This window comes from Vipera berus (assembly GCF_964194415.1).
Source record: "Vipera berus genome assembly, chromosome: 1".
NCBI lineage: Eukaryota > Metazoa > Chordata > Lepidosauria > Squamata > Viperidae > Vipera > Vipera berus.
Window position 1 is genome coordinate 255143665 of NC_138202.1, and position 71664 is coordinate 255215328.

Genomic DNA, 71664 nt, shown 5'->3' on the forward strand with positions numbered 1-71664 from the left:
AGCAACAATAGTAAATTTGGGAATTCTGTAACTCAAAAGTAAATTTCAACCAGCGCCATAGTGTCTTTCAGAACCAGATATCTTGATCACTATGTCACAGAGGCATTCGTTGTTCTTTTTGTGTCGGCTTTTAAAAAAGAATAACTCCCTGCCGATATTTTCTTCCTTGCTTGTTTCAACCCCTCGCATGTGCCACCCGGAGCCATCTACAGCGCACCTCGGCGGAGACCGCACGAGCTGGAACAGCCAACAAACTGGGACGAGCTCCTAGTGCCTGTCTGACAGTTAGAATGCCCTATCAGCGAAGGAAGTGGGCGGTCCTAACGAGCGGAGGTCCAATAGCAGCAGACCCCCTGTACCTGTGCAGTTATAAAAACTCTGCGTGGCTTCCCTCACTTCGCTTCCACAGTATGGCCGGCGACATTAGCTAGCGCTCGCTCAATGCTCTTCTCTGTAACGGGAACACACGGACTACAAGGAACCGAACCGCACCGCGTCGCCTGCTCGCTTGCCTGCCTGCCTAATCCGCACTTCTCGCCTTCCATTTCCCTCCTTCCCCTACCCCAAAGGACCCTAATAACCCACCACCCTTTCTGCAACCGCTCGCTGATATATATTTATATATGAGCGCGCACATACACACATGTATTTTCTCTTATAACTTAATATAAGATTACTGCCCCATCCAAGGTAAAACCTGCTTGGGACGGGCTGAGACACCAAGAAGGCGCCGCGGCCCTGCCCAAGAAGCAACAGTCATATCAGCTGTAGCTGGTGTAGGTGAGGAGGGCGGCGGCGGCAGCAGCAGTTTGGTCGTTGGGGGGGGTTGTCTGTCGTTTTAATTTCTGTGGTTGGTTTTGCGGAGTTGTCTCACCATGATGGAGGAGAACGGTGCACACTTCTTCGAAGGGACCGAGAAGCTACTGGAGGTGTGGTTCGCCTGGCAACAGCCCTCGCCGCAGGAGCCGCACCAAAGCAAGGGCTCCGGCGACCTCCGCACCATTCCCAGGTGAGTTGGCAACCGGCAGGAGAGCCGGTGGAAACGGGCGGGTGGAAGAAGATGGATGGAGGGGGGGGGGGAGCTAGCCTAGCCGAGCGAGTGCGGGAATATGCCCGGCCGGTGGCGCGCATGCCCTGGTGAGCTCCCGTCACGCCGCACCGCTGGGCGGGAAGCGAGCGAAGCTAATGGCCGGGGAAGAGGGGCGGGCATGGCGGCTGCTCCATTCAGGACGGCGTTGTGTTGCGCGAGGCGAGGCAGGGACGGGGCCCGCCTGCTCCGAAGGGAGGGAGGGACTTTCACCGGGACGGCCTGGCGGGGGCGGGGGGGGGGAAAGAGTGATCGAGCGAGCCGGCCCCTTCAGTAACGGCCGCTAACGTTCCCCCCTGGCGCATGCAGGCCTGGCCTCAGCGTGCCGTGGCTGACGGCAGGCCTTTTTAAGTTCCCAGTAGGCCGGCGCTCTGAGGAAAACTTAAAACACAAGACCAGTTCACGTCGGAAAAAGGCGGAGTTGTGACCTTGCTAGGGCGGGACGTGACCTTTCGTTCATGGTTTCTCCCCTCTTTTTCTCTCTCTCTCTCTTCTACCACCAATGCATGGCGGGCTTTCACGAGGGGGCCCCCCCTTATTTGGCTTTGCGCTCGTTCACAACGGAGTGTGAGCATAAGAAGTGTGTCTTATACGGGAGGGAGGTGTTTGATCCTGTGGGAAAGTCGAGGGCCACCGGGATTCTCTCGCAGTGTTGAACGGAACCGAATTGGTAGACGGCTAGTAAATTGTTGGTATAATAAGCACTCGACGAACCCTACCTCCCAAGCTGGCCATCAGAAGTGGCGGGCAGGGCATCCACGGAGATCTCTGCACCAGCATGATCTTTAAAGGGTGGACTGTGCTTGGTTCGTGGACTCTTGGAAAGGGAACTGGACTGTTCGTTCTTTTTCCTCTGAAACTGGCTGCAGCTTAGTTGCCTGAGTCTTGATGGCCAAACCTTTTGTCAAATTGTCGAGGAAGCAGAGGAGTTTCTTCTGGTTTTTTTTTTCCTGATTTCTTTCAAGGTCTAGTAAAAATAATGCAGGCTGTTGGGGAAGCTGGCAAGGATGTTTCTGTAGAACAGGGGTCTTCAAACGTGGCCCTTTTATGACTTGTGGACTTTAACTCCCAGAATTCCTCAGCCAGCTTTGCTGGCTGAGGAATTCTGGGAGTTGAAGTCCACAAGTCATAAAAGGGCCACGTTTGAAGACCCCTGCTGTAGAATTTACGATTTGTTTGTTTTGCTCCTTATAGGGTTAGCAAAAGCATGACTATATAGACAGTGGCTGGAGTAGGAGATTTTATGTATGCATTTGCCCTTCTGGAATTCAGGCAATACAATGGGATATAGACAGAAGCCCCTTCTGTGTTTTAAAAAAAAAGATTGAGTTAAATAGGCTTCAGGCTCAAACTCCAGATGAAGAAGCCTCTCCTCCATTAATGAGATCAAGCATTACTTTTTAGTGTTACTTTAAGGGTTGATTATGGGACTGTCATCTAGTGGGCATTTCAGGAATGTGGAGGAGGCGCCAGCTCCTCAACAGTTATGGGGGAAGGGTTGTATTCTCTACAGCCTTAAATACACACTATTAGTACTTGTATTTTACTTGCATTGCACGTACAAAATAATAGCTTGAATCCGCTTCAATAGAATTCAGACACTTGAAAATTACAATGCTTAGTCTATATGCATGTTTGAATGAGCTACATTTAGCAGAGAGAATAATTAAAGGTAAACTGGAACAATGTACCCTTTCTATGTATGCTTATTCTTATTCTCCTCTAATAATGTACTGCTAATGTGCTAGAAACACCAAAGAAATAATGGATAGTTTGGATAGAAAGAAAACTGCCTTATAGAAATTGATATCTGTCCTCAACTTTATGTAACTTTATGCATTTGTATTTTTTGTTAGCAAAGAGCAGAGAACTGCAGGAGCTACTCTACCAATAAACCACCTAAGTGGAATGCTCTTGCAATAATTAGTGCACTTGTAACTTCAGATTTTTTTCTGAAAGCAAAAAAAAGTCAATTTGGTTTTTTTATAAGTTTTTATTGATTTTTTAATACAATTCAAAAGTACTTATTCAAAAAATGTGTTGTCTGAGTTTATCATTCACTAATACAAATTAAATTCCTAATCCCTTGTTTGTTTCTCCAACCATTGATAAAATAAGTCCCAAGTTTGAAAATATTCTGTCTCTTCTTTTTCTTTCAGCTTCAGAGTAAGTCTGTCCATTTCAGTATAGTCTAATATTTTTTGAAATTATTTCTTCCTCTGGTGGTGTTACTTCATTTTTCCAATATTGTGTGAATATAATTCTTGCCGCTGTTAGCACATGTAAAATTATATACTTTGTCAAGCTTTTCTGGTATTATACTTAATTTTAAAAGTTCAGGTTTAAAATCTACATGTTTTCCCAACATCCTTTCTAGCCAAGTATGTATTTTTGTCCATCTCTGCTTTAACATAGTCCACCATATATGATAATAAGAACCTGATTTGTGATCACATTTCCAATATTTGACATATTTTTAAACATTTTTGCTAATCTTGCTGGCAAGTGCCATTTATAAAACATATAAGTTTTCTTTATAAGAAGTTGACATTGTCAATTTATAATTTCTTTCCCACAAGCTTTGCCATTTCTCTAAATCTATATTGTATCCAAAATTCTTTGCCCCTTATCATTGTTTCTTTTACTTGTTCATATTCCATTTTCAAATTCAATAAAAAGTCATACATTTTCTTAGTTTTCCATCAGAGGTTAATATCTGATCAAACAAGATCTGCTCTGTATAAAATCCATATTTTTACCATATCTCACTTGCATTTGTAAATATGACCACCATGAAAAACCAAAAAAGTCAATTTGGAAGGCTATGTCAAATATCATTAGGTAAGAGTTGCATTATGAATCAATTTGCCTACTGTGCAAAAATACAAACAGTAATAATTGGGTTCGTATATTTTTGACTTCAAACTACTGCTAAGCTTGTAAGCCGCCCTGAGTCTTCGGAGAAGGGCGGGATATAAATGGAATAAAAATAATAATAATAATAATAATAATAATAATAATAATTATGCCTAGGTATACCAAGTATGTAGTAGAATAATTTAGTTTTATGACAGTTCTATATTGTTTGAATTAATCTAGTACAGATTTAATGATTTTTAATATATTTAGTGCAGATCAATTTTTAACTAAATCAGTTTTTCACCTGATATGACAAACTGACTTGTGATTTGCATTGTTCATTTTCTAATGCTAAAACTATAAATAGCAAAAATATAAGAAACTGCATAGTTCCAAGTACCTAGACTAGATATCTAATTATGTTTATATTCTCTTTCCTCCACAATGTTCACATCATGGTATAAGTGCTTTCCTTTTGTCCAAATTTGTCCTTGAATAATTTTTTTGTAGTAAGCTAGGCTGAAAAAGTTATTGGTGCATATCACCGATCTTGATCGTACAGCATGGAATGTTAAATATCAGTGCATATTCAATAGTTCTGGTAAATGTTTAATTATTAAAAGTTACTAGGAATTTGTCCATTTTTCTATGGATGACAACTACTATATGTGTTTCCCTATAAAAGATCATGAAGAATGTCAGCACCTACTCTGATGGTTTCAATAATACCCCAAATGCTACTACAGGAATTACTAAAATTTATGATGGGTCATAGACCAAAATTGCATTAAAAATTATGTAATGTAAAATACATTATAGCATATATAATAAATTCTGTTCTTGTGTTTAGACTGCTATCATCAATACATGAATTCTATAGGCTACTTTTTGACAGCAAAAGTTTCCCTGGAATTTATTATCTGCCAAAACACACTGTACATAGAATTTGTTTGTCCAACCTGGAAGTGGGCTAAGAAGATGCCTTAATAACTCATTACAAATGTCTTGGTAAAATTACAGTAAAGCAGAGCATGACCCTGTAATTTAATATGCCCATCTTTATAAGGACAAAGTTTTCCATCATATGGGATTTTGCAGTATTTACTCTCCAACACTGTTGACAGTAAGATATTAAACTCTGGTAGTGTGAAGGCCCTCTGAGACACATTTATAAGTTGATCCAAACATAATGCTAGCTTGAAATAAAATTTACTGTAACCCAGTTTTGCTCTGATCATGTTAACTACTTGGGTAATAAAATGTCTGCAAGCAAATAACCAAGCTCAGAGATCACCAAGGACTCCATATCAAATAACCTTTCTTTGAAAACTTCCACTGCCTGATCTTGTCCCTGGAAATCCACTCCTCTTGAACTAAGAAAACTTTTATTTTGTATAAATCACACAAAATATGGCTAAGCTTCATAAGCTGATTTACAACATTCTGTATTTGCTTCCAAACTTGTGTGTGCGTTTAAAACAAAGGAAAAGAAAACATAACATCTAATAAGATAAAAATAAGGTAAATATAAAACTGCCGGTTGAGCTCCGGACGGCACCGGATCTTCGCTCCTTCCGGCGCGGGTTAAAGACCCATTTATTCGAACAAGCTGGCCTGGCCTGATGGGGGAACCTTAGGGTTTTAATGGGTTTTATATTCTGATTGTTTTAATTGGGCAATTATTTAATCTTTTTTAACTTTTGTATTTCTATTTATATGCCCTGTTCACCGCCCTGAGTCCTTCGGGAGAAGGGCGGTATAAAAATTCAATAAATAATAATAATAATAATAAATAGAACATTTTTGCTTTCGCTATTCTGCATCCATGAAGGAGGGAGCCATTTTGATCTCTATTGGGAGATTGTTCCATAGGACTGGAACTACTAAACAGCAACACCTTTGGGTTTTAGTTCCCTTCTGTAGGGGGGAGGGGGAGGGAGTAAGAGCAGTTTTCCCTTTTTAATCTAATCCGATGGATCTGTTCAGGTTGGAGTAAACAGTGTTATAGATACCCAAATTCTAAGCCATAAAAGATTTGCAGGTCAAAATTAACATTTTAAATCATCCAGAAATCAATTGGTAGTTGGCACAAGGTTCATGGTGAATGACACATACAGATATAACGTGCTGAAATACTCTGAAGTGTTTTTGATGTTTGTATGACAAGAAATATGTTAAAACAAAAATGTTCTATGAACTCCAGTCCTGAATTATTCTTTTTTTTTTGAGACTGGCTTCAACCATAAAACTGTTTCCACTAAGCACAAAAAGTGTAACAAGCACCCCTCTCATTATAACATTATGAACAGATGTCTAACTTTCAGAGATGCATGGTAGCTATCCAATCTTGGTTAGACATAATGTATGCATTTTTCCATATATTCTAGAGTTAGAGAACTTACTGCCTTCCAGGATGGCAAGTGAGGAATATTGCTGAGATTTGTTAACTTGGCAGCAGTGAAATGGCTATGATTTCATATTTCTGGCCAATTTGATGTTAATCCAGTAGCTTTCCGCATAATTCATTGTCCCCTCATTTTTTAAAGAGCCTGGTATGGATTGTAAATTGCCTAGTCTGAGAAAGTAGGTGTTATTAGTATTGTTTCCTGAGGAAACTTAAGAAGGAGCGTGATCTTGTTTTGCAAGGCTCAACTGCTGAAGCAAGAATGTAAGGAAGAATGTGCTTCAGCAGTCAGTTTTGAAAACACACAGCTCTCCTGTAAGAGTGTAGTGACTGCAAACAAGCTATTGAGTCAGCCAGAATTATGTAGACCTTTAAACAGTACTGTACTTCCTGCCAAGAAAATATAGATAAGGTTGCCATTTCCTATGAGTTGGTCATTATTTAAAGGAGCATAAGGGTGTGCAAAACATTTCATGCACAGACCAAATCCAAATAAAGTATTCAGCGATTCAGTTCAGTCAGATCATGACCAATCTGGAAGAGTCAGAGGACCATTAAGCCACAATCTACTTGTTTGCTGTATTAAATAAACACATTTTCTAGTTTGTGCAAGCCTCTAGAAGAGTAGGGTGAGCTTACTACATGAAAGAAATATAGAGGCCTGTGCAACAATATCTTTGTTTTAAGAGAACTCTTGCTTTCCTGTATACAACCATTAGGAAGTATAGAGGTTTAATCCTATAAAATCAGTCAAAAGGATTAATATTCTGTCTGACAACTTAGTTTATCCTCAGTTCTGTCTTAAGATAATGACTTAGGTATTTGGCTTGCTGTGAAGTGTGACAGGCTTGGCATGTGTGCATGAAATGGTTGGTGGGAGTTTGAAAATATTCAAGAGATCTATATAGGGTTTTTTCCACCCAATTCTGAGGAAATAAGAATTATTCCAGATAATCTGGGATGCATATTTATTTTATTTTTACCCCTTTATTAATTTTATAAATAAGTCAGCAAGTTATTTTATAAATAACAAAACCCTTTCCTCTTCCTATTTTCCCTAGAACAACAATCCTATTAGGTGGGCTGGTGGAGAAAGAATGACTGGCTCAGATAGTTTGAACAATGTGATGTAACTAGTAGAATGTTAACAACGTACTTGATCAAATATTCAAAATTAAGAGTAATTGTGATTATCTGAGTACTGTAATGTCTTTATAGTCTGTAACATCCATATACCGTATTTTCCGGCGTATAAGACTACTTTTTAACCCATGAAAATCTTCTCAAAAGTCAGGGGTCGCCCGGTGCTGAAAATTTAGGGACAGGGCTGGCTGGAAAACCTGGAGTGGATCTCCCATTTAGTCTGCGCAGGGAAAGCGGGACCAATTGGAGAAGAAGCTGCAGTCTGTGATTTTTTACAGGCTGGGGTCTGGGCGTCTTTCCTTCTAAAGTTGAAGACCAGCTGTAGTATATCCCAACTTGAAAGGCAGGTGGGGAAGGCAGCAGCCAGAGCAGCTGCTTAGCTCTAAGGACACATTTGACTCAGGAACTGGGCGGGCTGGCTGGAAAACCTGGAGCAGATCTCCCATTTGGTCTTTTTTAAAAAAAAATCCCATTTATATCCTGCCCTTCTCCGAAGACTCAGGGTGGCTTACAATTTAAAGCACAAATCAATGTGCTTAGCAATAGCCTTCATTCTGTGTATATGCCTGTTTATTAGGGCTTTCACACACACACCCCCAAGCAGCATTATTACAAAGTCAGCTTATTGCCCCCAACAATCTGGGTCCTCATTTTACCTACCTTGGAAGGATGGAAAGCTGAGTCAACCTTGAGCCTGGTGGGATGCGAACCTGCACTAATTGCAGGCAGCTGGTGTTACTTAAGGCTCTGCGCAGAGAAAGCTTTAGAGTGAATTAGGAAAAGTGAAAAAGTGAATTAGGAAAATAGGGAACGGTTGCTGGAATTGGGTATGTGTAGCTTAACGAAGAGAAGGGTGAGGGGTGACATGATAGCAGTGATCCAATATCTCAGGGGCTGCCACAAAGCAGAGGGAGCCAAGCGATTCTCCAAAGCACCTGAAAGCAGGACAAGAAGCAATGGACGGAAACTAGTCAAGGAGAGAAGCAACCTAGACGTAAGGAGAAACTTCCTGACAGAACAATTAACCAGTGGAACAACCTGCCTCCAGAAGTGGTGAATGCTCCAACACTGGAAGTTTTTAAGAAGAGACTGGACAGCCATTTGTCTGAAATGGTATAGGGATTCCTGCCTTAGCAGGGGGTTGGACTAGATGACCTCCAAGGTCCCCTCCAACTTATTATTATTATTATTGTTGTTGTTGTTGTTGTTGTTGTTGTAGTTTAATCCACTTGCACTGTTTTATGTTTACATGTTTGATGACAAACAGCCTTATGTTTATAAGTGACAGTTTTCCTACTAAGCACCTGCATGTCATAAGCATTTGAATTAAAATTACCATATTAAAATCAAATCTGATGTTTTTTAATTTTTATTTGGTGTGCGTTGGAAGAGGGGTAGTCTTATACGGCGAGTATAGCCCAAACCCTATAATTGTAACAGGAAATGTAGGAGGTCGTCTTATACGCCCAGTCGTCTTATACGCCGGAAAATACAGTAAGTTTTAAATTTAAATAAACTGCACATTTTTCTCCTCATGAACTATGGTGGTGACATCAAACTCTATAACATAGTTTAAATTTACTACCAGTGCCTAAAGCTTTAACACTTGTATACTAGTATCAAAGGGCATTGGACAAAAAGTCAAAAATAGGCATTCAATTTGGTTTATAGGAAATCTGCAGTATTTTAATATGCCAAGTTCAGGAGAATAAAATGGTTTCCAAGATATTAGTAATAGAAGTTACCAAGAATCCATAAAATTCAAGTAAGTTTACAAATTCAAATAGTAATTTCTGACTTTCCACATGTTGTCTTGGTATAATTTTATGTCATTCTTAAAATAAAAGTTTTTTAATAAGTAATAATGAGGTTGATAATTACTATTTCATTAAGCTAAATCTATATTGTACAATAGTTTGCACATTCTGTTAAGTTTCCTTTTAGATATTGAAATGCAGATTGGTCATTTGTGATTCAGTACATAATCCCCTCTTATTTAAAAAACTACAAAATTCATGTAGTATTTCCTTTATTGTTTTCCTTTTGGCAGGTTTGAGTGGGACAAACTTCTGGAGAATGTGCATTGTTTGATCATAAGTGTGACAAAAACTGACAAGCAGGAAGCTTATGTACTCAGGCAAGTAAATACCTGTACACAAAGAATGGTCTTGATTTTAATGTATTAAAGTTTTACATAAATATTTATTTCCTACAAAAATATAAAGTAATGTGCAGTGTACAAGTAGTCCTCAACTTACAACCATTCATTTAGTGGCTGCTTGAAATTACAGTGGCACTGAGGAATACCAATTGCTCCGTTAGCCTTCCTGACTAACTGGTTAGGATGTGATTGATCCCATTATATTAATCAATACTTCCCTGTGGATGGGGAGTGTTCCCCTGCCTCAAGGAGGTAGTTATAAAAAATTATTGAGATCATATCATGGTATGCTATACACTTTTAAGCAAACTAATTTTTTTGGTTTATGGAGAAAGTGGCAGAAAAGTAGTAACATTGCAGTTTCTGACACATCTGGGTAATACTGTTCATACCCATTTTTTAAACAGCTTTTGGTAAGGATATACAAAGGCTAAAATGATTGCCTTAAAGGATAAGCCATGGTGGAAATGGATATAGGTTATTCGACTGGCGTAATATGGCCTGAGTACTTCACCGCAGATAGGGACTGCAGCCAAGAAATTAAAAGACGGTTGCTCCTGGGGAGGAAAGCCATGGCAAACCTAGACAGCACACTAAAAAGCAGAGACATCACCCTGTCAACAAAAGTGCATATAGTCAAGGCTATGGTCTTCCCAGTTGCAATGTATGGCTGTGAAAGTTGGACCATAAGAAAGGCTGAGCGCCAAAGAATTGAAGCCTTTGAACTATGGTGCTGGAGAAGACTCCTGCGAGTCCTTTGGGCTGCAAGGCGATCAAACCAGTCAGTCCTAGAGGAGATCAACCCTGACTGCTCTTTAGAAGGCCAGATCCTGAAGTTGAAACTCAAATACTTTGGCCACTTAATGAGAAGGAAGGACTCACTGGAGAAGAGCCTAATGCTGGGAAAGATTGAGGGCAATAGAAGAAGGGGACGACAGAGAATGAGGTGGCTGGATGGAGTCACTGAAGCAGTATGCGTGAGCTTAAATGGAAGATGGTAGAGGACAGGAAGGCCTGGAGGAACGTTGTCCATGGGGTCGCGATGGGTCGGACACGACTTCGCAGCTAACAACAACTTTACCTAGATTTCTGTGCATCTTCTAGTAACATTTAACACTGACTTTATCTCAACTTTCTGATTGTAACATATCTTGGGGACCCACAGCCCTTATGCTCAGAAAATGTCAAAAAATGTGCTGGGGATCTACTAACCAATATACAGTACTGTATATGATTTTCATTTTGTCCCACAAAAACTGCATGGTAATTGGGGTTGGGGGGACTCAGAGATTTGAAGTTGAACTATTGACTTTATCATCCATTTCTAAGGAACAGTACTGTTAAATCCTGAATGAATTCAGTAGTGATCTAGATGAGGAACAATACAATGAGCTTAAATATAAACAGTGTTGAATTATTGGATTCAATCCTCCAATTTTGAGGACTGAGGGTTCAACCTGTTCTGGGGAAGTTTGGTGACAGTTAAAGATCTGTGCTGGTTAGCAGTCTATTTTAAAGAATTTGCACTGAGCTTTAAAATTCTATATGGCTTAGGACTGGAGTACTTCAGAAACTGCTTTTTTTGTTGTTAGAAACTTGTCTGACAAGTAAGAGCTACAGGATACGCCCTTTTGAAACTATTCCGCTTTTGGAGGCTTACCTTTTTGGCAGAAAGAAAGGTCATTCTCTGCATAACTCCGAGGCTATAGTAAAATCTCATTTTTATAGACTCCCAAACAGTATAAATGTATTCCTTGTTGTACAATCACAATTTTTAAATATTCTCAGTCTTCATCATTGTTCTTGTTTATGAAAATGAGATTGGGAATGAATTTTCAATATTAAATTGTAATAGAAAATGTCCCAAAAGTGCTTTTCAAAAGGCAACATGGACTTCCTTGGTTTTTTTCCCTTGAAAACATTTTGCTTCTTATCCAAGGAGCTTCTTCAGTTCTCTTCAAGGAACTGAAGAAGCTTCTTGGATAAAAAGTGAAACATTTTCAAGGAAAAAACCAAAAAAGTCGAATTGCTTTTTGAAAAGCACTTTTGGGACAACCATGACTTGGATGATTGAAAATCTCCATAAACACTTGTAATAGAAAATGTTCCTCTGCATGTTATATGAAGTAGTCTTATCACATAAATAGAAACATTTCATTAGACACCATTGTAATATAGGTTAGAGTTCAGAAAAAAGTACTTCCTTAACTGTTGATTATATTGCATGTGATGTGGTAGGTAGTTTTCACAAGGGAGTGGATTCTAAAAACACCCCATTAATAACTTGTGGACAAATACGTAATGTTCTTTTTTTTCAATCTGCATCTCCACAGACAAAAAAGATTTTCATTTCAACATTATTATAATAAGAGTTTTCTATGTCAAGGCTTTATTTAAAATATTAATATATCAAATTAATACTTATTTTTCAAATATTAAAAACAGTATTAAATGTTCATTTTAAAATTAAGGTTAAATATTAATATATCGTGTTACATATTAAATATTTTGAAAGAATACTAACATCACTGTAAGTGCAATATACCCACATCTCAGTTTGATTTCTTTGAACTTGTGTTGTATTGTCTGAGTGTTTTAAATATTCATGCAGTTTGAAGTTTGTCAGCCATACCTATTTTTGTATCTTGTAGCATGTGATGAAAACAATCATTATGCATTATAGTAATGAAGTAAATTGGAAGTTTCTATAAACAATTGTATGAAAAAGAAGTGAATGATATCAGAACAGGGTAAAATGCAGCAAGAGGAGTTTATTGTTAAATATTGTTATTTAATTATCCACAGCACCTTGATCGATAATTGCTACTAGAGTCATATGCTGATGGTTAAGCAAGTTAAGAATGTGATAGAATTACAGAACCTAAGGTGGAAATCAGTTTATTATTTGTTGTAATACTAGATACAATGTAATGAAAATCTTAGCAATGCAATATTTGTTATAGCACCTTCAGAAGATATTAGCTGTATATCATTATTATCACATCTTTACTGCAGAATAAGCCAAATTGTTAGCATAGTAAGTAACATTTTAGTATAATTGTGTGACTTTTTCTTTAAAAAAGAATTCTAGCTTATTAAAGGAGAGTTTTAAGACCTATGGGAAGTGCCATCTTAGAGAAATAATTTCAAATTGAAAAACAAGGGTAGTAGTTTTCTCATATGTCACAATCTTTTTTCCTCTTTGTCTCTTTAAATTTTATTTTGGTTAACATGATGTAGTGCTTTGTCCACAATACCTGTTATTGCAGAAGTATCTTTCAAAATCAGCAATATCTGTATCCTTATATTTATTTTGTAATAACTTGCTGTTCCTCCAAAGAGTTCAAGATAGATTACACGGGGTTCTTCTTAATGTTATTGTCTTAATGTTATCTCAATAACAGTATTATTAAATAGGTTCACTTGAATGAATTAATAGCCTAAGTTATCCAAAGAATTCCATGGTTAAATAAGGATTCAAACTTGGTTTAATACTCTTAAGTATTAATCACCATTCTGATTCTAATATTTACCTCAACTGTATTTTGAAATCTTTTAATGTATTATGACATATTTCTTTACCTCAGGATTACATACCTCTTACTTACCTTTCTAATCAGAGTTGCCCAATTGGGTATGGAAGGGTCAAAAGGGACAAATGATGAAAACAGTGTTGCTATAGCATAATGCAAGTTTGATCTTTTTTATGTGATGCATGCATATCTAAAAGGGGGCAGTTTGTATCAGAACAGCACTGTGCTACTTTTGGTACTTTGATGAAAGCATCAAAGCCTGCAGGAAAGTCTTACTGTAGAAAAAAAGGAATGTTTCATGTTGCATCATTTATACAGAGAGTAGTTGTGCAAGAAATCTACTTGATTTAAAGCCCAGTATATGAGATGAACCTTTTCATACCTACAGAATTCTCAAAGGAACAGAGATCTGTATTGACTAAGCCAATATTTTTGTTGTCTCTAATTCCTAAGTGACTAAAGCTATCAAATAGATTTGGAATTTCCAAAATCTATTCAGATACAAAATATATTAATTATATCATTGTGTTTTTCAGTGAGAGTAGCATGTTTGTCTCCAAGAGACGTTTCATTTTGAAGACATGTGGTACCACCCTCTTACTGCAGGCACTGGTTCCCCTATTAGAGCTTGCTAGAGAGTACTGTGGGTTTGACTCGATTCAGGTAAGAAAAGAAGAAAATGCTGAGACATCTTGAAAGTTGTTAACAGTTATATATTAAATAATTTATTTACAAAATATATCAGTACTAAATGCTGAGTATTTTATTATTGTACAATATGTAAGATGTTTTTCAGGTTAATTCCCCTCAGATGATATTTCTGGGATTTTCATATCTCATTCACACTCAGTCTTTCTTGCACTACATGTTATCTTGTCTCCGCTCTTGCGGTGCTCTGCCACTCATGAATGTCATCTTAAGGTTGCTGGAGATGCAGGTTTGTCAGTAGTCAAAAGTTTATGCAGAAATACACTTAAACACTTCAGTGAGGTTTCAGTGCTTCTGGGATCTTGGATCGGCAAGTGTCTCAACACAAAGCCCACAAAGATTGCCACTTTTAGGATGACATACAGTACAAAATCACTGATCAGTAATTGCTAATAATTTTATTGGTGACACATAACCAGTTTGCCCAATATTTTTTGAAAGCTTTTAAACTTATTTTACCCCACCTCTTACTTATAAATACATGTGCCTATTGACTTGAGTTGCGGGAGCAGGAAGAGAAAATAACATCTTTTTGAAAATGCTGAATAAAATGCCACACCTTTAAAACATAAGATACCAACTTCTAAGTGGGAGCACAGACTTAATCAGATAATCCATATTCATTGTAAAGATGAAATAAGATATTGCCTCAAATAGGTTGGCTTTAAATGATGCCAGCTTAAGGTGGGGGATATTCAACAGATGCCATTGGAGGTTTCAACATGAGGCTTGTAAAATGGTCAGGAGAAGGAAAGATCTAAGAGCACTCCCTTAATATAATTGGCATATATTTTACTAAAGTTCTTGATTCTCTTTTTCTATACTCTTGCTGAGACCACAAGTGCTTTAAGAAGACTATATCCAACTGTACTCTTTACATATTTCCTGGCCAAAAAAATCCACTTAAAAATGCTAATAATATATATTCATTGACTGTTCTTAAATATAAATTCTGTTCTTCATTATACAAATATGTCATGAACCAATCATTTTGAAACTTTATAACAGACATGTCAAACACAAGGCCCGGGGGCTGGATGCGGCCTGCGAAGTGGTTTCATGTGGCCTGCGAACCCATCCTGGAAACAGTGAGGGAATGGCCCCCGCTGCCTTGTCCCTGGCTCAGGCCGGCCAGGAGCCAATGTACAATTTCGTAGTGGCCATCTATGCTGAAACACATTCAGTCTTAGCTCCACAAGGCCGTCTGGAAACAGCGAGGGACCAGCCCCTGCCACATCGGCCCCACCCACTTGGCACACGCTGGGGAGGTATCACCTTTTGTGAGGAATGAAGAAATGCACCATTGCCTGGAAGTGGGCAGCACATGGCCATGCCTACTTTGGGCAGGCTAGGGGCTGGGCAGCGTTGCGCTTCTCTTCAGATTCATGCCACCCGGCTCAGCCTTGGCACTGTGAGGAGAGCGCCCCATTGCCTGCCAAAACTGGGCAGGCTCCAGGGTGGATAGCATTGCATGGGTAACATTGTCTCTCGTGCTGCTCATGGCATCCCCTCCCCCAGAGCCCACCAAGGCAGATATGTGAAGTAGGTGAGGGCCATGTGCTGGCCACTTCCAGGCAATGGTGCATTTCTTCATTCCACACAAAGGATGACACTTTCCCAGCTGCGTTTCTTGTCTGTTTTTCTCCCTCATCTCAAATATTTTCCCACCACTCTTAGGAAAGAAGGAAGGAGAGGGAGGGTCTGAGGGAAGTCCTGCCTTAGTCCTTCCCTGCTGCCCTTTCACCAACCCCTTGCCCCCTCCTCCTGGCCTATCCTGGGGGGGGTCTCCCATCCTATTGCTAAGGAAGCTGGATACAAAGCCAGGTTTCCTCACATGGAGAGGGAGTGGGCCTCTTGACTTTGCCCTCGTACCCATCATGAGCAACCTAGCTAAGGAAAGCAAGCGCAGCAGCAGCAGCCTTGAGGAGGGAAGTGCAGCTGGGCGCCCCCTTGGGGAATTGGGGCTGGGCTTAGTGCTTGAGGGCTGGGCTGGGCATTTGACCTCTGCGCCACCATCCAGCCCCCCCCCACATGGCCTGAGAGGAAAAATGAGGCTCCTCCAGTGGACCATGCCTTGGCACTTGCCCAGTCCCATCTCCTTCTGCCAGAGACCCTCAGATCTGTCCCACTCCTGCCCAAGCCCCCATAGGTACCCTTGACGCAAACGATGTAGAGCTGACCGTACCCACCCAGTAGGCCACATGCACTCCAGTCACACCCACCCAGTAGGCCACACCCACCCAGCCCCCTGAAGGCAACCGCAATGCTGATGCGGCCCTCAATGAAATTGAGTTTGTCACCCCCTGCTTTATAATAACAAAATAGATTATCCTTATTTGAAGAAAGAAAATATAAAAGCTATTGCTATTTCAGAGTTGTTTACCATACAAGTATGCATAACCATCCTAGTCATCTACCTTCCTTGGTTTTAGGTAAATATAAACCACACTGTTGTGCCTAAGCAGAGCTTTTGTTTTTTCTTTTTAGCTTCTTCATTTGCAATAACAAGAATATTGGGGATGGGGAGTATAAATGTGAGGTTTCAGGTAATCTGATAGCATAAGATCATTAAAAGATAAAAATAGTTTATAGTTGAAAAATCTTGTCCAGTTGAGAATAAATGTTATTCTAAAGATGCCACTTTTTAATATTTATACTCCATGTTGGTATCTTTTATGTAGCAAATTATATTGTTTATGAATTTCTAAGGGATTACTGCATTCATATATTGAAGCATAGATGCATGTCTATATGTATAAAGTTGTAAAACCTTGTACAGTAGATAATTTATTTTTATATAAGGGTGAAATTGAGGAAATCGTACTTATTTTATTTCAATTTTTGGTTCCCTTCAGAGCTTCTTTTATTCACGTAAAAATTTCATGAAGCCTTCCCACCAAGAGTACCCACATAGGAATTTCCAGGAAGAAGTAGAATTCCTTAATGAAATATTTCCAAGTAAGTAAATGTCTTAATATCTCTTCAATTTACAATATTGTAAATAAAATCTGGCTATTCAGAATGTTTATGCATAGGAGACTGTTCAAATAAGTCATGATTTCATAGCTAAACGGAAAGATATAACAAGTAAAAATAATTAAGCAGAAGATTGCTCAGTCAAGTACAGTATTTTATTTAACTTTTTCAAAACAATTATCCATGAAGATTTTTACACGTGCAACAGTGATGCAGTGTTGTTGCTATAACCAATCAGTTTATGATAGTAAGAATGAAAATGCCATTTGTAACTGAAGCCTAATTTAATACACAGTCAGACCTTGGTTTTGGCATGATATATGTAATTGATTTATTTGCTAATATTTGTGGAGCATGCATTTTGTTGAAATGCTGTAGATTCTTCTACTTAGTAGTATAGAAAATGATGGTACAGGTAAAAAAATAGAGGTGTGCATTATTTGGATCTGAAGTGGCAAAAGGTGCTTTGGATCCAACATGAGCATGCTGTGTATCTGTTGGTTTCTTAAAGAAGCTGGGTTTGCTTAACTATTAACTTGAGTGAAAAAGATAGTGACAGTGCATTGCCTTGTTAACTCAAAGACTGTTTGGTGTGGAAGAGTGAGCTCACCACCAAGATTGAGTAGGCATTTCTTTTCCCACCGGGGATTCCAGGTGCTATCTGAAAGGTGGGTTAAAACAGACCCATCCCTTCCTTAATTGGAGAATGTTTCCTAAAACGAACCAAAAATGAGCATGGGCATGGCTGTGTCAAAAGGAGTCAAGCCTGGGAGACAGCAAGAGACTGGGGAAAAGAAACCAATAACCCAAAGTTAAGCACCTAAGCAGCAGTGCCCAGACAGCAAAAGATAAAGCAATTATTGGAGCTGAAGAATCAGCTGAGAGTGGAGGGAGCTTGACCAGTGTGCAAATCCAAGCAAGTCTGCAAACCGAAGTAAGCCCACTGTGTGCGACAGCCCAAGTGCAAAGTTCCACAAACCAGCTCCAGAAACAGAGCTGGGGAGTGCTGGGAGGGAAAAAAAGTCTATTTGCCTCCTACAGAAGAGTGAGGAGTTCACATGCAAATGGACTGGGATTGGCTACAAGAGCTAAAGACTTGGGGAGAAAGGAAAGGTTTAAAGAGCTAAGAAAGAGTTAAGATGGGAAAAAGCAGTGCACTAAATCATAGAGATTGAGCCACAAACATGGAAATTTTTAGATTGAGTAAGAGAGATAGTTGTAAGTGTAACTAATAGGAAGGTAGTAGAATAAGGTAAAAAAATAGAAACAAGCAGGGCTTTTTTTCTCATAGAACGCTCAGAACTGCATTCCGGCACCTTTTTTTTTGAAGAAAAAAAAAATCTCCCTCTATTGGCTTTAGGAGTAGGCAACCTTGTCTCTTTTTTATGACTCGTGGACTTCAACTCCCAGAAATCCTGAGCCAGCCACACTGAGGGGAAACAGAGAGGTTTCCAAGCTGAGCCATACTGGCTCAGGAATTCTGGGAGTTGAAGTCCTTGAGTCATAAAAGAGCCAAGGTTGCCTACCCTGCACTAGAGGAGGACATTAAAAATATTTACAAGGTTACTTCTTTAGGAACTAAACTTTTAGAATCTAAAACAGCTAATTCAAAAAAGCCAACAGGAAAGAACCTCACATTTTTCATCTGCTTCTGTCTTTTGGAAGGTAAAATTAGATAACAAAATAATCTATTTCCTATGTTAACATCTCTGCAATGAAATCAATAAAGGTAACAGGAAACAAATGAGAAACATTTTTCTCAATGTAATATGTCTAATTTAGCTGATGCTAGAAAAAAATAGTATCTTTTGTACACTCTTGAAAACTATTTTGAATCTATAGCCATCTATTACAACTAAACCACTTCAAACAATTCTTAAGAATGAAATATTCTTAATTTGGACTTTATTTTTACTGTTTGGACTGTTGTGTGTTTTGAAAAAATAGATTATTTAGAATCTAGTTATGTTGCACTTCAGTTGTTAAATAATTAACCTAGTATATACATAACAATATATGATGTTTTCCATGGTGAGCTTAACATCAATAACAACATTAAAAAGGCTAAAATAATTTCTGGTGGTATTATCTGTACATTAAAATTTTGTTTAGTCACAATCTTTCACTTTTCACATTCTGGACAAGCAGTGGTCATGTATCCTAGCAAAAGCCGTTACATATGTGCATAAGTGTAGTCAGTAGCATATGCCTTTTTAAAAATATCAAACATGCAAAGAAACAAAAATAAGTCCAAAATATTTGTATTACATCCAGAAATGCCAACTTTGCAACCAATATTTCTCATCCGTAACTATGGCACCCTAAGGATACCTGCATACATGCAAATGCTTCTCTGGGATCAGTAACGCAGCAGGGATTGCTTTTTCCTTCCAGTAACAGATTGCTGGGAAATACCAAACATGGCCTTGAGAATTCCAATGTTTGTTACAAATTTTTCTGGATGTGGTTGGAAAGAGGCTGTTTGGCGCCGGAGACCACTGCCACGAGGAACACAGCTCTGGGTCGGTGTTCAGAGCAGCTCCGGGTGGGGGCTCAGCACGGGCTGCGGCGTGGCAACTGCAGGGAGGGGAATCCCCACGGCGGCTGTGGGGAGGGGAATCCCCACGGCATGTGGCTCCGAGTCGCAGGGGTGCAAAGGATGGGCGGCAACGCCGTAGTAAGACACCAGCATCGCTCCCAGTGACAGCACCTCTTGAGTTCCGGCACTTTATTTTTTTATTTTTATTTTTTTAGAAAAAAAAAGCACTGGAAAAAAGTATGGAATTAGCATTAACTTTAAAGAATAGGATTTTTGTTCAATAAAACAAAAAGTTTTAATGTTCAAAATATTGTCTGTGTTCTGTACCATATTAAGAAAAGCCCTAATGTGGCTTCTGTGTTTGGTCAAGGAAAGGTGTAAATTCTTTAAGGAGCCATTGAGAAGTTGAGTAAGTATACCTATACCAGCCCCAAAGCTCATTTTCTGCTTTGGAAGAAAATTCTGTACTCCTGTAACAAGAAACTGCGACTTACTATAGCAACTACAGTAAATTACTCTGATACCAATAAGTATGGTATGGCTATTGTTTTGCTTTACAGAATACTTTTCTTTCTGCCTAGTGTTTTCTCCTGAGTGCGGGGTCCACTCTCTTCTTTCTTTTGTTTAACCAATCAAGTTGCACTAGTTGCAAGAGGAAATAACTGACCAGTTTGTCACCCATCCTGGCAAGATGGCTAAGAGAAAGTGACTAGTCCGAAGTTACCCAGCCGGCTTTCATGCCTAAGGCAGGACTAGAACTCGCCTCCTTGTTTCTAGCCTGTGCCTTAACCACTATATACTGCAGTAGTAAATAATTAGGAAAAATTATTGATAAAAAAGATGTAATAGTAAATATCTAAAGCCAAAAAACAATTGATTAAAAGCATTTATTGATACAGTGTCCCATGACTTCTTTATGAGTTACTGGTTGTTATATAGATCTATATGTTCATATAGTCAGGTTTAATCCAAGAAATACAACATAAGGAAAAGAAGGTAGTTCTTTGTATAAGACCACTTTTCACTTTATTTATCTGCCACAGATGGAGCAGCATACTGCATGGGCCGTATGAATTCTGACTGCTGGTAAGGTTGCTTCTATCAGTGTAACATTTGGAGCAGTATAAATCTGTTATACCAGTTTAGAATATTTTTTTCTGAAATGCATTTTTTTAAAACAGGTACTTGTACACTCTGGATTTCCCAGAGAGTCGAGTAATCAATCAGCCAGATCAAACATTGGAAATTCTGATGAGCGAGCTTGATCCAGCAGTTATGGACCAGTTCTACATGAAAGATGGTGTTACTGCAAATGATGTCACTCGTGTAAGTCTTAAATTATGGTAATTAAAATAGATTAGATTAATTCAGTGAATAATAGAACTTTTTGTCCTGAACAGCCATTCATTTTCAGGCGTTTCTAACAAGTCAGTTCTGAGTACAGGTTCAAGAAGAACTTGAGATGGATCCCTTTCTAATCTAATCTTTGTGTACCATATCTTTGTATACCATATACCACAAGTCATGAAAGGGCCAAGTTTGAAGACCCCTGGTTTACGCAATTCAAAATTAACAAAATACCTAAAGGGAAAACAGTGTAACAGAATATTAGCTGGAACAATGTTTTAATGTTTCATTAAATATTTAATAATGAAATACCTCTATCAGAAAACAAAAAGTAACAATAAAACCAAGTAATGTTTTTAAAAAGGAGCAAAAAATGGTAAAACTGGGCAATAAGAAAAAAAATATATGGGCACACTATTCAGAAGGGGCTTCAACCACCTTAATAAAGAACCAGGTCTTCAGGACTCTGTAAAACAAGATGGGTCTCAGATGGGACCTCATCTCTTTGAAACAAGAAAAGTAATGATTTGGATGAACAATAACTGTGGTAGACATAACATGAATTTTCTGAAATAATATTCCTCAGTATGAATCTTCTTTATTTTATAGGTGAGTGGAATTCGTGACCTGATACCAGGTTCTGTCATTGATGCTACGATGTTCAATCCTTGTGGGTATTCAATGAATGGGATGAAAACAGATGTGAGTATGATATTTTTTTCTATATTCCATTGAGTATTTGCAGAAATAATGTACGGTAACTACATTAAAAATATTAATATAGGTTATCTATTTTGCTCCTCTCCAGGGAACTTACTGGACTATTCACATCACTCCAGAACCAGATTTCTCATATGTTAGTTTTGAAACAAACATAAGTCAGACATCCTACGATGACCTAATTAGGAAAGTCATAGACATTTTTAAGCCAGGAAAATTTGTGACAACTCTCTTCGTTAATCAGGTAAAACATCTCTTATTTTGGGAAGATGGGACGGATCTTTTAGATATATTTTTTAAAAACTCCTAAGTCACATAAGTGAATAATTGTGTTTAGTTTGGGACTAGAAATCGTAACCAGTTCCCATCCATACAGAAGTAAACAACTGAATCTGTAATAGTTAAGAAAGGAATTCCCAAGTCTTCCAATTGACTAGCATCTTTATCAATTTACGGAAAGTAGTTGAATTTCATCATAACAGACTTACTTGGCATATGTTCCTATGGCCATAGCTACCTCATTTAATGCATTCCCATCCACGGGAATGGCTGGTAGGGAAGCGGCATTCCGGCATTCCCCCCCTTCCTGTGTGTCGGGCCCACGGGGCTTGACACACAGAGAAACGCAAATGCCGGACTGCCGCCACCTTTACTAGCCATTCCTGCGGGTCTGACACACACACACACACACACACGCACGAGGGGGAGAAACAACGCTGGACTGCCGCCACCTCTGCCAGCCCTGCAAGCCTCTGCCGCCCCTTCTCTCCGCTGCCTGTTCGGAGAGAAGGGGCGGCAGAGGCTTGCAGGGCTGGCAGAGGTGGCGGCAGTCCAGCGTTGTTTCTCCCCCTCGTGCGTGTGTGTGTGTGTGTCAGACCCGCAGGAATGGCTAGTAAAGGTGGCGGCAGTCCGGCATTTGCGTTTCTCTGTGTGTCAAGCCCCGTGGGCCCGACACACAGGAAGGGGGGGAATGCCAGACGCCTTCGTTCGGAACAGGCAGCGGAGAGAAGGGGCGGCAGAGGCTTGCAGGGCTGGCAGAGGTGGCGGCAGTCCAGCGTTGTTTCTCCCCCTCGTGCGTGTGTGTGTGTGTGTGTGTGTGTGAGACCCGCAGGAATGGCTAGTAAAGGTGGCGGCAGTCCGGCATTTGCGTTTCTCTGTGTGTCAAGCCCCGTGGGCCCGACACACAGGAAGGGGGGGAATGCCGGACGCCTTCATTCGGAACAGGCAGCGGAGAGAAGGGGCGGCAGAGGCTTGCAGGGCTGGCAGAGGTGGTGGCAGTCCAGCGTTGTTTCTCCCCCTCGTGTGTGTGTGTGTGTGTGTGTGTGTGTGTGTGAGACCCGCAGGAATGGCTAGTAAAGGTGGCGGCAGTCCGGCATTTGCGTTTCTCTGTGTGTCAAGCCCCGTGGGCCCGACACACAGGAGGGGGGGGACACCGCTTCCTTACCAGCCATTCCCGCGGGTCTGACACACGCACGCATGCATGAGGGGGGGAAACGCCGGACTGCCGCCACCTCTACCAGCCGTTCCCGCAGGTCTCTCTCTCTCTCTCACACACACACACACACGCACGAGGAGGGAAACAACGCTTGACTGCCGCCTCCCTAGCAGACCTTCCCTGCGGGATGTGCTGCCAGGAAGCCTGGCAGCCTGATGAGCGGACCCTGCAAACCGCGGCCGAGCCAGCTCCGGGATGCTGCCAGAGTCAACGAGCGGCTCGTCGTGGCACAGAATATAGATATGTTGCTAAGAAGGGGCCAAGCTTATACTTATACTCGGCTTATACTCGAGTCAATAACTTTTTCCAGTTTTTTGGGGTAAAATTAGGGGTCTCGGCTTATACTCGAGTCGGCTTATACTCAAGTATATACGGTATGCCTACCAACTGTGGTTCTTGTCACCCAGCTCAGACAATTCTTATATAGGACAGGGCATCGTAATATTCCAAAGCTGATTTTATGTTTGATTAGTTTTCTCCAAGATTTTAGTATCTTTCTTTTCTTTTAGAGCTCAAAATGTCGCACCGTGTTTTCTTCAGCCCAGAAGATTGAAGGTTTTAAGCGTCTTGATCGCCAGATTGCCCAGTTTAATGACTACAACTTCGTTTTTACCAGTTTTGCCAAGAATAAGCAGCAAAGTTGATTAAGAGGAATGAAGAAGAAAAAGCGCAAAAAAATACCCATTAGAGGTGGTGGTGGTGGTTGCTTTCTAGTAAATGATACAAGGGGCCATATTTTTCATATCCACCTCGTAGTTGCAGAAAGCCCTAGATGTAATCATAGTATAATTTTCAATTGTATGCATTATTATAACAGAGTTTTAGATATATTGCATGAACACTCTCTTCTGTGTTTAGATATTCTATTTCACTTTTGCTGTGAAACTGAAGCGCATGTAGAAACATTTTACTGTATGAGACTCTACAGCATTTATAAAAACATCTCAAATAGATTTACATGCAACATAGTTTTTCTCCAAGTATCCCCAAAAATTCCCCACAGACAAGGATTTCGTCCTCATTAGAATTTCCCCTAGACTAAATTAACTAAAAGTGTTAGTTGCCTATTTTTTTTCACTTGTATGCTGTAACAAATTTTAAAACAATTATTGAATGTGTGGTTTCTAATTGGCACATTTTTGCAACAACTGAATGACAGATTAAAACTCACAGTTTAAGATATTGAAACTGATAGAACAAAACTGGATACACTTAGTGGGATATTTTCATTTTAAAAATATTGAATAATTTTTATCACATTGGATCTGCATACAATTCTACAATGAATTGAAGTGGCAATTTGCTGTGGTTAACACTTTACCTTTCACCTATGGGTAAAAATGTATTTGTTTATTTGTCAAGTTACTTTGATAATTGTTTAATTTTTGGCAAACCCATTCTTGCTTCATGTCCTTTGTTTAAAGGCAACCTATAGCAATTGGTGGCAGTCATTGGACATCTGTTTTAAGTATATAAACAACATTTTGATAGTTAAGGACACAATTGACCCCAGGCTTTTCACAGAGTTCAGATGCAGTTTTGTCATCTAGGAACCTAACTGGTTAGGAACTTGGTGCGCTTTATGGTAATTTAGCAGAGCGATTGGATAGAAAACGGTAACATGTGATTTACTGCACAAAATAGCTGCCGTTTCTTACTGTGAAATATGCTGGCTCAAATGTTAACTTTATATTCAAACATGGACCCTTCCAGTCTGTAATGTCCTGTGACAACAATGCATGTGATGTTTAAGCTAAATTTAGCAATATTGTGACTTCATCTGTGTTTCTTCCTAATTAATATGCAGTTCTTTTTTACATGGTGTAGAAGGCATTGGATGATTTCGCTGCAGTAAGAAAATATGGGAGCCTAAATACAGTCATGTAAAACACTTATATGTAATACATTAGTAACAAAATAGACATGGATATTGCTTCATGGATATTAAATGCAAGTTCCTGAGAGAGCATGTTCAGTCACCTCAAATGCTGTGGGATTTCAGCTGTTGAGACCAGCAAGTCTTATAGATGTGTCATTCTAATCCTTGGCTATGTTTTTGATTACGAGTGTTTTGTTCTGTTTGTATTTATAAAGGAAACATTTTTAGTGTTTCTATGTTATTAAACCTGCTTGCTTGGAAATCAAGCAATTGGAACATTTTTTCCTACCAAAATCAATAAATGTTGTTTCTCTGTAGCACCTAGCAGTTTATGGTGCTTTTGCTTTTTAAGGGCCAATTTTTCAAATGTTTTTTATAATAAAGTACTCTGAGTCATTAACACTCTTTGACTTGAGATCTGTTTAGCTGCAGATTCTTTGAAGTAATGCTGGAAATGCAGAACTTATAAAGCCTTGGATAGAAATAAAGCAGTTCAATGGATCTTCATGAATAGTAGGCTGAACAAAATGGGAGGGGGATATGTTTGGTGTTTAAAATTATCTCTGGTGTTAGACATGGAACATTAAAATGTACGAAAATATATCTGTACCAGAAATCATAATGCTTCAATAAAAGTTTGCTTTCTAAGCTGTTGCAAATAGTAAAAATGCTACTACCCTGACTTAGAAAATTCTGCTTTGTGTTTTTAACAGTGAAGCCTTGATATGAATTAACTGATGTTACCTGTATTTCCTCAATAGTCCCTATGTGCTACTGAATGATTCAAGAAGATTAAATCTACTGGAAATGCTATTCTTGTTAATCAAACTAGAACTCTGTTTCTATTCAATGAAAAAGCATGATAATTAAGAATGAAAACATATTAAAAATCTTTAAAAGTTTCTCAAATTGTAATACTGTATAATCAATGTTAGAACGTTGTAAAGCTTCATAAGATTTTTACTACCCACTTTAATTTTAAAGACTGGTTTGTTGTTCAGAGATAAAAATTTCTGAAATCTTCAAAACTAAATTTACAGATACTGTATGTTGGAGGGGGTAAGGAGCAAAGCTTTATGTGTTCTGCTTATTTTTTGCTTACTATAACATGTTAACTTGGATTGGTCTATAGTCAACTATGTAACTCTTGACTGCCCTCATGTATGAATTTTTATTTTACAAACCTTACAGGCTATTCCAATACATTTGCTAATATGTTACCCTCATCATGGCTTCTACTGTATATTAATGCTCAGGTTTGCAATTGGCCCCTAGAATATAAGTACAAACTTCAGAATCCATAAATTTTAATGTAATTGGACTCCATCAGAAGTCAGTAATTAAACAAGGATTTCAAGGTAGGGGTGGGGTTTGGTGTTTTTTTAAAGGAAAGAGCAGAGCAAAACGGAACATCAAGTAGAAAATAAAACTCAATGAGACCGACCAAGGTTGGTGAAGGTGTACCCCAAATAAATTCATCGTTGACCCACCACCACCCATTTCAAGGCACATGTTCCTACCCATTCATCAGCTGTGAGGCATACCAGATGGGGAGACAGTTATGAAATTTATATGGGTGGCAAAAGAATGACTGTGATTTAAAAATACTGTACAGTAGTATTGCAAAAAGCATTGCTTTATTAAAGATAGTATACATTGGTAGGTCATTTTTAAATCTTGCCACAGGTTTATAATGGAACCATATATAATTGACAGAGTTCTGATTATTTACCCTGTGAAGTAAATTGCTTGGATAACAAAAATGTGTAAATATTACCTATGACTTCCTCTGACAGCGCTCTGCTATATTGATTTAAAATGTAAAAATACTTTGATTATTCAATATTGCTTCTCCATCTGAGGAAATTTCAGGGGTTGAATTTTTGCTTTTTAACTTTAATCATTGATAAGTGAATTTCTGCCTTTAAACTCTAATCATCAAGCTTGCACAATCTGAAGCAGCTAACATTCTCACAAGTTTGTCCATGGCTTCATTAGCTCCATTTTCTAGTCCAGACATGTTTGACAGATAAAATGTGATCGGGTAACCTTTAGTTCAATATTTCATATGAGCTTAATTCAAAATAATCACCAGATTGGAACAAACTAGATCAAAATGTTCATTACAGTAATCCTTGGCATAGGACTGTAATGGAACCTGCCCATTATAGTCATATAGCATGATGGTTTTTAAAGTGGCCATGTGATTTTTAATTTTTGTGCAAAGCAAATATGGTACTTGTAAAACAGTTAAGTGAATCCATTGTAGTGATTTTGCTGAGAACAATCACATGATCACAGGATGTTATAAGTGGCCATAAATGTGGCCATGTTGCTAAGCGCCTCTTGAAGTGTGGTCGTGAGTGCACGAGTAGTGGTGAACTGACCATCAAAACTTCAGAACCAGAGTGTATGCCCCATTTTCCAGATAGGTTGTAACGTTGAATGGTCACTAAGTGACCAGCTATAAGTCAAGGACTATCTATATATTGTTCACTATGTTGTGGCAAGTCAGAACATACAATGACTGATGTACCGGTATCTACAAATTACCAAAGAGAATGTTTTTAAAAAGATGACAAATTGGAAATGCTTCTACAGTATCAAGATTAGCCCATGTATATAAACTTAGATAGGATAGGTAAAAAGGTAAAGGTTCCCCTGTACATGCGTGCTAATTGTTTTCAACTCTAGAGGCCGGTGCTCATCTCCGTTTCAAAGCCGAAGAGCCAGCGCTTGTCCGAAGACGTCTCCGTGTTCATGTGGCTGGCATGACTAGACACCAAAGGCACACGGAACGCTGTTACCTTCCCACTGTAGTGGTCCCTATTTTTCTACTTGCATTTTTTTACGTGCATTCGAACTGCTAGGTTGGCAGAAGCTGGGACAAGTAACAGGCGCTCACTCTGTTACGCGGCACTTGGGATTCAACCCGCCAAACTGCCGACCATCTGATCAACAAGCTCAGCATCCTAACCCGCTGAGCCACCACATCCCTCCTTTAGATAGGATAAGGCAGACCAAATAAAAGCATATATGATAAATTGGATGCAAAACTTCAAAGACCCAATAAAACGAAGTATTGTGGAACAAATCAAGTTTACAAACTGCTTTCAGAAAGAACTGATATAAAATATTTTACAGATGATATTCAACCCTGTCAATAATTGCTAAAATAGACAACTGATAGTAATAAATGCTGGAACTATTGTGCGACAGAAGGAACACCCAAAAGTATTGAAAGTTGAAAAAGTGTACACAGCATAGTACAGAGAATCTTAAGGAACAAATTGGAAATGAAATCATTTTTTTCCTGAGTAGGTACTGTATAAGTTCAGAACATAAACTTTTATTTCTTTTTCAAGTCTGTTTCCACCAATTTTTCATTACTGGCACATAATTTTTACAGATGTTCCAATGTATCATTTTGGTGACATGCAGCCTTCTATCCAGAGTAAAATGAGGACCCAGATTGTTGAGGGAAATATGCTGATTGTAAACCACTTCTTAGTGCTATAAAGCACTATGAAGTAGCATGTTAAATCTAAGTACTATTGCTGTTCATAATCAGTTTGTGTGGTCTTCTTGCACAAGCTGAGTATATGACACGCAGTTTCTTCTGCAGTTTGAATTGTTTGGCAATTTTTTCTAATTCTGGCCTTGGCTGCATTGGTTGAAATAGTTAGGTTTTGCACAACCCAAATCAACCTTCCAGTTTTTCTTTTTAATGTTCCAATTGTAAGCTATTGCTAGCTTTTATCTTTATCCACATTCCCCTTGATCTTTTGAAAAAATTACCATGTAATGGCTTTCCTTCCCTGCATTCTGTTCTTGTTTCTATTACACTATTTTTATGTTTTGTTTCCTGCACATTCAGTAAATTTCAGTTTTTAATTTGCATCAGTGCTTGTTCTTGGCTTTTACATGGAATCAGCAATGCATGCATTTTTTTTCTTTTAACAGTTTGTTTGACCTAAAGTAAACCTCTGCCTCTATTTCTTCAGGGCAGGTATAATCCATATCACAGTGGAGATGTTGTTGTTAGTTGCGAAGTCGTGTCCGACCCATCGCGACCCTATGGACAATGTTCCTCCAGGCCTTCCTGTCCTCTACCATCTTCTGGAGTCCATTTAAGAGATGTAATACATGGTTAATAGTCATTAGCTGTTTCTGTCTGAATTGTCCAGCTAAGCTTGTTTCCAGTTAATAATTCCAGCAATGAATTGTATCACAAGTATGGTCCAGGCCTTGATGGTGTTTCTACCATTTTATTTTATTTTTTAAAATATTAAAATTTAAAAAATTATGAAGACAACCACTATGCTGTAGAAACGTCAGCTACACAACTGCAGTAGTATTTCTCATCCCTAGTGATGCTAATGAGCAGAGATGTTCCCCACCCTAATAGTTCACAGTAAATTTCTTACAACAAATAAAGTAGATGAAACCGATTTATAAAGAGGTTTTGCAGAAGTAAAATCATAGGATGTGGGAACAACAAAGTATAAATCACAGAACAAGGTTATCTTTTTTCAAACACTCAACCACCCTTCTCTAAAAATTCAAAACTGGGAGGCTGCTTCTGATTGATGAATTAAGTGCCACAAAATTATCGTCGACTCTTAATGACTGTCTAAATTGATGTTCTCCATCATCTGTCCTTAGCCTGTCCAATCTGTATTCATTACAACTGCAACTGAGTCCATCCACTTTGCTGCTTGGTCGGTTTTTTTTTCTTCTTCTTCCCTCCACCTTTCCCAACAAACATCCGTCTTCTGCAGAGAGTTGATTCTCACATGATACTAGGACAATTTAAGCCCAATTCATTTATATTTCGAGAGAAAATTCTGGGCTGAGAGACGCTACTATCGAATCGTAAAGGAGGAAAAAGCAACGTTTGCAAGGCGAACTAGAGGGCTTCGGGCTACTTATTCTGCGCACCAGGCGCTTGTCCCCGGTTGAACGGATCCACCGTTTCCTCAATCAGACGAAGTCGTGAGGAAGCCGCGGTAAAACGAGGGCGCTGAGCTCGAAGTTCGCGCCAACCCACAAACGCCAAATTCCCCCTCCGCCCGCCTGGCGGCGCTCCTGCCGCGGAAGACGCGAGATGTTTCGGCTGAGATGGCGGCGGGACCGTCACGTGAAGCTGGCGGAGGCCCTGGTAGCATGGAGGCGGCGGGTGGGGCACAGCAAGCCGAAGAGGTCGAGGTGGGTTTAGTGGGGGGAGAACCCAGCGGGATGCGATCGCGTGCATTGCAAGGCGCCTCTGAGCGGCGTCCAAATGACCGTCGGGGAAGGGGGACCCTTCTCTCCTTCGGGATTGCCGAGTCTTGGGAAGGTATCGCGGGGGATTTCGCTGCCTGCGGATTGCCTTGCAGCCGACGAACCAATCCAGGAGACTATTTGTAGCTCAGTGTTGAAATGAGGGGGTCCTTGGTGCCCACTGAGCTTGATTATTTTCCTGCAGACGTTTCGTTACCCAAACTAGGTAACATCATCAATGCTAGGATGTTACCTAGTTTGGGTAATATAAAGTCTGCAAAGAAGCACGAGAAGCACCAAGGACCCTTCGCTTTTCAATGTGTTATGCTGCATTAATGCCACACAACACCTGCAGCAAATAAGAGCGCTCGCAAGTCGACTTATAGGCTGGCTGGCTGGCTTTTACGAAAGGAAGAATTGAAAGAAAGAAAGAAAAGATCTTCAGCCTATTCCTAAGGTGAATCCCCACCTCAGTCTAAGTCCCACTTCATCCGTCAGGAGGCGCCGAGGTTCATAAGGAGCACTGCTGCGCATCGTCCTTATTTTTTGAGCCGTCTCGGGCAGTTGAAATACTTCAGCTTTTCCCAATTTGCAGTCCTCCAGATGTTTTAGAGGTTGGTTCCCATATAAGCCTTAACCAGCACTGCTGGCTGGGCCTTGGTCCGTGTTTAGAGAACAGCGGTTGATTTAACTCTCTAGAAGAGGAATCCTATTCTATAGCTTGGCAGGAATCTGGATCTCGTTGAGATCTAGCCCTTTTCCCTTTGAAAAAAAAGGGGGGGACACCTTACTTAGTATATAAATATTTAATTTGTATTTTATTTCATTTACTTGGTAACTTAATGTATTTACTACCCTTGTTAGAAAGAAATAACAATACCAAATGTGGAGGGTTGCCTTTCCAAATTGCACATATGTAATTTTTTTAATGGTGTGATGTAGAATGACAGAACAGAGTTCTGTTCTATATTCCAATTAATTTATGTAAGTTTGTCCTGTATGTGTTAACTGTTAAGAGTAGTGAAGCACTATAGAGGCAATATAAAAAAATCAACTTTTTTGAGGGGGAAGTTTGAAATACCATGGTTACTTATTCTTCTGCTAGATTTAATCCCCACTAAAGGCAGTTTATATGGTGGCATGCATAAAATTCTACCTTATGTTTTTTTCCTACAACAACCCTGTGGAATAGATCTGGCAGAGAGAGAGAGAGTGACTACTTACAGTGACCAAGAAGAAAACAGACCCTGGATCTCTTTGGTGCTAATTCCTATACCATATTAGCTCATTTGGTTCTTTAGTGACAAGGATAAACCAATATCAGAGGAAGATATAAATAACTTCCACAGTGTTTTACATTTGGATGAAATGATAGAGAAAGCATTGGATAGCTGCTTTTTCATAGTGTCACAGTCATACCTAAACATCCATATTGCAACATAAGAAATGATGATTGGGGTATATTGTGTGTTGTTCAACAAATGTCTATGACGGGTTCCCAACCAGGGGTGCTTGCTTGCACCCCTGGTGGTGTGAGAAGATATTCCAGGGGGTACGAAAACTTGGGTTTTCAAAATTATAGTATGTATGCATAATTTGTTGCCATTATTTCGAACTTTTGTAAGGGGTGCGAGAATATATCAGAAGCGTTCTAGAGGTGCAGGGTATAGAAAAAGTTGGGAGCTGCTGGTCTATGAAAACAATGTATATTTGCAAATGGGTATTTATTTTTTTATTTATTATTTAAATTTATATACCGCCCTATTCCCGTAGGACTCAGGGCGGTTTACAGGGAAAATTAAAATACATAGCATACAAAATTAAAATCAGTTAAAACTATTAATTAAATTACAGTCCCTGAAGTTAAACTAAAACCCAATTAAATTAAATTAAATTAAAACCCTTCAGTCTGGGCCAAACAACTCAAAGAACCAGGTTTTCAAGTCCCAGCGAAATGAGCGAAGGTCGGGGGCAGTCCTGAGTTCCGTGGGAAGTTGGTTCCATAGGGCCGGCGCACCCACAGAGAACGCCCTTTATTTATTTATTTATTTATTTATTGATGGGATTTATATCCCGCCCTATCTTCCGAAGGACTCAGGGCGGCTAACAACAAAACATATAATAAGTACATAAATCAAGATAAAATGAAATTGAGAACAACAGTGCAATAAAAAATTAGAGAATTTAAAAAATGAATTAAAAATACTAAATATAAATTAATTAAAATGCCTGTCAGTCTAGGTCAGCCTGGTGGAACAGGTGTATTTTGAGGCCGCGGCGAAAGGATTGGAGGTTTTGGGCCATCCGAAGCTCAGGGGGGAGCTGATTCCATAGGGTTGGCGCTCCCACAGAGAAGGCCCTCCCCCTGGGGGTCGCCAGCCGACATTGCCTAGCTGATGGTACCCTGAGGAGGCCTTCTCTGTGTGAGCGTACTGGACGATGGGAATTTGTTCCCGGCAGCAGATGGTCCTGCAAGTATCCCGGACCTAAGCCATGTAGGGCTTTAAAGGTAAGTACCAGCACCTTAAATCTCACCCGGAGGGCAACTGGTAGCCAATGCAGCTCACGCAGGAGGGGTGTAATATGAGAGTATCGGGGAGCTCCCATCACAACCCGTGCAGCTGCATTCTGCACCAGCTGAAGCCTCCGGGTGGTCTTCAAGGGCAGCCCCATGTAGAGAGCATTACAGTAATCAATACGGGAGGTAACGAGTGCGTGGGTGACTGTACGTAGGGCATCTCGGTCCAAAAAGGGCCGCAATTGGTATATAAGACGAATCTGTGCAAATGCCCCCCTAGCCACGGCTCCAATGTGATCTTCAAAACTGAGTCGTGAATCTAGGAGGACGCCCAGATTGCGTGCTCTATCAATGGGAGGTAACATCTCTCCTCCTATAGTCAGAGATGGAACCTCTTGGACTAAACGAGATGACGGTATGTACAGCCACTCAGTCTTGGCCGGGTTGAGTCGAAGCCTGTTTTCTCCCATCCAAATCTGTACCGCTTCCAGACAACGGGACATCACATCAAGGGCATCACTGGGTTGGTTCGGGGTGGAGATGAATAGCTGGGTATCATCAGCATATTGATGATATTTCACCCCGAAGCTACGGATGATCTCTCCCAGCGGCTTCATATAGATAGCCCTTCCCCTGGGAATAACCCGCCGGCATTCCTTAACTGGCGGTACCCTGAGAAGGCCCTCCCTGTGGGAGCGCACAGGACGATGGGAAGTTGATGTCGGCAGCAGGTGTTCACTTAGATAATCTGGACCCAAGCCATTTAGGGCTTTATAGGTCATTACCAGCACCTTGAATCTCACCCGGAGGGCAACCGGAAGCCAATGCAGCTCACGGAGAAGAGGTATTACACGGGAGTATCGGGAAACTCCCATAACAACTCACGCGGCTGCATTCTGCACCAGTTGAAGCCTCTGAGTGGTCCTCAAGGGCAGCCCCATGTAGAGAGCATTGCAGTAGTCTAGCCTGGAGGTCACGAGCGCATGGGTGACTGTGCGTAGGGCATCTCGGTCCAGATAGGGCCGCAACTGGCGCACCAGGCAAAGCTGGGCAAAAGTCCCCCTGGTCACGGCTCCTATATGGTCTTCAAAATTGAGCCGTGAATCCAGGAGGACGCCCAAGTTGTGAACCCTATCGACGGGGGGTAACACCTCACCCCCCATCATTAATGATGGAACGGCCTGGCTAACCCAAGATGCCGGTATGCACAGCCACTCAGTCTTGGCAGGATTGAGACGAAGCCTGTTTCTCCTGGGGAGAAACTTGAGACTTGAGCTGTTAAATACACTATTTAAAATGTTTTGTAATTTTCTCCCTAGGAACAATTAGTTGTGGTAGAATTGTCCGGAATAATTGATTCAGAATTTCTGGAAAAATGTGATAATAAATGCAAGATTTTGGTGAGTGTTTTTAACATAGTACAGATTAATGTAGCTTTTTATTAAAAAGTACAGTTGTGATTGTATTCAAAATCTTTTGAAATGGCAGTAGTTTAATTTGTTTCTGCTTAACAGAGGGCACAAACATCATCTTTTACTCAGCCTTTTTTGCTTCTTACAACAAATATTCATTACAATAGACCACATTCTTCCATTCATTACAACAGACTACACAAATTCACATTCTTATTCTAGATTTATCCACTGTTATAAACAACTTATAGTTATTCATGCCATTTTCCTTATCAAACAGAGCTATCTTAGATACATTGATTTCCAGATCCATATTCCCTACTACAAATTATCTAATATGTGCTGCAAAACATTTTGACTGTTAGCCAACGAATCAGAATCATTTGTATACAAAAGTATATATACAGTATGTTCATCAACCAACATACATCTTATACATTTGCACAATCAAGGGGACATCATGTATCTTGGCCCTGCTCTCTGTTTTATGATTTACTAAGTATTCTCATGGATGCTTTGCTTCCTTCATGTGCCATTGTTGTTGCATTTAGCAACCAGCCTGCTAAAGCATTCCATAATTGAAACCTGTTTATCATTGTTTTTCTATATTAAAACATACAGCAATTTTTCTGCTATTTGTAGATTTCTTGGTGTCTTAGGGAAGAACAAAATGCTTTGCTCTGTTTACTTCCTGTTTGCCAAACTCAAATTTAGCTTATTGTCATCTCTTGTACTCTTTCCATCTGAATTTGGCAGAATTCTCCCCAAGTTAAAACCAATTAGGTGTGGTAAATATTTATTAGTAATACCGGTACTAAAGACACAACCAACAGCCCATTTTATCCAAGCTTGCTCGTTCTAGAAAGCATATTCAGGGCACTGATGAATACTCATGATACCTGGGTATTCCTGCTCATTACAAATGGCAGTGATAAATGTCTGTCCATGCACAAAACATTTTGTAATGACATGTCAATTTTATCAAGTTTAGAAATATCACGCAGCTTAGACCATGCTTTGAATCCACTGACTTCCTTTCTCCTAAACGTGCTTCTGTCTTTATGTTTTTAGGGAATTGACACAGAGAGACCTATTTTGCAAATAGACAGATATGTCTTTGCTGGAGAATATGAAGGTAAGAAAAGTAACGAGTAGCCTATTTTATAAGCTGTGATGTAAAGTAACATGTACCATAAGAACCACCTTATTTTCTTGTTGTTATTATTTTCTATAGAAACAGAGGGAACCTTCCTCATCTAGTCAATAAATGGAACGAAAAATGTACTTATAATCTCAAATCAGTAATTGCTTTGATTATGTAAAAAATCCTGATTGGGTGACCAAATTTAAAGTTAAATCAAGGAAAAGCATGCAGTTCTATGGATATGTGCTCCACATAGGAGAATATTTGAGCCCAGATTGGGGCACTACTTATTAGGGCAACAATTAGAAGATATATAAGCCTATCTGAAAATCAAATGTTTCTGTTCAGACTTGGAAGTAGAATCTGTCTCATATGTGCTATTAAAATGTCCATAGTATACTGTTTCCTCTTGTTAATAGTCCACACTACCATTATGACCAAGGAGGCTGTTATCCTTCTCTTGAGTGACTATTCTTCAGAAACCTCTAAGAAGGTTGCAAGATTCTTATCAATAGTTATAGCTTTTAGAAATAGTCAAGATTGTTCCCCAGTGCTATTAACTGTTAGTGCTAAATGTTTTAGGATTCTGTTTATTTACTTACGTACTTATTCATTTATTTGTATCCTGCTTTTATTACTTTTACAAATAATTCAAGGCAGCAAACATATCCAGCACACTTCCCAGTCCTGTTTTCTCTACAATAACAACCTGGTGAGGTGAGGTGAGCTAAGACAGAGTGACTGTCCCAAAGTGATCCAACTGGCTTTCATGGCTAAGGCAGGACTTTTATGGTCTTCCCACTTGGACTTCAACTTCCAGAATTCCTGAGTCAGCTATGCTGACTGAGGAATTTTGGGAGTTGAAGTCCATGAGTCATAAAAGAGCCGAGGTTGCCTACCCCTGCACTAGACCAAGCTGGCTGTCGGAATTATTATTTTTTTGCAGTTTTTAATTTTTTTTACAAATGCTGTATGATATACTTCCCTTTTTACGACCCTATTGTTACTATTTGAAACTGGATGGAGCTGAGCATTTACTGGCTGGATGCCCTTCCTGGTGCCAAGTGGAGTTCGCAGCAGATATTTGAACTCAGCCTTCTGAATGGGAGATTAGCACCTTCACCATTATACAAGCACACCACTCGAATACTGTACTATATACAAATCTTTTATTGTGTTTGATCTTGGACTGTAAATAAATTTTGAATTTATGCATGCAATCTTCTAATTCTTTTATAGAATTGAGTAAATATTTCTCTTTAAAATAAGTTTATATTTTCTCTCAGCAATTTGTTTACTCTCATCCGCAGATACTCTTGGAACATGTGTAGTGTTTGAGGAAAACCATGAACATGGTAAGCAGTATTTTGTATATTAGTTTTTCAGAATCTCAAAAATTTTTAAAAAACAAATGACATTCTGCTTTTTTTCCTGATAGTAGATGTGGAAGGCAACCAAAAATTGCAACTAAAATATAAATGCCACACAATGAAGAAACTAAACATGACGAGGACACTTCTGATTGAGAAAAAGGAAGGGGAAGAGAACATAGGTGATTTTTAAGTTCTAGAAATTCATCCTCTTTTTCTAAAACTTTATTTTTTGTTTCCTCAGTCTAAAAAACACTAGGTATATCCACCAGATCCCTTAATATTATATATTTCTTTTTGCTCTTTTCTACTCTAATTGGGTTCACAGATAGTTTAAATGGGGTTTATTGAATAAATATCATATTGCAGAATACATTGTTATAAACTATAGCAACATAACAATATTGCTTGTGTAACATCGTAAGCCAAAGTTAAATTATTATGTGGTAAAACAGTCGCAGACTGCTTTATATTGCTGTTTTTCTGGCTTGTAAATACATGCTTTCTTTGCACCACTTCGACATCGGATTACTTTAATTGAGCTTTTATAAAATTGTAGCTCAGCAACTCTCTTTCTGTTATCCTAATGAGATCTTAACCAGTTGTTCATAATATTCTGAACTGTAAGTATTTATAAATTAGTTACTAAAATGTTCAGGATTGTTTATGTTCCCACCTCTTTAACTGATAGAATCAATTTGAGAAAATACAGAGTTAGTGTATGTTCTGTTTAATGTCAGAATAATAATCTTGCCAGTCTGGGAAGGGCAAGAGTCCCATCTACCTTCATTTATTCATTTTAACATTGCTTGTCGGATTTATTGCAGATTTACCCAAATCTGCTATTACTGGAGTTCAAATCACCATTGCCCATCATAAGAGGGACTTGGCATTGAAGATGAATGAGAGACAAATATTTCCATTTAATGTTTTTCAGTTGGATTTAGAATCCCTAAATTTGGAAGTGGTTTTTTCCCCTCAAGTTTTGTTGTAGTAGCTCATGCAGTATTTATTTTTGTAATGCAGTATTATCTCAACATGAATCTTTTTAATCACAAGCAGCAGCCAAGTAATCTTTGATTTTTGCTATGCGGCATTTTCAATATACCATGTGGTATCATTTCTGGGAAACCAGAAAAGAGGTGATAAGAGAGGAGAGCAAGATATGAATAAGGGATGAAACTGAATCTTCAATAAAATAGCATTTGTTTATTTATTTTCTTCTTACTCCTTCCTATCTCTTTTCCCTCTTTTTAATTTGGCAGGAGGCAGTATAGAATGGCTAGATCTTAGGGACAACGACTTCTCATACAGCAGACCAAACATGATTTGCAATTTCTTGCATGAAAAAGATGACGAAACAGCTGAATCCCAGGATAAGCTGGCAGAAGAGTCTGAGGAAGAAGCCAGTGACAAAGGAACCGTAGATTGGAATTTGGAACCTGGGATTCCACTTGACATTGCAAAGGATGATGCTGAACCCATTTTGGATACTCCAGATCCCATCATAGAGAATCCTTCCATAGAGAACAGTCAGAACATAGTTTCAGAAGAGCCTCTACATTGATATAAGCTGTTTGATTGAGCAGCAATCACTGTATAGGATAAATTGACTGATATCTGATTTGTACATATTATCATTATAAAGACTTTGAATTCATTTGCAAATTATTCTGTGAAAGTTGTGTTAGGATCACATTTCTTTTGTGATATTGATCTAATACATTTCCCAAGTTCTCTGTATCTCTATCAAAGGAAGTGGAAAGTGAAGAGGGTTCTGTTGAACTTGAAAGTCCTTATTTTGATTACAGATTCCTTTCTCTTGCCTTCTCCAAGTTACTACTTTTGCATACTATCTTGTCTAGTGAAGAATTTGGAGAACTCAAGTTTGTTTCCTATTTTGTGATTTTGATACAATAAAAGATGCAACTGTAATAAGGATTTGGCTTTTTCCTTTTGACCAATATAGCTGCCTTTGCTTTTTATAACGTAAAATCATTTAGCATAATTTACAAACTACGGTTAAAAAAAATCTTATGTATTTTCAAGCAGTAACCTTGCACGTGCAGAAACAGAAGCACAATGAACAGTTAACCCCTTCTTGAAACTCAAGTGGAACACCATGAATTAGGACATTGCCCATATCAAATGTGAACTAAAAGCAGGAGATAACGCAGTACAAAGCATGAATTCCTTGGCTCTAATCTGTTGCGTCTAATGTAAGATTCGAATTGTGTATGCGGTGTACTGAAGTACGGTAACACCTTCCAGAACCACCGCCTCTTAGGGTTCTTCATTTTCTATCTCTATGTTCAAACCACGGCGGATATGATGTCACAACGTGGTTTTATAACTTTCCGGTGTCTGTGTCTGGTCCACGTGGGTGCATTTAACTATCCTCTACCACCGCGAAGATGGAGGCTTTAGACCGTGTGGTGTAAGTACCGGGTTTTCAGCACTTTTTCCTTTTGGGGTTATTAAATGAAAGCATTTCTGGGCTCGTAGGGGGGGGGAAAGTATTTTTAAAGTGATATGCGCAGCCTTTTATCAAGTAGGTGCGAAAAAAGAAAGAACCGGTTTTAGGCTTGCGGTTATTATGGCAGGAGATTTCACGGGGCATCCCGAACTCACGCCGCTTATCTTCAGTTGGTAGAAATCTGCTTGCGGCATGGCTGAATATCCTGGACTGACTGTAGTTTTAAATTTGGTTTTACTGGGTCTATTGTTATGTATTTACTTCATTGTTTAATTCTTTTTTAAATTGTGTATTTTATGTTTTTAACTTTTTATTGTTGTGAGCCGCCCTGAGTCCTTAGGGAGAAGGGCGGCATATAAATTTAATAAATTCAAATTCAAATTCAATCTAAATTCAACGTCCAGTCTATCAGTTTTCCCTGCAACACTGTCGGCGTTCACTAATACGCTTTGCGGGAAAAATCACTAAGTATCTTGAAAGTGGTTAAAAAAAAATAAACTATTGCACTATTTAAGAGGAAACGGTGAAGTTCTTGGTGGGATGCAGCTAAACTGCAGTTTTTGTTAAGGAACGTTTCTGAATTTTAAGGCTTTCGTGTTAAGGTTTTATGTATTTTCTCTGAGACGTTGCAGTTACATTTCAAATGAGGTGAAATGAACGTTTATTTGGTAGGTGCTTCTGCCAGTAGTACACATATGTATGCCTCTCCATCTTTGGGGGTTTGTGACAATTGTACAGCAGACAGATGTGAAATACAGTCGTTATAATCTGACAGTTGTTTGTAAGTGCCTTTTGTTTCCTGCCTTGTTTCACACCCTCTGGCTCTCTGATGTTTTGGTTCCCTGCTGGTGTTTGGATGATTACAAGTTTGGCTTTTGTTTTATTCATTGGTGTATCAAATAAAGTTAATATTTTTGGAGAGAGTGCTAGTAGTTCTGATGGAGAATTATTTTTTCAACTTGCAAAAGAAAAATCCTGAAGTAGATGATGTATAGTTGTACTGGTTTACTGAGTGAAATGAGGTGAGGAATGAAGAGATGAGATGGGTACGTAGTACCTATGCCATGGCAAGAGGTCATGCTTCAACAAACCAAGTTAAGATATGCTGTTTGTGAATATGGAGTATCTTAGTTGGAGAGAAGAAAAACATTGGCCAATTAGGAAGGGGAGATTCCAGGAATAATATTTCAACTTAGTTTTAATTTTTCAAGCACTTCTTAGATTATCTCTTCCAGAAATATAAAAAAATGTATGTTGCTTTAAAATAGAAAACAAGAATTAAATTATTTGCATGCATGGAAAGAATGTGAACAAGCCTTCCAGTCTTTTCTTTCTTTCCCTATGCAGAAATAAAACTTTAGGTTTAGGGCATGAGAGGAGGAATACAAATATTCAACTTTATTTTGCCCAATTCTTGAGTTGGCATTTGTGTGCATTGGAGATTATAATTTCAGATAAATTCTGTCCAATTGGTAAACAAGATAGCCACACAGCCAATAACCCAAGGTTGGTAGTTGGCTTATTTACAGTTTTAAATGTAATTTTGAGTTTGCACGTAACAACCTTGCAAGCAAACAAAATAAACCTGAGTTCCTTTTGGAAGAGTTTCTACATATATGTGGCATGCTGGCTCCCAGATTGTTCACTTTTCTGCTCTATATCTTATAGCAAGTTTTCACATTACATATGAAAACATTTTCAGGCACTGATTCTACTGTAACCAATTTGAAACAGATAAACATTAGGTGACATACCAATTGCATATTCACATTCTGATCTCCCGTAAGTTATGTTTGGTGACTTCTGAAGTCATCAATCATTTAAGAACCAGTCATTTACTGGGGAAAAACCTCATATGAACTAGGATTGCTAGCAGAGTTTCCTAAAAAATTGGGGCTCAAATAATCCCAGATTGTATAAAGAAGAGATAACAAAAAAAAACTTAATACATCAGTTTTAAACTAAATTATTTTTACCTATTTTTAACTTTTAGAGTTCCACACTCTAAACCCAGATACTGTACATAAAACCTTAGATAACAAAAAACACAAAACAGTTTTCAACTATTTTTACCCATTTAATACATACTGATAAAAAATTAAATTTCAAAATAAAAACCTAGACATCCAGACTGGATCAAAAACCCAGCCTTGGCAACCTGGTGTGAATCAGGCTATTCTTTTAAACTTGATGCCTCTCTTCAGTGGTCATGCTGAGAGGCAGGTAGTCTTTCTAAAATGCATTGGACATCATTTCTCTTTTTCATCCATAAATTCAGTTTGCATCAATAATGTTCTGCTAGTGGTTATATCATTTTTGTATTTTTTATGAATTGTCATGTTGCCATTTTATGATGGGAAGCATTTAGAAGTGCTAAACAAAATAACACCATTATAGGTCTTGATTAAATATTTTGTGAAACTTAATTTGTTATTTGTTTGGGGTTTTTTTCATGGCAGAAAGCCTAAAACAAAGAGAGCCAAGAGATTTCTTGAAAAAAGAGAGCCTAAACTGACAGAAAACACCAAAAATGCAATGCTCATAAAAGGAGGAAATGCAAGTTTAACAGTGGCAGAAGTACTCAAAAATATTGTAAGTATGTTTAGAAATTTCTGTAAAAGTAATGGCACTTCTTTGGGATTGGATCCAGAAAATATACTGTAAATCAGTGGTTCTCAAACTTTTCTTCACCATGGACTCCCTTTGAATATCTTTTGTGACCACAGACCACAGCCTCAGACCCCCAAGACTTAAGATTTAAATCGTAACATTTCTTCAAGCCCTCGCAGACCCCCAGGGATCTGTGGATCACAGATTGAGAACCATTGCTGTAAATAATTCTTCTGGAGAACAATTATTCATGTAGCATTATTCTCAGCATTATTATCAACTGCCAGTTATTACCATTATTACTAGTTATTACCAGAATCTGGAGCACAATGAATTAGTAATCCAGTCATTAAAATCTCAGCATTTGATTTTTTAGTTCTTTGTGCTCCAGTTTTTTGTCTTATTTTCCTTGAAAGACAATAAGGTAAATATGTCCTCTAGCACAGAGGTCCCCAACCTTTTGAGCACCAGGGACCGGTTCCGTGGAGTGAGGTTTTTCTGTGGACCGGAGGGGGCGTGGTTTCCTGTACTGTCTGCATCCTGTGGGTGGGGCTTTGCTTGTTTGCACGGCCTGGTTTCTGGCATGCTGCGGCCCAGTGCTGGTCCACGGACTGGGGGTTGGGGACCCCTGCTGTAGCAGTCTATTAGTTTATGGAATTTGTGGGAATGGTAACTTTTGTTACTGATACTGGGATTTTGTTGACTAGAAGCCCAAATCTTGAGTGCATGGAGCTATTACATGTGTTACAGAGGAGACCTACATTTTCTCGGCATTGTCTCTTCATTCTCCCTACTCTGCCTTCCTAAACATATCTGTATTCACTTAACTTATTTCTATTTCTTGAGGGCTCAAGGGGACTTATCTTTAAAGGGCATCCATTATAAGGAGAAGGGACGCGGTGGCTCAGTGGGTTAGGATGCTGAGCTTGTCAATCAGAAGGTCGGCAGTTTGGCGGGTCGAATCCCGAGTGCCGCGTAACAGAGTGAGCGCCTGTTACTTGTCCCAGCTTCTGCCAACCTAGCAGTTCGAAAGCACGTAAAAATGCAAGTAGAAAAATAGGGACCACTACGGTGGGAAGGTAACAGCGTTCTGTGCGCCTTTGGCGTCTAGTCATGCCAACCACATGACCACGGAGATGTCCTTGGACAAGCGCTGGCTCTTCGGCTTTGAAACGGAGATGAGCCCCGGCCCCTAGAGTCGGAAACGACTAGCACGCATGTGCGGGGGAACCTTTACCTTTTACCTTATAAGGAGATCCTAGTGTTAGAGCTGGAGGAAGAAAAGTAGGTAAGGGAAAAGGAAAATACAGTTTTAAAACATTCCAGAGGAGGATGCCTTCCATGAAGCTGAGAGGTCATTTTTTTACTCCCCAACTTGGCAAGGGTGGGGTGGAAGTGACTTCCAACAGGAAAGTGTCACCTATTTAATAAACTCCTCAGGATATGAGAAGGGGACAATAGCGAAGGGTATCAGATGCTAACATAATGTTGCTGTTCCCTCACCTGTGGGAAAAGGTAATTGATCTGATACAGATGAAACCTTTGTAGTGCGATGACAGTATTTGTGCCTCAGTGCTGCTATAGGAGGCAGCAAGGGATTAACAGAGCTATTTGGTAGACCCATTGCTGGAAACCTGTTAGTGAGCTTAAAGCCTGGTGAAGTCCCTCAGGCATTCATTAATCTAGGCCAGGGGTAGGCAACCTCGGCTCTTTTATGACTCATGGACTTCAACTCCCAGAATTCCTGAGTCAGCTATTCTGACTCAGGAATTCTGGGAGTTGAAGTCCATGAGTCATAAAAGAGCCGAGGTTGCCTACCCCTGATCTAGGCTAACAAATATATTTCCATTTTATTTAAAACATTTATTTGAAGAATGTTTCATTGTTAAATGCTTCTAAACTAAAATGTTTTTTTCTTATAGTATGCCCTGAAAAAGCCCTTCGCTGTCCTATATAAAAAGTGAGTGATATATTGCTGGTATATTTTTCTCTGGTATTCAAATATAATACAGATCTATGTGGCATTTGGTGTGTGTGTGTGTGTGTGTGTGTGTATGTATATATATATATATATATATATATATATATATATATATATATATATATATATATATATATATATATATATATATATATATATATATATATATATATATATATATATATATATATATATATATATATATATATATATATAGTTGTTGTTGTTAGTTGCGAAGTCGTGTCCGACCCATCGCGACCCTATGGACAATGTTCCTCCAGGCCTTCCTGTCCTCTACCATCTTCTGGAGTCCATTTAAGCTCACGCCTACTGCTTCAGTGACTCCATCCAGCCACCTCATTCTCTGTCGTCCCCTTCTTCTATTGCCCTCGATCTTTACCAGCATTAGGCTCTTCTCCAGTGAGTCCTTCCTCCTCATTAGGTGGCCAAAGTATTTGAGTTTTAGCTTCAGGATCTGGCCTTCTATATATATATATGTACATATACATATACACACACACGTATGTATATGTGTGTATGTGTATGTATACACACATATATGACACACATGCATGTACATTCACACATTGTAATAGGATTATGCAAAGCAGCTGAAAAAGGTGTGGAGACAGTTTTTTTCTGTGGACTGGAGAATGCGTGGTTTTGGTGCTGCCTGCATCCCATGGATGGGGCTTTGCTTATTTGTGCGGACCGGTTGCTGGCATGCCGCGGCCCGGTACTGGTCCACAGACCTCTGATCTAATCCATCTGGAGGGTATGTGCATGAGCCTTCTGTCACAGCACAAATACATTTCCAAAGAATTGTATTAGTAATGAGTGGTAGCTTGGTATTGGAAACCGTGATAAAAAGAGAGCCCCTATGTTTGGAAGAGGTACATCAGAAGCAGGAGACAAAATCTTTGCTAATAAAGTGCCCAAGAACATTTAATTAGTTGCTGTATGAATTGGTGAGGTAGTCCTTATGACCAGCCTCAAAAACAAATGGCATCGCAGTTCTCGGGTAAGAAAAGCAACAGTATTTTACTTTAGATCAGTTTGCACATCATGCTAAACCATGCTTGTGTTCAGACAGCGCCCATTGGCTTCTGCTAGTGGGTGCTATGTGCTAATTAGAAAGCTATAGGAGGAGGCATCCATGATTTGCTTAGCATATAATATGAACCAAACGGGTTTTTTGGGGGGGAGGTTACTAGTTTTCAGGTAGGTTAAAGCAGGTACTTAACGAGTTTTAAAAAATCTATGTGTTTCAGAAAGAACATTACAAGGCCCTTTGAAGACCAGTCCTCTCTGGTGAGTATTAAGTTTAGGCTTACGTATGTGAGATAGCAAAATAGACCCGAACACTTTCTGGAATGATGTGAAATTTAATTTGGCTACAAAATATCCAGTCTGTATTGGCTATCCCACAGGTCTGCAACCCGCGGCTCCGGAGCCGCATGCGGCTCTTTCAGCCGTCTCCTGCAGCTCCCAGTCCTCTGACATGTGCAGGCCAAACAAAAAAGTGGGACTAAAAAGGTTCAACCAATCAATTCAAATATGCACGGTAGGTGCATATCTCGCCTTGGCTCCACTCTTCAGTCAAACCCTGTTCTGCATGTACGCGCATGTGCACACATTTTTTTGCGGCTCCCAGGTTTTCCTTTTGTGAGGGAACCGGTTCCAAGTGGCTCTTTCACTGTTTCAGGTTGCTGATCCCTGGGCTATCCCCAACATTGTGCTGAACTAGTTCTCTCGTGTCTGATGTCACTAAGAGAGTTGAATAGAATAGAATAGAATAGAATAGAATAGAATAGAATAGAATAGAATAGAATAGAATAGAATAGAATAGAATAGAATAGAATAATAGAATAGAATAGAATAGAATAGAATCTGGAAGGGACCTTGGAGGTCTTCTAGTCCAGCCCCCTGCTCAAGCAGGAGGACCTATAGTACCATCTCAGACAAGTGACTGTCTAGCCTCTTCTTAAAAATCTCCAGTGATGGAACGCCCACGATTTCAGGAGGCAAGCTGTTCCACTGGTTAATTGTCCTCACTGTCAGGAAATTTTGGACTACAACTCTTCCTCTGTAGGAGAAATGATTGAAATTGGATTCAAAGCATTCTGGGAGAGGAACTGAAGAAGGCTAGTTACAATACTGGAAACAAAACAGCTGTGCCACTGCCTATTGCATATTTTCTTCTGTCATGATGAAGAGTTTGAACATTTGTTTTTGTTTTAAGTTATGATCAACTTGTCATCTGAATCCAAAGCAGTTCTAAATACTAAATGTAACTTGGTTCAAACATGCCAGGATTAATCGCAACCTGACAAATATTGGGTGAATTAAATTACTGTTTGTGTACTACTAAAACCCTTGTTCCCATAACTTTTATTTGGGCAAAATGGTGCACCACAGGGCAACAGTTTTTGAACCAATGTATTTCAGATGGGCTAACTTAGACAGTTTGTTCAAAATCTGGGACCCGTGCCTCCCATTGAATTGAAATTGTAAAATTTTATAAAACCTGACATAAAAATTATCACCAAACAATTTATAACATAATAAAATGTCACAAAACGTTTCCTGTGGTCAACTCCTGATGTTTGTGCTACATAGTTCAACATGGACTATTTTCAAAGCAGAAGCTCTTCCATTGTTTTGCTTACCTCTCTGTCTCTATTCAGTCCTGTGGGAAGCTGGCAGGAATTAATTGGAGATTTGGAGGAATCTTATGAGAAAATGCCTCTGGAATGATGAGCCAGTGGGTCACAGGATATCTAGCTTAAGCTGAAAATGATTTCTAGATTTCCCAAGCTGATGCTCTTGTAAGAGTTAGCTTGATATAGCTTGAATTGGGCCATGGAAACAAGTAAAATAAATGTTGCAGTAGTTATTGTCTGAGTTCTCTAGTAATACTTTTTTCTGCCTCTAGATGGATCTGTCACAGAAGAGATAACTAATCCTTCTGATAATTGTTATTATATTTTTATCCAGCTTTTTAAAATATTTATATTTTGGCCAACTCAAGAGAGCAAAAATACCCATATTTCTGCCTCCTGTTTTCCCCACAGAAACATTTTCTAAGGCTTAAGAACAGTTTCCAGGCCTTAGAGAAACACACCATAGCTTGAGAAAGCAGAATATGGTTTTGATTATAAGCTAAAAAATGAGAATATTGTTTTTACATAATGTTTCTTCTGGGTTACATTATGGGCGTGGAACAGTTATGAAGAAAAAGGAACAATAGTCCTATTGCTTTGGTTTATAACTTACCCTGAGGTCATTGTATTTTTTTGTAAAGAAGTTGAGAGAAGTTTGTTCTCAGTTTGAAGCTGCCATTATGTTAACCCAGAAGGAACTGGAATTTGAAAGAGTTCTGTCAGTCTATGGAAAAAATGCAGCATTCGGCGTTTTATGAACAATATATTGCAGGGGTGTCAAACTCAATTTCATTGAGGGCCACATCAGCATTGCGGTTGCCCTCAGGGGGCTGGGTGGGTATGGCCAGGGTGGGCGTGGCCTACTGGGTGGGCGTGGCTAGAGTGCGTATGGCCTACTGGGTGGGCGTGGCCAGCTCTGCATCGTTCGCATCAAGGGTGCCTATGGGGGCCTGGGCAGGAGTGGGACAGATCTGAGGGTGTCTGGCAGAAGGAGGGTCTCTGGGCCAGGGCCAAGGCAGTGGGGGCCGTTCCCTCACTGTTTCCAGGATGGCTTCGCGGGCCACATGAAACCACTTCGCGGGCCGCATCCGGCCCCCGGGCCTTGTGTTTGACATGTCTGATATATTGTGATAACAATTTCTATTCAGTTACTCTCTCTGAATTTCTGACAAAGGATAACTGCAAAATCTTTGCTGATTTTGATCCAGAGTACTCCATAGATTATTGATAAAAGAGAATATTGGTAGCTCAGACTTGAACAGTGGGGGTCACTGGTGCTCTCTGAGCTTGGTTATTTTCTTGCAGACATTTTCTTGCTGTACTAGGTAACATCATCAGTGCGCTTTATAGTCATTGTTCATTTAGTGACTCGTTAGCAACCATTTGCAAATAAAACTGTAATAAACAGTAGTAAAAAAATCATTTTCCAACCAATGCATGCATTTATGACCAGCCTTTGCAGACCACACAACAGGAGCCTTCAGTGTGAAACTGATTTAGGGTCTGGTCAGTTTAGGCAGTAGATGATTCTTACCAACTAATTAAGGTCACAGAGCTCAGCATGTTAACTTGATGTTAAGGAAAGCAGCTCAGGAAAAGACAACTTGTTTAGGCGATCTCTCCACCCTGCAACAGAGCAAATAAAAAAAAAGGACAAGAAATAGGTCAGGGACAGAATACCGTATGAGAACTATATCTGTATGAGACAGCAGCAACTGGTGTTCTTTGCCGTGTCCATCCAATGTTTGCTTAGCAACCATGTCACTCAATGACCGAGTGGTTGGATCAGAATGTGTTTGCTAAACAAGGAGAAGGTGGAATTGGGAGTTGTAAGCCAATGGAATCTTCTCTTTTGGCAAAATTTACAGTGGCATAATAGCTGCTCAGTCCAATTATGTCCTGAAAGCTGGTTTTGTGTTCTGCGAGGCATTTCGATATATTTAAACCTCTGTGCTCTTATTATTAGGAATTTTTTTCCAAGAAGTCTGATTGTTCTTTGTTCCTGTTTGGATCTCATAGTAAGAAGAGGCCTAATAATCTGATCGTAGGTAACGTGTCTGGGTTTTATTTATATAATTATTGTCGGTTGGAGAAAGTAGATCAAGAGCCTCTCAGTGTGAAAACAAGCCTGTTCTTGCCTTGAGCCAAATAGGTGGAATTTAAAGAAAGGATCAGTGGGGGAATTGTGGTCAAGGCCAGCTTATACAAACTCATCTCTTTCAGGGTTATTAATCAATGCAGATAGGTTTTGATACATCTGCTTGGCTAACTTTGTCTGAAATCAAAGTTTCTGAATCATGTAACAAAAGTCACAATGCTTCTTTGATTACTCAGTGCAAACTACGCCAGTGTGGTTTGCTTGTAGTGTAACTCACTACGTTGTTGAGTGAGTTTGAGTAAAAGATAGCGCTGGACTTGTTATGTTGTCAGGCTTACTAATGGTTTCTAATGCTTTAAAGAAAAACATAGAAGCTATGTTAACACAGGTATCAGAAAGATGCGTGAAGAATTTGTGAGAAACTTACTATATGTGTAAACCATGTACCCTAAAAAACATTTATTTCTAAAGTGGAAATGTATTGCATTGACAGAAGACAAATTTTAATTATCTTTCACTCTCTTTTGGTAGGTCGAATGTATGACTATCATATTCTGGATATGATTGAACTGGGCATTGAGAAGTTTGTTGCCCTCAGAGATATTAAGGTGACATATTCCAAAATATTACCAGTTCCCTTACTGACTTAATCTGTTGGGGGTGTATCTCTTTTCTCTCTGATTTCTGCTTCTGAATTGCTGTTTGATCAGTCTTTTAATGCATTAATAAAGGACAATATTTGTAGCTCAGGGTTGACATGAGTGGTCCTTGGTGCTCTCCGAACTTGCTTGTTTTCTTGCAGATGTTCCTTGATGATGCCTGCAAGAAAACAAGCTCAGAGAGCACCAAGGACCTCTTTTAATGTATTTTGATCATACTTATTTATCTGTGCCTTTGAGTCAGCATTGATAACTGCCTGGATTAGTCTCTACAGTTTTCTTGACAAGATTTTGGAAGTGGTTTGACATTGTCTCCTACCTAGAGCTGAGAGAACATGATTGGTCTAAAGTCACCCAGCTGACTTCATGCCTAAAGCGGAAATAGAACTCACCGTCTCCCAGTTTCTAACCTTAACCGCTGTACCAGATAGCTCTGTTTAATTTAATTTTGTACTAAACACTTGTTTGTGTTAACACTTTTTAAACTGATACAGGAAAACCAGGGATACTATTTGAAACTCAATTTGCTATAAATCTGTGAAAGAGTATATCTTTTTTTTTAATTGAAAAGTTTTATCATACATTTTATCTTTAACAATCCCCCCTAGCCCTCCCCTATCCCTCCCTCCCTATCCCTCCCCCCCTCCCCCCCCCCGACTTCCCAGAGCTAAGTACAAGGTATAAAAAACCAAAAAAAACCAATCGTAGACATTCATATGCTAACAACCATAAACTCTGAAATCCATCTCTCTCTAGCTCTTATAGGGTAATTACAAACACTATTAATATAAGATATAAAAAAAAGGAAAAGAGAAAAAAAGAGGAGAAAAAAAAGGAAGACTTATTCAAATGCTACATGAAACTTCTTAGTCCCATATTTGTTCTGGATATACTCAATCCATTTTCTCCACTCCATAACATAACGTTCTTGCGAGTGATCTTTCAAATAAGCCGAGATCTTTGCCATCTCTGCCAGGTCAGAAACCTTTAAAGTCCATTCTTCTACAGTCGGCAGTTCCTCCTTCTTCCAATATTGGCCTATTAAGAGTCTTGCTGCCGTAATTAAATTCAACATCAGTTTAGTGTCCACAACCGTAGCATCTGTAATTATACCCAACAAAAAAAGTTGCGGACAAAACTTTATCCTTTGCTTGAAAATCTTCTGCATGTTCCACCAAATTTTTATCCAAAAGGCCTTAACCTTTTTACAGGTCCACCATATATGAAAATATGTTGCATCTTCTTCACCACACCTCCAGCATTTAGGCTGATAGTTCGGATACATACTTGCCAGCTTTTTAGGATCTAAATGCCATCTGTAAAACATTTTATAAAAATTTTCTCTTAAATTTTGAGCTTGTGTGAATTTTACGTTCCTCACCCAAATCCTTTCCCATGTGTCCATTGTAATAACTTCTTGGATATTTTGGGCCCATTTAATCATACAATCCTTAACGAGTTCTGTTTCTGAGTCAATTTCTATCAAGGCAAGATATATCCGTTTAATATGTGCTGGACCCTGATTTCTGATTTGCTTTATCAGATTTTCATCAGTCATTGTAAAACCATTTTTCTGATCTTCTTTCCACCTGGCCCGTAGCTGAGTATATTGAAACCAAGTCTGAACAATCTTCTCATCTCGCAAGAGACTATATGGTTTCAAACACCAAACATTTCTTTCCAAGCTTAGAATCTCCTTGTACGTAGTCACATCGTGTTTGAAACCAGCATGTATATTTTCTATTGCGTGTTTTGGGATTGCCCACAATGGTATCTTACAATCTAATTTATGTCTGTACTTCTTCCAAACCCTCAACAATGCCTGTCTTAAAATATGCACTCTAAAGACATTATCTACCTTCTTATCATACAACAAGTATGCATGCCAGCCAAAGTGAAAGAGTATATCTTTATCCAGGAAGCTTTTCCCATGGTTTGTTCTCATTGGTACTTCAGCAGAATCTGTTTTTGAAACTTGGTGATGGGTATCCATGGAGAAGCTGTAGTTTGCTACAGTCTAGGTGGCTTGAAATTGTGTAGTCAAGTCCATCCAGCTGTGACGGGTTACTGCTTTTGATTGACACCATCAGCTGCTCTACTTGTTCCAAGAATTCCTGGATATTTAAGCTGTTACTTTTGGCTGACATTTGCAGGGCAGTGTTTTACCAGTGGTGCTGTCAAATGATTTAAATAAAAACGTAGAAGATCAAATTTGTTTCAGCAGCCTAAGTCTGCCTATATCAAAACATTTTTTAACCATATAGGAGCACTTGCTTTTTTTTTTTGACAGTAAATGTACATGCCACAGTGCAGTGTCTTAGAAGAAACATTTTTCTAATACGATGCCTGTCATTTCAGTTTTTAAGAGCACATCAAACAATAGTTAACTTTTAAAGTACCCAATTTGTTGGGTTACTGGTTTAATTGCCTTTTTTTAATTTAACTATGTTGCCCACTAAATACATTGGGTTGTACTTTCCACAATTCTCAGTTAGTACAGACGACAGCTGAGGGTGTAATCCCAACGTATCCAAAAAAAAAGGAACATCAGAGCTGCCAGTTAACATTGGCAAGCTCTACCCAGCAGTCTGTTCCTCTTGTGAGTGACCTGGTCTTAGGTCTTCTGGGACACTTTTTCTCCTTCTCTTGGTCCTCTGCCAACCCTTTTTGTTCTTTAATCTTTTAATTTTTATAATAGAACAGCAAGTGTCCAGAGGGAACAAAGCCCATGCTGATATTTGCAGGAGATGCTTTTGACCTCAATGAAGAACACAGAAGGTTAAAAAGCCTTCTGATTGGTAAGCCATTTGAGTTAACCTGATGGTGTCATACAGACCTGTTTCTTAAACTTTTTGCTTTCAGGATCCCACTTTTAAAAATGATGGAGGACCCCCAAAAAGAGCTCTTTTTTGTATATTTATTTATATTTACCATATGAAAAATTTTATTGAGTCACGTAAAAATAATAATATTAAATCTAGTAGATATTAACATAAAATATTTTTCATGGAAAAAACTTTTAAAATTAATAAAAGTTATAATGAGAAGAGTTACATTGTTAAATGTTTGCAAATATCTTTTTAATATCTGGCAAATAATTTTGATTTTTGCAAACCCCAGAGAGGGCCTTAAGGGATCCCTGGCATCCTTGGACCACCTTTTAAGAAATGGCTCTTGCTCTTTTTTGCCTTTTAGATTTTTTCAGAGGTCCTGTTGTACCCAGTATTCGTCTGGCCGGCTTAGAACATGTTCTGCACTTCACAGCAGTGGAGGAAAAGATCTATATAAGAAGTTACAAGTAAGTCTGTATGGTGGTTGGATACGTGCCACTATGTGCAATCATACACTGACTAGGACTAGAAATGGGGTGCATCTGTAGAGCAGTGTAGGAGAGGCATTTTAGGTGGGAAAAAGTCTAATTTCATCCTTTCAGGCTGGCTTCCCATGGTATTATCCCACATATTATAAAATATTGCATTGTGCGCTACACCTGCTGGCTAAAGACCACTAAAATCCTCATCTACTTAGAAGAAACATAATGTTACAGGTATATTAATTGAACTTACAGATTTTATTTTCAAGCTAAACATGGTAAAAACTATGGATTCTCAACACTAGCAAAGAGTATGTACATATGAAACACATATGCCCACAAGCAAATTCTTTCCCCAAAAATCATGATTTCCCCAGAAAATGCTCACAAAAGTACCCTCCTTTTAACCAGGAGGTACACTATTATTTCTACAATATTCCTTGAGGTTCAAGCTATCCAGTTGTGATTGTTTTTATTATTTTTATTTATTTATTTTATTTTTATTACATTTATATCCCGCCCTTCTCCGAAGACTCAGGGCGGCTTACAAGCTTAGCAGTAGCCTTCATTCTATGTATATGCCTGCTTGTTAGGGCTTTCACACACACCCCAAGCGGCATTATTACAAAGTCAGCTTAATTGCCCCCAACAATCTGGGTCCTCATTTTACCTACCTCGGAAGGATGGAAGGCTGAGTCAACCTTGAGCCTGGTGGGATGCGAACCTGCACTAATTGCAGGCAGCTGGTGTTACTTCAGGAGGCATTAGCCCACTGCTCCACCAAGGCTCTTCATTAGTATTGCTCTTCCACTGTTAATATTTATTAACCTTTACTGTGCTAACACAGAGCTTAATATCGCCTACTGTATTCTACTGTATTTTACGCTTGAAGGTTTTTCTAGATTTAATTACCTATTTTGGATTGTTATATAATAACTGTTAGCTTCGTATTGCTATCTTCAGCAATTCGGTGTCTGGGATAGAGTGATTGTTGAATACTGATATTCCTACTTTGCTGTTCTATTTCTGCAAAAAAAAAATAGACACAAGACCTATTTACAAACTGTTGATCTCAAATTTCCTCTGCTTTGCTATGATATCAGCTCAGGTTTATTATGACCCACAAAGATATGTCTTAGTTTCTTAATACGTTTTAAATATTAGGGCCACTTGTCTTCTGTGAATATAAAACACATTACTACATACTGTATGTACTGAGACAAATTCTCAGAATTTTTCATACAACATGGCCATATCTGGAATATCCCAAACTTTGAGAATTCTTTTTGAATCCTGTATAGAATCCAATCATAAACATTAAGTTTCATGTGGTTATGCAACTGTCCAAAGTCTGAAGCATAAAGCTTTACACTCTCTCTTAAGATAATAGAAGGAGGTTGGAACATAAGATCAGAGTATATGTTTACCAATCTTTATAATCCCCCAATAATATCAGACCTATTATATCATGCTTGGTTGACTAAACATCTCAGTGGAGAGAATAATGAGAAAAGAACAAATCATACGTATCAGTCTGAAGATTTGGAAACTGCTGCCACTCGTAGGCTGCACGTTATGGGGAAATTCCAACTGTTGAAAATGTTTAAATGCTTTAATTAATTTGATGAATGTCCTCAAAATTAATTGTAGTTATCAATCTACTAAATGTTAATAAGCAGGAATATAATTCAGATGTAATAAGAACAGGGTTTCTGATAAGGTTATAAAAGGAATTTGTGATAAATACAGAGAATACATTGTTTACCTTGTATGAGCTGGTACATCTCTTTTCAAACTTAGTCATGTCTGATATTAATACAGCTTTGGTAGAATGTGGCACTAGATACATGTTTTAAACAACTGGTATGTGCAGGGGCACTTGGGACTGATGAACCAAGAAGTATATTAATTCATTTATGTTAAAGTATATTCATTGCAACTAGCTGCTGTTAGGCTGCAATTGATTGTTTTTTGTGTGTAATTTCGACAAGGGATGGAGAAGACGTTACTCAGATATCCTGCAATTAATCCATTTCTCTTACAAGCTGATTGGGCTACTATTTTGGAAACTAGATTGCACCAAGTCCTTAGTTTTGAAATTAAATATGGATCAAAAACAAACTGATGAACAGCTGGATGTCATACCTCTCTATTGCTGCGATAGTAGATGGGGAGAGTATGCTCAGAATAAAAGAGACAGAACTGAATGATACCAATGGTAAAATGGGTGTAGGATGGTGAGGACAGTGTCCAGCTGTCTTCTAGACACAGCAGAATGATGTTGGAAGTTTTCTTTTTTCTATCCAGCCTTTAGATTTGGAGGCATGCAGAAGGAGAAGGAAGAAAATCTTGTATGGGTTGCAGTGCCAATATAGTCTAGAAATCTGCCTCTCCGTCATTGGTTGTAATGTTGTTTTCCAAGTGTAGACTCTAAAATCCAATTACTCAGTCAGATGTTTCAACCAAAAACCCGGCAGTTCATCTTTATCCGATGTTGACCAATTTTTGATCTTCCTTGCCCTTTTCTCCATGATTTCTGCTGTTCTCCCCCCCCCTTTTTTTTCTTTCTTTCTCTATCTTCTTTATCCAAGCTGCATTCTAGTTGTATTTCTGTTATTTTTTTCCTGCAATATACAACTTCAATTTCTATTTTATTAACCTCTTTGATAATACTTTTTGGCACTATTTGATCTCATGAAATTGTTCCCTTTGAAAGTTACTCCTATAGCCAAAGAAGGAAGGCATTATAAATTTTACTCTCAAAATACTTCTCTGCAAAATAAGCCAAAGTATGCTATCTCTATGGTAAATGAAGCAGTATTTTCTATCTCACAAAAGTATATGGTCATTATTCCTCATAACATTTCTCCAGAAAGAATATATGGAGAAAGGACTGCTAATATACTTTTGGGAGGCAAACATTATGGATTATTGCTCCTTTCTGTTTAGTTCTAATCCCAGAATCTTTTATTCAGTACTTGATTTTAGTAAGTCCATTGATACTATTAATGTAGACTTGATATAGCTTTGCCAGTTGGCATGAGGTATTGATATGAACTGCATAGGAGTGGTTTGTTCTTCGTGCTGAACGGTCTAGAGCAGGGGTAGGCAACCTCGGCTCTTTTATGACTCATGGACTTCAACTCCCAGAATTCCTTAGCTATGCTGACTTAGGAATTCTGGGAGTTGAAGTCCATGAGTCATAAAAGAGCCGAGGTTGCCTACCCCTGCTCTAGAGGAAGATTGCTACAAGGATTCAGAATGTCAGATGAACTAATCAATAAATTTTTGTTTCCCTTGTCCCATTTTCAAGGGTGTTACTGAAAAAGTCTGGTTGTAAGATACCAAGGATTGAACTTGAAGATATGGGACCTTCATTAGATTTGGTGATAAGGAGAACACATTTGGCATCAGATGATCTTTATAAGCTGTCACTAAAGAAACCTAAAGCTCTCAAGGTATGTAGAAAAATCTTTATACATTTAGGCCAGGAAAATCTGCCCATGTGCAGAACTGAAAGTGATATATAATTGAAAAGATTTTTCTGTTTGTGGAACAGAGCAACTTAACTACCCATTTTCCCCCAAAAATAAGCCCGGGTCTTATATTTATTTTTGGTCCAAAAGACCCATTAGGGTTTATTTTTGGAGGGTGTCTTATTTTTTTCATCACAGGGCCCAGCCCGGCTGGCACCCCGCCCACCAGGTGACTCAGGTTTCCCTCCACGGGGGAAGAAGGCTTTGGAAACTGCCTTTTCATTTACATTCATCATCAATATTGTAATCCGTCCCTTTATTTTTTAAAAAAAAATGATTTGTATTTACCACGACTAGCCTCCTTGATCACCAGTGGGAAGGTGTGGTGTGAATTCTGTGCATGAGCTGTGGAAATACAGAAACTTGCACCCTCAAAGCTCATGCTGCTTCCTCATTCAGGGTGTACCACTGCTTTACGTGAGCATTCAACTTCATACAAATCATCTTTTTGAAAAACAAAGGGACGGATTACAATATTGATGATGAATGTAAATTAAAAGACAGTTTCCAAAGCCTTCCTCCCCCACCGAGGGAAACGTGGGTTGCCTCCCAGAGTGGGGCGTCTCGGGATGCCCAGCTTTCTTTCCTGCCCTTCCGCAGAGGAGGAGAAAGCCGGCAAAGCCTGCGGGGCAGTGCAGACCTCCTCCGGGGGCTGCTTTAGGGTGAGGGTGAAGGAGAGAAGCTACTGGTTGAGGCCCTGGCCAGCCCCCACCTCCGCCTGCCTGCTGGATTCTCCAATCCAGGGCAGGGATAGAAAGGAAACAGCCTCTGCTTGCCTGGCTCTCTTAACGTTCAGGCCACCTTGCAGCGGTGGCACCGGCAGCAGGGGAGGGGGGGAGGCATGTGATCCAGCCTGCCAAAAAAACCTACGGTGGGATGGAGTGGGCGGGGTCTTAAGTAGGGCTTATTTTGGGGGGGGGGTAGGGCTTATATTAGGCCCAACCGCAAAAAAAAAAATCAAGCTAGATCTTATTTTCTGGGTAGCTTGTATTTTCGGAGAAACACGGCATAACTCTTTACAGTTATAGCTACTTAATTAAATCCACTAATATGTACTTAATGTACTTTGAGGATTATCTTGGATTACAAATTAAATCTGCTAAATAATTACCGTATCCCAATGTGGGACTTCGGGAATGATTGCTACTTGCTTATTTGTAATCACCATTTATTCTGTTGAGGGAGGGATAGCCTTGTATGTATGCCTTCAAGCCAGTCTTGATTCCTGGCAGCTGCCTGGACTAGTCCCTGCAGTTTTCTTGGTAAGATTTTGGAAGTCGTTTGCCACTTGCTGCCGCCTTAGACTGAAAGAGAATGACTTCGTGCCTAAAGCAGGAGTAGAACTCACGCTGTTCCAGTCTCTCGCCTGATGTCTTAACCACTACACACTAAACACTGTGGATGTGTTTAGGTAATATCATAAAGAGCTAACCTGATATGACAGGGTTAGTTTAATTTTGTAATCCTTAAATTATTGTTTTGGGAGTTTTTGCAAATTAAACTAGTTTTCTCTAACTTGAGTGCTTCCCTTATATGTGGATCAACCTACTTATGGCTCTTGATGAAAACTCTGGGAGTGGCTGGAACATTGGAAGTCAGTAGAGGTACGAAGCACTGAGTTGAACTTGATCCTCAAAAAGAGCCTTGGTGGAGCAGTGGGCTAATGCCTCCTTAAAGTAACACCAGCTGCCTGCAATTAGTGCAGGTTCGCATCCCACCAGGCTCAAGGTTGACTCAGCCTTCCATCCTTCCGAGGTAGGTAAAATGAGGACCCAGATTGTTGGGGGCAATTAAGCTGACTTTGTAATAATGCCGCTTGGGGGGGGGGGCGGGCGAAAGCCCTAATAAGCAGGCATATACATAGAATGAAGGCTACTGCTAAGCTTGTAAGCCGCCCTGAGTCTTCGGAGAAGGGCGGGATATAAATGGAATTAAAATAAAAAAATAAAAAAATGAGGCTTCAGCATAACTCCCCAGGTGACATTTGTTCTGTTTCTCCTAATTAATTCAAAATAGATGAAATAGTGAATTAACTAATTAGATTTTAAGTTGTAATGGAAGGACATTTTCCGGCGGCTATTGGACAGGGATTGCATTTTGAAGAAGTGTCACTCTAGATCAGAAAATGGGCACTGTCTTGTATTTCTAGCCAAAGAAGAAGAAGAACGTCTCTCACGATGTCTTTGGGACAAAATATGGGCGGATTCACATGCAGACACAGGACCTGGGTAAACTGCAGACTAGAAAAATGAAAGGTTTAAAGAAGAGACCGTCTGAAAAGAAAGCTGAAGACGGCGAGGATCCAAAGAAACTAAAGTTGGAATGAGAAGTTTAGACTGGAATGAGCATTTGAATTTGGGTCCTATCAGCGAAATGCCATATAAAGCTGAATCTTACTTCAAAGTAAATTTTACTATTTTGCCTTTTTTGAAGATGTTTTTAAACAGTGGAGGATCTTAATAATTTTTTTTTACTCTTTGATATAACTATGTCTATAATGGCTTCTGGCCATTATCGGTACTTGCCATAATCTTTTCCCAATCTTTATCATAAATTATTTAGAATATAAAATACATCGCTTGTTTGTTTTTTCAGGCGTTTGGAGCTGATTTGCTCAAAGATACATAGAGCTAAAGGCTTGTATAGAAATGAAGAATAATTTCCAGAATGTTCTGATCCTATATCTTTTCAAATTGTTGTTGGTTGATTGCTCTGAGTTAAGTCTGTATTCTTATTTTTTATTGTTGCTGTTTACCAAATATGTCTCTCCATATATGTCTGGATTTCAAGTGCCAGAATTCTGAGCAATAGCCGTGCTGGCTGGAAATGTTAAGAGTTAATCCAGAGTTTGGGGAAAACTGGTTTATGTAATATGTTTGATTTGTAAATGATAAAATCCAAAGTCCTACCGTTATATCAAGAACTCATTTCTTTTGACTTAAGAACAAAATGAAAAGGAATCACGTTAGAAGCAAGTTTTTAAAGAACTGCAAAATGTGAAGGCACATAAGAGTTATAAGGTTGGGAGCAGCAGGTGACTTCTCCCCCTCTAGGTTAATATTTTTGGATTATGGTATGTATTCTTCTTTTAGGGAAAAGCAACAAATCAGCTGCAGGCATTGCAAAATAAAAGAAAGCAAACAATGTGCATGCCTATAAACAAACTTATCCATCATGCTATGAAATACCTATGCCCAATTAATATACAGCTAGAAAACCAAAACATCCTTGCTTGGTAAGATTTATTTGAGCGGAGTCCCATTTGCTAGCAAGATAGCTCATCAGCTTCTGCATTCATTTACCTATTTTCTACATACGGTATCCAACCCACGCAATCTAGAGACTCTTCAGCCTACACGGAGTATAAAAAATACCAAGCAAAGCATCCACAGCTTACCAACTCTAAAGAGTAAAACAATACCACCCAAATAGAAAATGGCAAACAATGAAAATAGAAAATGAAGGTGGCATGACAAGATCGAGAGAAGGTTCTCCACAATAACTGTCCTTAAAAACCTCCAACATATCAGCAGGAAGGAGGCTGTTCCATAGTGCTAACCCAGACCCAGAAAAGCAGTACCTCCCAAACCTCCCAAAATTGTGGGATTATTTATTTTTTTCCCTTTATTTGATCTAATTGGTCATAGGACATAGGGTGAAGCTTTGTTTCTTACTGAAGTCTTCTTTTCAAAGTGTTTTCAGATGAAACTGTTAGAAAAACAGTTCAATGTCCTGTCCATTTGCAACAGACTTTAATTTAGGAGCAGAGAAAATCCTATTTTATGACCTCCACAGCTACTTCTGATTAAAAATCAGTGGTATGATCTTCTGCTGTGTTGAGATGGAATATCTAACGTCTGTGTAAATTTGAGAGTGTTTGTTTAATCAGCTTTCCTGATTCCTTCTTCCCCAAGAGGCAATTGCCCTCTTTGCATCGTAGCTTTTTTTTTAATCCCTCAAGGCTTTCAGTCACCAAAAGATGATCCACCTTTGCCTTAAATAGTTGCCCTATCTTAGCAAGGTTGTTTTGGCATTGACTCAAGAAGCTGGACTTACCCAATAAATAATTCCCAGAAGAGAGATTTGGACTTATTACAAGTAGTCCTCACTTCACAATAGTAATTGGGATCAGAATTTCGATGCTAAGCAAGTCGGTCATAATGTGCAAAGTCATACGATCATGCCAGCAAGAAGGTCCCAAATGACGGTCACATGAATGCAGGATGCTGTTTTATTGTAATTATGAGCCAGTTACCAAGCACCTGAAATGTGATCACATGACCTTGGAGCTGCTACATTGGCAATAAGTACAATAAGATAACAATTGGACTGGTTGTAAATATCACTCAGTACTGCTGTAAGTTCAAACGGTCATTGACAGCATGGACCAGTGGTAGATTTTTTTGAGGAGATTCTTTATAGAACTTCAAATGGCTGGTTTTTATCTCAAACCTTAGCCTAAATGGTTCATTAATAATGTTCCACAGTGGTATTAAAGCTGCCATAAGCTCTTAATTTGGTAGAATACTTGAGATGAAATGTCTTCATGAAAGTCTGAAACAGCCATGATTCATTTCAGTTTAGAGTTGCTAGAACATCAGACCTCATGTAAAGGGTGATTCTCACTTAACAAAATAAGGGCAAGGACTGTTCCTTTTTAATAAAGAAGAATTTATGCTGCAATCTAAATTGAGCATCCATCTCATTCTGCAAACTAAAAAGCAGCTTTTAGGTATGAACAAGGAGCTATAATTGATTGCTTGTCCTTTATAACATGATATATAAGAGTTCATTCATTTATCCCTTATTCAGGTTTCAAGTGGAAAGTTGTTTGTTCAAAATCTTTCCCAAATCTATAATTCATTGCTAAAGATGGCTCTTTTCCCTCCATATTTACCTCTTTGAAAATTAGCGTGATTTAATCATTTGGCATACGTGTCATAAAAATGAGTGGAAGGTAGTGAGAAATGTCATTTCCTTTAAATCAGTTGCTGCTGGCAATGCTTTAATTATATATTTTTTTACTGTTCATGAGGCCCTGAATAACATAATGTTTGAAATTATTTTGGTTTCCACTTGACAGCACGCCATTGAACAAGCTGCTTTTTGTGATGTATGTTGGAGAGATTACTTTCGTCCATTCTTCAGTTTCTTAAAAAAATGTTTGATGCTCCGATAATCATAAAGAGGCCACATGTGGAGATAATTTTTGTGAGCAGCATTAGATGTGTTTGGTTAATGAAGTCAAATGGAAAAGATGTACTTGTGATGAAAAAGCTGAATTTAAATATATTATTATTATTTAAATACACAGATTTTCTACCTTGATTTAGACCAAGATGAGAAAAGGCAATTTTATTAAAAATGATTTGTCCATTTACAATTATACGTTATGTTTAAACAGTCAGTACATTTAACCTAGATACATTGTTATAAGGGAAGTTACTCTTTAAAAAGCTAACTAGTCGCAATACTAAAGTTTTTCCCACCCAATTTGCTGCTCCTTGTTGTTGATATACATTGTGGATGTACATTATGAATATCTTCTGATTCACATACTGTATAAATCCACAGAATAGCTTGTTTGGCTAAACACATTGCATGAATTTGTTCATTGTGTTTTGTCACAATTTATGGCTTAGCATTATATGATAAGTGTTGATGTGTGTATGAGACTGCAGTGGAGTAATTTTTAAAAGGATCTATGTTAAAGGAATTTTTATTATTTTCATACTAAATAGATTTCTGCCGTCTGTTGCTCCTGTGTTTAATATCTCTGAATTACACAGGGAGTATTTTTTTTATGGAGGGAGATTATCTTCTAACCTAAACGGTTGACGTCAGAACAACAAATTGCAGTGAGATAATGATACAAATTCTTAGATTTTGGGTGGGACATGGAAATGAGCAGTGGATAGACAGCATTTATAAAAGAGATGCAACCTACTGGTGATTTAAATTTTCAGAAAATGCTGTGAAAATGGAAATACATTAGTGTTGTTCAGAACATAAGTGGAAGTCAGTCATATTTCAGAAGCAGATTTACTTGGTGACCATATTATTTAGCTTTTACCATATAGTTATTGTACATATGTTTTATACCTGTTTTGGTTCATTTATAAATATGTGTATATGTAAGAGAGAGAGAACATATTTTGTGTCAGGTATTTGTATGAAAGTAGAAATGAACCTGTATCAGAGATACATTCAAAGTAGGATGTAGAAGCAGAATGACTTGTTCTGGAAGATTTCAGTTTATGCAGCATGTGTAAAAATATTAGAATGAAGACTTTTAAGAAGATTTAGCAATAATGATTTACAGAACAAGAGACCATTCTCAAAACGTGAAATCTGCAGGACACTTGAGTTTCCATGTGAACTGGATGATGCGATAGCATTTAGGTGGAAAAGTACTAGGAAGTACGAGAAGAATAGCAAGCTGAAACTGGCCAAGCCTTGTCAAAAATTATAAAAATAGATGGGAACAGCATGTACTCTGTTTGGGGCCCTCATAGCTTAAAAGCACCTTTTTGCTTGTAGCTGCTGCTGCATAGTTTATAAAATCCATGGACCTGTGCAGTAGAAATAATATTGTGATGTAATAATTGTTCTTTTTTTTCACTATGTTTTTGTTGTGGCAAGGTGTGTGTGTGTGTGTGTGTGTGTGTGTGTTTAAATTATATGGATCACCATCCAGTCTTCCCATCCTTTGTCCCATTGCAACCCAGTCACATTGGGATTAACAATTTGTGTTAATCTATTTTGACCTGAATAGGCTCATAGTACAAAGGAATAAGTAACATTGGAAAGACTCACTGGAGAAGAGCCTAATGCTGGGAAAGGTTGAGGGCAAGAGAAGAAGGGGACGTCAGAGAATGAGGTGGCTGGATGGAGTCACTGAAGCAGTAGGCTTGAGCTTAAATGGACTCCAGAAGATGGTAGAGGACAGGAAGGCCTGGAGGAACGTTGTCCATGGGGTCGCGATGAGTCGGACACGACTTCGCAACTAACAACAACAACATTGGCTTGGTCCATACATCGTGTTAAGTAGTGATTTTTTTGATATTGGCTTAGTGTGTTGTATAAACGCACCCATTGTGTCGTGTATGGCATCAGTTGTGATTTTGTACTATAGGTGATATCAAATTTTGGGTTCATCAACAAACAGTAATTAATCTGACCGTAATATATTACAATATGCCTTAAAAACATTGCACTAATTTCCTTCACACAGTCCAGGTTTTTTTCCTATGTCGGTGCTTCCATAGCAAAAGGACTTGCCAGTGATATCTGCCCAGGGGATGCCCATTTGGGGTCTCCTTTCAAATCCCCATGAAGTTGCCCACTAAAATAGTATCCATTAATCTACTCATGGTCGCCCACTTTCAAACTGCTGGGGCAGCAGGAGTGTGTGACAGGAGCTCACCCCTTCCTGCAGCAGCAATGGGTCTCGAACACGAGGCTGCTGATCGGTAGCCCAGCATTCTAACCTTATGAGCCACCATGCTTCTTTTATAATCTAGGTGTTCCTATAAGATTTTGGGTTTGAGAATATTTGTTCCAAACCATGTAATTCAGTTACAGGGAATGAGTCACTTTTTTTCTCTCATTTTCCCTTGTGACTGAATAGCACGGAGGATTTGTTTGTCCTGTTTACAACAGTTTTGTAGTTTACATATGAGCAATTCTAGATCCAGCTCCATGGCCAGTTTCCTAAAGCAAGAACTGAGTGGGATTTTAGAAAATGATGAGATCTGTAGATTAATTTATACCGGAAAATAGAAGTAGCCCCAAACCCACAATATGGGAAGAAAGAACTGTTTATTCAAAGAACTGTAATTGTGCAGCTGAAATACTTACCCTGTGATCTTTGCTAATAGCTATGGAAAGCACCTCTTTGATCCCAAATACTGTTTCGAATATAAACGGCAATGAAGCTGTTGCCAGCAGGATGGGACTTGTTCAACTTATGCCTCCACTTACTGTCGCTTTGCAGTACAAGGGGAAGTCTGAAAGGCCTCTTGGTAGCAACAGATCTGATGTGAATCAGTCATCAAAGAGAAATACCTATATTTTTTTTTTAGAAAAAAGATGCAATTTCATTCCACAACCTCACTTAAGTTTTGTATAAATATTTTTGCACATACAAACCCAAATGATGTCTTGGAGCCCCTTCAAATTAAGAATGGTCATTCCTAACAAGGCAGAAGAGAGAAATTGGTATATATGTGAGGATTAACTGTACTAATTAGTTGTCATTTTCTTCTGTATTGTCTTTATTTCTCTTGACCCTATCTATCTGTTACCTGCCTGCCATTGAAATTCCATAGCAACCTTCTGACTACCCATCACACAAAAATTGTGCTTTGCAGATAGGAATCTCTGGAGAATTGTGGGTGGGTGGGGTAGAATGAGGAAAGCTTTTTCACTGTCTTCCTCTACTTATGCATCATTACTATATATTACTGTAGCTTTAAGTTGTAGACTTGGAAAAGATCCTGGGCAGAAATCAGAAGCAGAATTTTATCTCACTGATGCATTCATAGGACCTGGACTTAAACTCAAGGATAAAGTTGACAAGCTGTATTCTCTTTATTATAATGTCTTGCCGTTGCAGAAGAATCAGGTCCTTCCGTACTGTTGAACTGAAAGTGGTTATAGAGCAGTGATGGTGAACCTTTTAGAGGTCGAGTGCCCAAACTGCAACCCCAAACCCACTTATGTATCGTCGGGTGCTGGGTGAGTGTGGCCAATTGGGTGGGTGTGGCTAATTGGGTGGGCGTGGCTGCGGTGGTAACAGCAGACTCGGGACTAAAAAGTTTGATCAATCAATTCCAACTTTGCGAGATCTTTTTTTTTCCTGCAAGAAGGAAGTGAAAAGAAGCAAAAAAACAACAACATGTCACTTGTGTAGTTTTGAGACCTGACCTACTACAGGTTTATAGTCCAATACAATGTATTTTGTTACCCCAGGAAATCTACATATCTGCTCTTTGCTCTGTAGCATTTTTAGAAGTTAGTTTTAATTTTAGAAATTGTGTTTGACAGATGCTGTGTTACCTGACCGGGCTAGGGTTGTCCCTTTCCATTATAGCTCTTCACACAGCTTGTACCTCTGCCTTCCATTCTCATCTTCAATATCTATATGCCCATAAAATTATAAATTAATAGTACATTTTCACCCTCCATCAGACAGATGCAACTGCGCATAGCAGTCCCCAATTTGATGCCCATGCACACATTTGGATATACCCCTCTGAATCCATTATCTGGGGATTCAAAGTATTGTAATCCAGATATAAGGAAAATATCAGACTGGGGAAGGCAACAATATGAAACAATATTTTGAGAATTCTGAAGAAGAACAAACGCATCAATCTCTGGAATGAGTTTTTTTGTTAAAGACTGGAAAGAGTTTAATTGGAACTGAAATACGTTTGGTATAATATATGTAGAATATATTTCTAACTCATCTCTGCACTTGCTAGTGTCTGTGGTATGTTAAATAATCACAGAGGCATTATATGTACTGTGTATATCAAAAAGTGCTCTCAATATGTTGCAGCTGTAGATCAATAGAAATAATGCACAGCAAGATTATTAGGGTGAGGAGTTGTAATAATAATAAAGGAAAGGAAACCCAATGTTAAATGAAGTACACTATATCTGCAGGAATGCTTTTCTTCTGCCGTAAACGTTTCTCTCTTTAGAAAACAAATATAATTGAGGCTGGTGAAAAAGGCACAGAAGTGTAGAAGAATGCAATTGTGTCTATACATTTCTAAAAATATATATTTTTAAAGCTAGAAAAAAGCAATCTTCTAAAATGTAGCAATAGCAGTAGCACTTACTCATATATCACTTCACAGTGCTTTACAGCCTTCTAAGTGGTTTACAGAATCAAAATATTTTCCCCAACAATCTGGGTCCTCATTTTACCGACCCTGGAAGGATGAAAGGCTGAGTCAACCTTGAGCCCATCAGGATCAAACTGCTGGCAGTCGGCAGTCAGCAGAATTAGCCTGCAACACTGTAACTCAAAATATCACCATCACCTTTTTTTTTTCATCATGGTTAAATGCTTCCTTGTAAAGTTTGTGTCAGGAAACTTTCCTGACAGAATTTACAAGAAATAGCTTTAAATTATAAAATCAAGAGACAGAAGACATAAAGAGAAAATGGAATTGTTCCAAATTGCACAACATGGTTAAGGCCTGAATTCCTGTGGCCAATGACACATTAACTTGTAATGTGGTTGGCCCTTCAGCAAAAAGTGAAAAAATATCCTGAATTCAGTAGTGACTCTAATATGATAAAGCTGACTAATCATGTTTTATATCCTCATTTTGAACTTGTCATTTTATTTTGGACATTGACAAGCAAAACAAATCTTTTGAAAAAGTCCTATATAAGTTGCTGAATATCAGTTCAGTTTATATACAGGTAGTCCTCGAGTTACTAATGGAATGGAGCCTGCCCATTCCATTCATAATTCGAGGATTTGTAAGAGTGAATTGCATACCTTGAACATGATCACTCCCTGCTTTCACCCACACATTCACTAATCGAATGCGTGGTTCGTTAAGTGCACATAAGGTATCTCAGGGTGGGGAGGGCCATGGGGGGCCTAGGGATGGAACAGGAAACATGCTTAAGACCTCGCACAGCCTCCCCGACCCACTGAGATACTTCATGCTCCCCAAAATTGCTTTCTCCCCCCCCCCCGCCACACTGGGTCACCTTTCCAAAGATCTAGCCAGCTGTCTCCAGCCTCTGCCACACAAAATCATCATGCCCAGAAGCCTCCAGTCTCCCCGACAAATGTTTGCAAGTTGACGGGAGGCTTTGGGTCAGCAAAATGGCTGACTCAAAGCATCTGGCCAGCTTGCAAACACTTTGGGCGCTGAGATGGGAAGCTTCTGGGCACTGTGATCTTGTGGGACTTCAGTTTCCAGTCTCCATGCAAAATGTGCTTGAGGAAAGGCCTTGGCCACCAAGAACGGAGCCCTGGATTGAGGTGCATGTCGCTCCTGGCCTCCATTATCATTGGCAAAAGCCTTTGCTCAAGGGCTTTGCTGCCAAGAACGGAGGCCGGGAACAACGTGCACGTCAATCCGGGGCTCTGTTCTCAGCAGCAAAGGCTTTTTGCAAAGATGGCAAAAGGCTTTACAAATGGAGGGAAGGCTTCAGTGTTTCAGACCTTCCCTCCCTTTTGCAAAGCCTTTTGCTGCAGATCTCGTCCAGGCGTCTGTTTGCAGAGGCTTAAAGTACCGTGAGATCACGTGCTACTGATCTCACGTGATCTTGCAGTACTTTAAGCCTCCATTCTCTGCGAAGGCCTGAAGCAGCGAAACAGGCCAAGAAACGAAGGCGCTCTAGATCTTTGCAAGGTGAGTTTACACAGGCCTAATGCCTATGGAGATCAGGTGGGGAGGAGGAGGGAATAGCCAGGGTGAATGTTGCAGTGCTTCTGCGGTCATTTGTAGGGGTGAACGACTGCCACGGTGCTGCAACATTCATAAGTTCAGGACTTGTTCATAAACACTAGGGGGTGCTTATTGTGTAAATTTAAGCGTTCACTAAGGGAACATTAGTAACTCGGGGATTATCTGTACATAGAAACTGACTAGAATAAAATAGGCTATACAATCATAAGGACAATTGTAGGTTTAAAAATTGGGGGCTTAAAAAAATCTGAGGAATGCAATTTTAATGTAATTAAATGATTATTTAGAATAGTAGGATAGACCCCATTATAATGCTAAAATCCATGGGGGAAATGTGTAATGAGTGCCATAGAGAAAATGCAGTAACATAGCATATACTTTTCCATTATGTTTATTAAACGTACAGTTGCAAGAAAAAGTATGTGAACCCTTTGGGATTACGTGGAGTTTTGCATGAATTGGCCATAAAATGTGCTCTAAACGTCATGTAAGTCACAACAATAGAAAAACACAGTCTGCTTAAAATAATACTACACAAACATTAGCTGTTGTCATGTTTTAATTGAACATAAGATAGAAACATTCACAGTGCAGGGTGGAAAAAGTATGTGAACCTTTGGATTTAATAACTGGTTGACCCTCCTTTGGCAGCAATAACCTCAACCAAACGTTTCCTGTAGTTGCAGATCAGACCTGCACAACGATCTGGAGTAATTTTGGACCACTCCTCTTCACAAAACTGTTTCAGTGTAGCAATATTCTTGGGATGTCTGGTGTGAATCACTCTCTTAAGGTCATGCCACAGCATTTCAATCGGGTTGAGGTCAGGACTCTGGGCCACTCCAGAAGGCGTATTCTGTTCTGTTGAAGCCATTGTTTTGTTGAATTACTTGTATGCTTTGGGTCATTGTCCTGTTGCATCACCCATCCTCTGTGGAGCTTCAGTTGGCGGACAGATGGTCGTACATTTTCCTGCAAAATGTCCTGATAAGCTCTGGAATTCATTTTCCCATCAATGACAACAATCTGTCCAGGCCCTGAGGCAGCAAAGCAGCCCCAAACCATGATGCTCCCTCCGCCATGTTTTACAGTGGGGATGAGGTTTTGATGTTGGTGTGCTGTGCCTTTTTTTCTCCACACAGAGTGTTGTGTGTTTTTCCCAAACAACTCAATTTTGGTTTCATCTGTCCACAGTATATTTTGCCAGTAGTGCTGTGGAACATCCAGGTGCTCTTTTGCAAACTTCAAACGTGCTGCAATAGTTTTTTTGGACAGCAGTGGCTTCCTCCGTGGTGTCCTCCCATGTACTCCATTCTTGTTTAATGTTTTCCTTATTGTAGATGTGTCAACAAAAATGTTAGCATGTGCCAGAGATTTCTGTAGGTCTTTAGCTGACACTCTAGGATTCTTCTTTACCTCATTAAGCATTATGCACTGTGCTCTTGCAGTCATTTTTACAGGACGACCACGCCTAGGGAGAGTAGCAACAGTGCTAAACTTTCTCCATTTGTAGACAGTCTGTCTTACCGTGGACACATGAACATCAAGGCTTTTGGAGATACTTTTGTAACCCTTTCCAGCTTCATGCAAGTCAACAATTCTTGATCGTAGGTCTTCTGAGAGCTCTTTTCTGCGAGGCATGGTTCACATCAGACAGTGCTTCTTGAGACCAGTAAACCCAAAACAGGTGTGTGTTTTTAAAGGGCAGGACGGCTGTCAGCAACACATCCAATATCATCACACTGATTGGAGTCAAGGTTGGCTCACTCCTGGCTCCAATTAGCTCTTGGAGAAGTCATTAGGCTAGGGGTTCACATACTTTTTCCACCCTGCACTGTGAATGTTTACATGTTATGTTCAATTAAAACATGACAACAGCTAATGTTTGTGTAGTATTATTTTAAGCAGACTGTGTTTTTTTATTGTTGTGACTTACATGACGTTTAGAGCGCATTTTATGACCAATTCATGCAAAACTCCACGTAATCCCAAAGAGTTCACATACTATTTCTTGCAACTGTAAATATTTGGATTTCTGAGCAATATCCTAATACATATTATGAAAACACATGACAAATAATTAGAGGGCCAGGATGTTTTCTGTTGTTCCCATTCAAATGTTTGCCCTGGCATTCCCTTGATTACACTCTCATTCCATATTATTCAAACTGGATCATAAAGTGCATCTCAATAATATTGCTAATCCTCTCTCCACCCTTCAACCTGACAGGGTTATCTTTGCAGATAATTCCAAATGTTTTTATTTCCCCAATAAATTACAACTGTTTACTTAGGATTGTGCTCTCCATTCATTTAGCTTTGGCTACTGGGAAATGTTTCAAATGCATTCCTTTGCTCATTATTCACAAGAATTTGCTCTTCCTGTCACATGACCTCAGTGCTGCTACTCCCTTATCTCAGAATGGATGTCAAGTCAATCAGCAGGCCTACGTTTTTTATTTGACCTACTTTTTAGCTCTAAATCTGTTTAGATTTTTATTTGGGTTCTCTACTGAAACGTAGTTATGTTCAAATGTTTATATCTGCTGTTGGGAGAAAAGTGCATCCTAATATGGTCATTTAAAAATATATTTATTCAGTGTATATAGCTGCCTATCTGAAATGATGGTAAGAAGTTAACAATAACAGTAATAAATAGACAATTGGCTGCTGAGACAGCAACAACAATATGACCACTAATACAAAATTGGTCCTTGTTTCGTGACTCCAAATGATTCTGGTGAAATGGTCGCTAAGTGAACTGCGTGACGGAGAAAGATTGCTGGTTGCTGTTGTCTCATTCAGGTAAAACTTTCTCCTACAGTGTCCTGTGCCTGATCCTTTTTATCCCCTCGCACGGCAGAGAGATTGGCTAAACAAGCTGTCTCTTCTGAATTGGTTTTTTCTACACCTCAAAGTCTCTAAAATCTCTTAACAAGTGCTAACTTCAAGTAAACAAGCTCAATTCTGTGGCCTTAAGTTAGATATTTGGAACCCTTTGTTGCCTGAAAATGACTGCACTGAAGGATTTTTTTTCTTGTAAATATGTGCATTGATTGAAAAATGATTTTTTTTTACCATTTACTATCATTATCTTTGTGAATGATCACTATCTGAGGCAGTAGTTAAACTAGGACTACATATATTATACAAATATTTCAGTAAAACTAATTCACAGGCTCCAGCAAACACTCCATTCCCCCAAGCCTGGAAATACAGCTATGTTTTCAGAACCTTGCAAAAGGCCAAGAAGGTCAGTGACAACATGATTTCTGAAGAGGAATGATGTTCCACAAAGAGGTGCTGCAACATAAAAGGCTTTCTTCCTGATTCCCACCAAGTGGCCTTCTTTCCTAGCCTGGACACATAATATTTCTGAACTGGCCTTCCACAGAGCCTGGGCTATCTTGAAAAAAAGTCACTGAATAACTGTGGATGCAATAAAGGGAAAGAAATAGCAATAGCACTTAGACTTATATACCACTTTATAGTGCTTTACAGCTCTTTCTAAGCAGTTTACAGTCAGCATATTGTCCCCGATAATCTGGGTCCTCATTTTACCGACCTTGGGAGGATGGAAAGCTGAGTCAACCTTGAGCTGGTCAGGATTGAACTCCTTGGCAGTGAGCAGAGTCAGCCTGCAATACTGCATTCTAACCACTGTGCCACCACAGATATTTCATTTCCCTTGTTACCATAAGATAGGTTGGAACTGTGGCTCTAGGAAATGTTTGGTTGGGCTCACTCCTTGTCCTCCAGTGGTATTCTAGGTATCTTTCAGCTGTTTCACCTCCATCAACTGAGGGAAAAGAATTGATATAATCCAATCCAAAGCCCTCACAGTCTTCTTGCTCCAGGCAGCAACCAATGTCTTGGTTAGAATGTAGATCAGATAAGACAATCCCAATCTCCTCTAGAACCCTACAGGGTCCATTGGTCCTCTAGATTGTACCAATCATATAGTTGCTGTGATTCAGTGTCAGCCTGTGCTCCCAGCAGCTGAGTCCGATGGGTCTGAGGAGGAGGAGAGGTTTGGAGAGCCTTTGGTGTCAGAGGGAGGCTCTGATGCACTGCAGACCTCTCAGCCTGGCCCCTCCAGTCATGTTCCTCATGAGTATCAGCTGTGTGAGTACGAGGTGTCAGACTCAGAAGAGTCACGGCTGAATCTGTTCAGAGAAGCTAGAAGCAGAAGGCAATCCAACAGAGCAGAGAAAATCAATGAGGCAACTCAGTAGAGGAGGAGAAGGCAGTGAGAAGCCACACCTTGGGACTGATAATAAAAGGGGAAGGTGTGGGCGGGGCTGGTTGCTGAAGGCAACTGTTT

At 39.2% G+C, this 71664-nt stretch overlaps 3 protein-coding genes and 1 long non-coding RNA gene across 8 annotated transcripts; 3 read left to right on the forward strand and 1 right to left on the reverse strand.

Annotated features, from left to right (window-relative positions):
- Positions 1-384: 384 nt before the first annotated feature.
- On the forward strand, positions 385-25750 carry AMD1 (adenosylmethionine decarboxylase 1). Of its 2 annotated transcripts, XM_081329619.1 has the most exons (10): positions 385-780; positions 866-1009; positions 9544-9634; positions 13728-13850; positions 16751-16853; positions 20454-20496; positions 20592-20736; positions 21367-21459; positions 21566-21721; positions 23482-25750. In XM_081329619.1, the coding sequence occupies exons 2-10, from the start codon at positions 876-878 to the stop codon at positions 23614-23616; spliced, it is 1023 nt and encodes a 340-aa protein (XP_081185745.1). In that variant the 5' UTR covers positions 385-780; positions 866-875; the 3' UTR covers positions 23617-25750. The 2 variants fall into 2 exon arrangements, with proteins under 2 accessions (XP_081185745.1, XP_081185744.1); XM_081329618.1 differs by having other exon boundaries at positions 385-1009.
- Positions 25751-29959: 4209 nt separating this feature from the next.
- On the forward strand, positions 29960-38587 carry GTF3C6 (general transcription factor IIIC subunit 6). Of its 4 annotated transcripts, none has more exons than XM_081343689.1 (6): positions 29960-30059; positions 33951-34031; positions 35115-35178; positions 36498-36542; positions 36626-36739; positions 37823-38587. In XM_081343689.1, exons 1-6 carry the CDS (start codon positions 29973-29975, stop codon positions 38122-38124), a joined length of 693 nt encoding a protein of 230 aa, XP_081199815.1. In that variant the 5' UTR covers positions 29960-29972; the 3' UTR covers positions 38125-38587. The 4 variants fall into 4 exon arrangements, with proteins under 4 accessions (XP_081199815.1, XP_081199816.1, XP_081199813.1 ...); XM_081343690.1 differs by having other exon boundaries at positions 36629-36739; XM_081343687.1 differs by lacking the exon at positions 29960-30059 and adding an exon at positions 30622-31373.
- Positions 38588-38922: 335 nt separating this feature from the next.
- On the forward strand, positions 38923-58807 carry RPF2 (ribosome production factor 2 homolog). Its single transcript, XM_081314744.1, has 10 exons — positions 38923-38994; positions 41493-41625; positions 43566-43603; positions 44896-44935; positions 48254-48335; positions 48917-48993; positions 51743-51842; positions 52240-52342; positions 55671-55815; positions 58043-58807. The coding sequence occupies exons 1-10, from the start codon at positions 38972-38974 to the stop codon at positions 58217-58219; spliced, it is 918 nt and encodes a 305-aa protein (XP_081170870.1). The 5' UTR covers positions 38923-38971; the 3' UTR covers positions 58220-58807.
- LOC308660385 lies at positions 47708-55357 on the reverse strand. The gene is made up of 3 exons (XR_014024730.1): positions 53884-55357; positions 53270-53383; positions 47708-47913 (listed from the first exon to the last, which is right to left on the reverse strand). It is a non-coding gene; the product is annotated as an uncharacterized lncRNA (long non-coding RNA).
- Positions 58808-71664: the final 12857 nt, after the last annotated feature.

Bases quoted from the DNA above. Each gene is read 5' to 3' on its own strand.
- AMD1 (XM_081329618.1), top strand. From the start codon at position 876: ATGATGGAGGAGAACGGTGCACACTTCTTCGAAGGGACCGAGAAGCTA. The intron at 21,460-21,565 runs GTGAGTATGATA...GCTCCTCTCCAG, and splicing joins TGAATGGGATGAAAACAGAT to GGAACTTACTGGACTATTCA. The intron at 21,722-23,481 runs GTAAAACATCTC...CTTTTCTTTTAG, and splicing joins CAACTCTCTTCGTTAATCAG to AGCTCAAAATGTCGCACCGT.
- GTF3C6 (XM_081343687.1), top strand. From the start codon at position 31,254: ATGCATAAAATTCTACCTTATGTTTTTTTCCTACAACAACCCTGTGGA. The intron at 31,374-33,950 runs GTGCTAATTCCT...TTTTCTCCCTAG, and splicing joins ACAGACCCTGGATCTCTTTG to GAACAATTAGTTGTGGTAGA. The intron at 35,179-36,497 runs GTAAGAAAAGTA...TCTCATCCGCAG, and splicing joins CTTTGCTGGAGAATATGAAG to ATACTCTTGGAACATGTGTA.
- RPF2 (XM_081314744.1), top strand. From the start codon at position 38,972: ATGGAGGCTTTAGACCGTGTGGT. The intron at 41,626-43,565 runs GTAAGTATGTTT...TTTTTCTTATAG, and splicing joins CAGAAGTACTCAAAAATATT to TATGCCCTGAAAAAGCCCTT. The intron at 51,843-52,239 runs GTAAGCCATTTG...TTTGCCTTTTAG, and splicing joins GTTAAAAAGCCTTCTGATTG to ATTTTTTCAGAGGTCCTGTT.